The 72089-nt window shown below is 42.5% G+C and overlaps 2 protein-coding genes and 1 long non-coding RNA gene across 4 annotated transcripts in view; 2 read left to right on the plus strand and 1 right to left on the minus strand.

Moving 5' to 3' along the window:
• Positions 1-5993: 5993 nt before the first annotated feature.
• Positions 5994-36288, minus strand: MGC84679 (protein). The gene is given in 7 exon segments (NM_001092820.1): positions 5994-7394; positions 26420-26428; positions 27015-27072; positions 28263-28355; positions 30798-30891; positions 34070-34168; positions 36256-36288. Coding segments are annotated over 6 exon segments (423 nt in total). The 5' UTR covers positions 34165-34168; positions 36256-36288; the 3' UTR covers positions 5994-7320.
• A 3919-nt stretch (positions 36289-40207) lies between these two features.
• On the plus strand, positions 40208-44689 carry LOC121400083. Of its 2 annotated transcripts, XR_005965544.1 has the most exons (3): positions 40225-40938; positions 43066-43245; positions 43515-44689. It is a non-coding gene; the product is annotated as an uncharacterized LOC121400083 (long non-coding RNA). The 2 variants fall into 2 exon arrangements; XR_005965543.1 differs by lacking the exon at positions 43515-44689 and having other exon boundaries at positions 40208-40938; positions 43066-43355.
• Positions 44690-58145: 13456 nt separating this feature from the next.
• LOC108707628 (mitochondrial uncoupling protein 2) overlaps positions 58146-72089 on the plus strand; it is a 14040-nt gene continuing 96 nt past the window's right edge. The window contains exons 1-7 of the mRNA XM_041582790.1: positions 58146-58245; positions 64561-64743; positions 65890-66091; positions 66242-66439; positions 67282-67383; positions 69362-69542; positions 70995-72089. The exon at positions 70995-72089 is cut by the window's right edge and continues 96 nt beyond it. Coding sequence (XP_041438724.1) covers positions 64618-64743; positions 65890-66091; positions 66242-66439; positions 67282-67383; positions 69362-69542; positions 70995-71106 — 921 coding nt within the window. The 5' untranslated portion in view covers positions 58146-58245; positions 64561-64617 and the 3' untranslated portion in view covers positions 71107-72089. The remainder of the gene's footprint in view (positions 58246-64560; positions 64744-65889; positions 66092-66241; positions 66440-67281; positions 67384-69361; positions 69543-70994) is intronic.

Raw genomic sequence — 72089 nt, forward strand, 5'->3', positions numbered from 1 at the left:
AACTTAGATCAAACAGGTCAAACCTTACTCTGCCTGCAACTTAGATCAAACATGTTAAACTCTGCCTGCAACTTAGATCAAACAGGTCAAACCTTACTATGCCTGCAACCAGGCCCGGATTTGTGGAAAGGCCACCTAGGCCCGGGCCTAGGGCAGCAGGATTTTAGGGGGGGCAGCATACTGCCCAACCACACCCACATTGGTTAATTTTTTAAATTTCCCCTGCACCAATACCCATTGCTCCAGTCCAGATGATGAAAATTTGCACGAATAAAGGGGAGGGGACATGGGCGACGAACGGCAGTGGGCCTAGGGGCACCCACTATGTAAATCCGGCCCTGCCTGCAACCTCAATCAAACATGACAAACTTACTCTGTCTGCAGCTTAGATCAAACAGACCAATCCTTACTCTGCCTGCAACTTAGATCAAACATGTCAAACCTTACTCTGCCTGCAGCTTAGATCTGTAAACCTTCCCATGGAAACTCTCCTTATGTCATTTGGATTTTACTAAAGATTGATTGGCAGCTGAATAAGGGTTAAAGGGATAAAAATAATCATTTTCACTTTGCTGCTGCTGCTGCTGCAATGGAATGTGACTCCTGAGCATGAGTAAGTGGAGGAATTTCCTTTGCTAAGATTTGGGGTGACACAATAATTATATTAGACGTCTCCCCACCAAAGCGCTTGTGTGCAGCACAGCTAAGCCAGAGGTCACGGGCTCTTAGATTTACTTATATTACTTTGATTTACTTTGATTTACTTTGATTTACTTTGATTTACTTTGATTTTCTTATATTTTCTTTCTCACAAAGGCAAAAAAACCTGTTTTTTGTCTGAACTCCAGACTGACTGACTTACTGAGCAAATCCACATGTAGAGGAAATGTTTGCAGGTTGGACTCAGCAGCTCCCCCTGGGGGTCCCATTGATTCACGTCCCTATTCCCTTACTGTGTAGTAGATACAGGGCTGCTGTTTATATAACAGGCTGAGCAGAGATGAGAAACACTTATGTCTTGCACTTACCCACTGAGACGAGAGCAACCTTTATTTGTCTGGGGGGCTGTCATTAAAGGGTAACTATACTATATAGTTAATGTGCAAAAGAGAACCCCTTAATGCTCATTCAAAAAGCCCTAAGGGGGTGTGGGCCTGGATGCAATTGCACCCCCGTACCCTGGTTAGTTACACTATTGACCATAAGATAAGGTCTCTGATTGGATCATTAGAAGCATTAGACACGGGGTCAGTAGAAGCCTCCAAATAAAGACCAAGCGTTGGCCAGTGTGGGGGGAGGGGCAATGGCAGGTGAGCCATTGTGAGGTCTCCACTGATGTGATTGGCTGCACTGCTGGTTACCCACCTACAACTGCATTCACCCCTAAAGCTCATTCCAGCTTGCAATATAATCCCAGGGAATGTGAATGTTCAGGAGCCTGTGCCTGTCCCTTTATTTCTCTTTCCTATGGGAATCCTGAGCCAAGCAGGCAGTGAGTATATATATATTATATATATATATATATATATATATATATATATATATATATATATATATATATATATATATATATATATATATATATATACAGTACATGTGGCTCTATCTATACATTGTCTGTATGTATTCACCTTGGCACCCATCCCAAATATCCTCCTCCAGGAACAGCTTTGCCTCTCACCCCTCACACAGACGCCCCTCTGTCAGCCGGGGTCCCACCTGCAGACAGGAGAGCGCAGGCAGCACAGATCTCTGCATAGACTGTTTGCTGATCCAGGCTCCCCGGTACCACCTGGTGACCAGGTTAATATCTGTGCCATGTTATTATTATTATTATTGTAATATAACTGAACCCTTCATTGAATCAAAGCCAGAGAGTTATTATTGCACTTTTCCCTCCTGGAGCCAGTCTGTTGCCCAGAGGAAACAATAGAGAACAAAGGTAATTGCAACTCTAATGCCTTTACTGCACTGCAAGTGCCCATTCCTATACCCACATTAAGGGGTAATGCCCAGCACCTTATTTAGTTATTGCAGGGTTTAATAATTCAACTTTCTGGCTAAAAAGCCCCGGTGCTAGATTCTTTCTACATAAGGTTTATGTTGAGATTTATAGTTCAGCAGCAGCCAAGCTTTCCTCTTTTCCCCTTGTTTGGGCCCAGTGGAGAGAGTTGCGGTGTTACAGAGTTCTACTGGGCAGCGATCACACCAAACAGGAGTTATAGGGGGGGGGTGAAGTTGCACCCCATGGAGGCAGCAGGGCCAGATAACTGAGGGAGCAGATGGACAAGGAGGCAGCAGACATCCAGAGATTAGCAGACTTGGCAGTTGGTCATTGGAACAGAATTCAGAAGAAGAAGAAGAAGATGACAAGGGCCACTCAGGAGTAGCACACAACAAATACAGCACGGCCACTTTGGGAGGGTCAAGTTTGGGAGAAGTCTATTTGAAAGTGGAGGCACCAGGCACATACTCAGCTGAGCAAGGGTCACTTGGGTAGTAGCCACTCAAAAGAAGACAAAGGGGGTGAGGACAGAAATCAGCCAGCAATCACCCCAAGCTGGAGTCATTCTGAGAGCAGAACATTTGAAGACAAGAAGAGGAGAAGGCACATCTTCAGCTGAGCAGGGGCCAATTGGATAGTTGCCGCTCAGGAGTGGAACACAACAAAAACAAATACGTTACAGACAAACCTGGATACAGCAGGGCTACTTTGGGAGGGTCAAGTTTGGGAGAAGACTATTTGAAAGTGGAGGCACCAGGCACATACTCATACAAATAAGTTACAGACAAATCGGGATACAGCAGGGCTACTTTGGGAGGGTCAAGTTTCAGAGAAGACTATTTGAAAGTGGAGGCACCAGGCACATCTTCAGGTGAGCAAAGGCCACTTGGGTAGTAGCCACTCAAAAGAAGACAAAGGGGGTGAAGGCAGCAAACACTCAGGGCAGAAGGAGTAGGATGAGAAGTCGGCACAACCCTTGGGACAGCTCAGGTCACTCCAGGAGAATTCCAGTCATAGAAAGAAAGGGAGGAAGCACAACCCAGAGGAAGCCGGGAGGAACCATTTGGGGAGAAAGCAATTAGAAGAGTAGAGGTGGACCAGGCAGTTTGAAAAGAAGAAGAAGGGAGAGTCTGTATATCCCTGGGTGCAGCAAGTAAATGCAGGAGACACATCCCAGGGGAGCAGGAGACATTTTGGGAAAAGGCTTCAAAGAAAGGAAGAAAGGGGAAGGGAAGGAGGTAACATACCTCTAGGGGAGGAGTATAGAGGTTTCACTGACCTGGGGGGATCAGGCGCCACTTTGTGAGTAACCACAACAATGGTAGACGAATAGGCCCCTTGTAGAGGAGGAGGATGAGGATGAGGCATCACTGGGGAGCAGTTGTCACACCACAGGTGGAGTCAGGAGTGATTTTGGGGCTGCTGCTGCCTGAAACAGGAACAAAGATGCCTCCCCCATCTCTCCTGCTCTTCACTTAAAAAGCAGCGTCTGCGTGGGTCAAAGGGGGCAGCATCGCTAGTTAATTTGGAATTGCGCTCTCTCTCTGCACTAGTGGAGCTGAATTACCGGGTTAAAACCCAGAAGTTCGGCTCTTAAAGTTACAAGAGGCGGCTTTTTGCTGCCCCTCATAACTAGCCACTGGCTACCACCCGAGGCAACATTCTCACCTGATAGACAACACAGTTGTGGCAAAAAGCAGTCGTGTGATGGAGGAGCAGCAGTTAAACTATGATGCACCCCTTGCTTAGCATTGAGTCACTGGAGCTGTGTATATTTATATTAATTACTATTGTGACATTTCTATTCTATGTGTACTGTATATTGTGAGTGGGTCCCTAAGCTCAGTAAGTGACAGCAGCACAGAGCATGTGAATCAGTGAATCAGCAGAAAAGAAGATGGGGAGCTACTGGGGCATCTTTGGAGACACAGATCTTTACTGCTAAAGGGCTGTGGTTGCCTTGGGCTGGTAAAGAAGCACAAAACATCATGTACAACATTTCTACCTACTTCTTTAGTTAGGCTTTAATTTTCCTTTAATGTCCTATTAGAAGAGAACATGATGGGGCCTCAGTGTAAGGAGACTGGAGTCCTTCAGTGACTGGCACATGATTAACAGGGGCATCTGCAGCCTCTCCTGTATCCCGGGCAAGTGTCTCATACATGTCTGTGCCAGATCTCTCCTTGCCTCATTGCCTGGCTTTCCCTTCTCTCCCTCTTGGAGTGTAACCTTCCTATTTGTGCCTAATGCTGCCCCCTGCAGGCTGGATGTGGCCTCTGCTCATGTTACAGTATCAGCCGTTACTCACATGGACCCTCATAGGAACAGTCGCAGTCTCTCTCCGCTATATCGGCCTCCTGTCTCCAACCTCAGGCCAGTCCAGCGACAGCGCTTGTGACTCTCTTTCTCTGGAAATTACGCTTTACTTTCCCTTTAAAGGGCATACCTCCCAACTGTCCCTTTTTCAGAGGGACAGTCCCTCTGAGGTCCCTCATTTGTACTGGAAAGTCCCTCTTTTCTCTGCACTGAACAGCCAGAAAAAGAAACAAAGTTTCTAACTTACGTAATTGGCTTTTGGCAGAGAGGCCAGTACAGCAATTTGGCACATGATGTTGAAGAGTCACCCACTGATTCAGGGGTACAACATTAGGGTCCATATTCTATAGACAGCACCGAGGCTGTGGGTGTTGCTTTATGGCAGTTATTTGCACCCATTGCCCAAAGTCACACGTTGTTCTGTTTGTGACACAATCAAGTTACAATGTGACTGATCTAAATTCAGATTTCAATAGGATCTAAAGGTAAAATGAAAGAGAATGGAGACTTGCTGAGGCTGCTCTTTATCATTTACTTCATTCCTTTCCTTCATGGTGGTTTTGTGAGACAACAGCAGTTTTAGGCTGCTAATACCTTCACTCAGGATTCAGAGCTGCTGTTGCAGGGTTAACTGACCACGCTGTGCCCCCAATAGAAGCCCCTCTGTGCAATTCTCAGGGGCATTTCTGCTATGGGGCAATTACTCTCTACAGGAGTATTGCCCCTGCCCAGGGCAGGTAAGTACATCCCCAACTCTATGTCCCTGTACCCAGGGCTGCCATTAGAAATCACTGGGCCCGCCCACAAGCCCCACCCCCCACACCACAGTTAAAAGTCAGCACTAAAATTGTAAACCTCCCCCCTTACACACACACAAGTTTTAAAAAGCATTGATGATCAGGCCTTTATTAGTTAAAAAAACTCTGCGTCGGGCCTAAAAGTTTTTTTTTTTAGATATTGGTAGTCAGGGCCCCCTACAGGTTAAAAAAAAATAATAATTGGTGAGGGCCCCCTCTATACAGTAAGTAAAAATATATGATTTGTGACCAGGGCCCCTATAGGTTAAAAAAAAAAAAAAAACAGTGGTGCAAGGGCCCCCATAAAAGTTTTTTTGTTTTTATAAATTGGTGGTCAGGGCACCCCTATAAGTTTAAAAAAAAAACAAAAAAAAACAAACATTGGCACCAGGGCCCCCCATACATTAAAAAAAAAATGTTGATGCCAAGTTCCCCCTTAAAAGGTTAAAAAGAAACATTGAGGCCCCAGAGAATATCTATTTTTAAAAAAAACACTGCTGGCAGGGGCCTATAGAGTATTAAAACAATACATTGGTGGCAGATGGGGGGTAAATAAAATTAAAAAAAAAAAAAAAACACATTGGTGGAATTGAACTCGTGGCTTCAGGACTTCAACGCCTTTTTGCAGCTTTAGGGACTATCAAGGGGGACACGGCTATTTGGATAAGTGCAGCACAGCCGCCCCCCCATGTACAGCAGAACCCCTGTGCCCCCCTGGTTGCATTTTATAGGCGTGTCCCTCCCTGCTGCACTCACACCACACAGTCCATAGGCCCCGCCCTCTCATTGGCTACATCACAGTGCATACCACTTTAAGGAGAACGTTCCATTTAATAATAAGGGGTGGGGAATTAAAGGAACAGACACACGCGAAAAAACAGCAGTTTTACATTTTATTAATGAGATTCCCAAGCAGAAATCCACAGTAAGTACAGATGTACAGTAAGTGATGATCCCGCCCCCAGTATAAAGCCACGCCTCCTGCCATTTGTCTCCTTCACGATCATCGACCCAACGTCTACTGCAGAATTAATCAGATACGGATTTACCGACGACTTTAATATTGTGCCCCCAGCAGACTAATTAAGGGGATTACATTCATTAAATAACAAAAACCCATTTCATCCACCGCTCAACTGCAAGTAGTTATGTGATGTCACTGAACTACAACTCCCAGCGTCCCACCACCAGCCAACAACTGCAGGGTCCCAATACACAGTCTGTTAGTTTGCTGAATTGTAAATAGATTTGCTATTCGATTAGATATACAAATAATACTGTCACATATTTCCGTGGGCCAGTTTAATAGAGGGGAAGTGGGACTCGGCTTCGCAGCCAATCAGAAAACAGCATGGACCAGTAGAAACAAAGATCTGAAAATCAGTGCTGGATCCAAACTGGTTTGCCATTTCCACAGCTTTGTATTATTTCTGGCAGTAAATAACATTTATACATGGGGCAAAATAAAGCTAGAATGGGTTTAACAGAAGGCCCAAAAATACAAGTACCCCTAATATCCTCAATGTCGCCTCTCAATCCCAGCGACACTTACTAACAGACAAGTGACCGTTTATACACAGGTACGGGATCCATTATTACCAGGAAACCCGTTATCCAGAAAGCTCCAAATTACAGAAAGCCCATCTCCCATAGACTCCATTATAATTAAATACTCTGTTTAAAAACAATTTCCTTTTTCTGTGTAATAATAAAACAGTCACTTGTACTTGATCCCAACTAAGATATAATTAATCCTTATTGGAAGCAAACTCAGCCTATTGGGTTTATTTAATGTTTATTTTCTAGTAGACTTAAGGTATGAAGATCCAAATTACAGAAAGATCCATTATCCGGAAGACCCCAGGTCCCGAGCATCCTGGATAACAGGTCCCATAGCTGTAGCTTCTACTTGATTCCAACTAAGATATAATTAATCCTTATTGGAAGCAAAACCAGCCTATTGGGTTTATTTAATGTTTATATGATTTTCTAGTAGATTTAAATTCTGGATAACGGATCCCATACCTGTATTGCTTTATGGATCTAGTGGAAGTGCAACTGTCAGTAGAAAAGTGTGGGTGGCAGAAAGTGCTGCTGCTGTGGATAAAGATAATGTGGCCTTTCAGCATCAGGTTGGAAAGCTACAGGAAAGGGAAGCAAGATGAATCCCTAAATAAAACAGTAATATAGGTATGGGATCTGTTATACAGAATGCAAGGGACTTGGGGTTTTCCGGATAAAGGATCTTCCGTAAATTAGATCTTCATGCCTTACATCTACTAGAAAATCAAATAAACTCAATAGGCTGGTTTTGCCTCCAATAAGGATTAATTATATCTTAGTTGGGATCAAGTACAAGGTACAGGGTATGAGACCTCTTATCCAGAATACTCAGGACCTGGGGTTTTCCAGATAATGGATCTTTCTGTAATTTGGATCAATCAATCAAGGATTAAGTTACTGTTTTATTATTACACAGATAGTGAATCCAGTTCCAATCTGTAGTGAATAAGCAATGATGAGATTGTTTTGTACCCCACAATGATTGGCTTCAGACACTGCACCAGCCACACCCCCAAAACCCCTGAAACAGCAAAGCCTGCGCTAACGGAGCACTGTGATTGGGACAAACATGGCGGCACAGGGTCCTTAGATTTCCCCAAACTGTAAGATCTTGGGTAGAAGTATGGAGATGAGGAGGAGATTATTGAGGGGCCCAGTGAGGGAAGGAGCATGTGGTTATATGAGAGAAGAACTAAGTAGACTGCACAGAGAGAGGCTCTGGAACAGCAAACTGTCACACTGGGGGCTGCTGTCTCATAATAAGACAATGATGGAGCTGTCTCTGCAGACTGAAGAGAAGTTGCTATTTGTACCAGACTGATGGTGAGACGTGGGATCATCACTTCACTCTCACACTATTTACAGCTCCAATAGTCACAGGCAGCAGGACACTAACACGCAGGGAACACGCTGGGGAGAGAACAGACACATGTTACTGGCATGATCCAACATGGAACACACACACACAATAATACTCACATGTCTAAACTCTATTAGGAAGAGCTGAGAGAGTTGTACCTTTTGTCTGTGTGTGTGTGTGTGTGTGTATATGTATGTATGTATGTATGTATGTATGTATGTGTGTGTGTGTGTGTGTGTATGTATGTATGTTGTGTGTTCTGTATGTTGTGTGTCGTGGTATGTATGTGTGTTTCTGTATGTGTGTACTGACAGTATATAATATGTATGTATATATGTATGTATGTATGTATGTGTATGTTTGTATCTATGAATCTTTATGTATGTGTGTGAATATGTATGTACCGGTATCTATATGTATATGTATGTATGTATGTATGTATGTATGTATGTATGTATGTATGTATGTATGTATGTATGGATGGATGGATGTATGGATGGATGGAAGTATGTGCTAAAGAGGTAGGGGATATAACTAGAGAACAATTATTTACTTACAAAGTTAAAACTGAACAAAAATCCCTGCCATTTGTGAGCCAATATAATAACTATAGCAAAGATATTGAACGTATAGTATATAGATACAGGCCCATATTGCTACAAGATATGTGCTTAAAAATGCCCTTTTTAAACCACCTTTATTCAGCTATATTAAGTAAAAGCCTCTGAGACACCCTGTGTCCATCTGAAGTTGTCCGTATTAAAAAAGGTACCCAGAGATTCCTAGGGAAGCCAAAAATGGGAACCTATCCCTGCCTAAATTGCATTTGTTGTCCATCCATCATTAAAGGAGAAGTGCTACAGCATCCTACACAAGGCACCCCAATAAAATGCAGACATTTCGCCACATGTGATACATGCAATGTTATTTATCTACTGAAATGCCCCTGTGGCAGGGGATATGTAGGACAAACCTCGAGAGCCATTAAAACAGGTATTAAAGAACACAGAGGCAGTATACGGAATTTTAAAAACACTTCCATTGTTGCTGCATTTTAATTCATATTTGATATGTAATAGTAATCAGCTATAAGAGCAATATCGCAGAAAACTGCTTATCCAGAGAAGCGACTGAATTACGGAAAAGGCCGTACTCACCATAGACCATTTTATCCAAAATAAATTTTCTTTTTCTGTGTAAATTGAAAACGGTAGCATGTATTATCCCAATAAAATAATTCAATCCTTATTGGAAGCCATAAATTAACGGCCTATGGGTTATTATGAATACATTTACTAATGGTAGACTTAAATGGTTAGTAAACCTTTTTAAAATAAGTGAATGTAAATCAATTCTGGGGGCCAAGTTTAAGCACTTTCTGTCATTTACATTTTTATTTTTGTTTTTATGCCAAGATATTAAGGGATACATGTACTGTTAATATGAATGAATTTTATTACAACAGCGCCACCTGCTGGTCAGCCACAGACACATCAGTTGCACGACATTTCCATGAAGTAAATCATTATCTCAGTTAAAGTGGATCGTACTTGAGGTAATACAACCACTAACTAATTTTGCTTACAGAGAGAAGCATTTTGGATTAAAAAGCTAGATACACTACAACCAAAATGTTTAAATGACAGCTGGAGTATAAAATGCTTTCTTGAATGACTTTCATTTACATGTGAACATTGATCACATATTTTTTCCTTGCAGATAAAGCTACACTGCTTATGAGCCCATTAAAATTGAACATGGACTAGTGAGTATATTACTGACATAATATGTATTAATGGTGAAGACTATTGGGCATTTATTCCTTCCTATGTGTGTTCTCACTGCATGTAACATCAAGTTCTGTGGTAGGCCCTAGTGTAAGGGCAGTTCCAATATGTTGTATTGTTTATTTTTTCCTTATTTGAATTTTAGATGCACTTATTGGATTTGTGAAATTTACTTTCATACTATGGACTGATACTTGCAGCTACACTATTGGGAATACAATGGACTCGTATGCTGAAAGGTTCACAAAAGGAAAAACTTCGAACTATTTCGACAATGTTTTTTCGTACATCACTTGCATGAAGGGCTACTTCGAAAAACCTTTCGAAGTCTACAAGCTTTTCCGACTTGGGAATTGGCAACGATGTCGAACTGAATCGTGTTCTGGACTATTCGACCATTCGATAGTCGAAGTACTGTCTCTTTAAGAAAAACTTCGACCCCCTAGTTCGGCAGCTAAAAGCTACCGAACTCAATGTTAGCCTATGTGGGAAGGTCCCCATAGCTTGCCTGAGTTTTTTTGAATCGAAGATATTCCTTCGATCGTTGGATTAAAATCCTTCGAATCGTTCGATTCGAAGGATTTAATCGTTCGATCGAACGAATAATCCTTCGATCGTTCGATCGTAGGATTTGCGCTAAATCGTTCGACTTCGATATTCGAAGTCGACCGATTTTAGTTCCTAGTCGAATATCGAGGGTTAATTAACCCTCGATATTCGACTCTTGATGAATCGGCCCCTTTATGTGGAATACATGGAGTCGTATGCTAATTTGCACATTGTTCCACCCAAAGAGGAGGTGACATCACTTCCGTGTACACTATAAATGTTTGCACAATGTTTTTTCATACATAAGACTTTGATGAAGGCCTGAAACATGTCGTGGAAATAAAACACTGTTGCAGCAAGATCTACTTATGGCTTTTTCCTAGTAAACCTTGGATATTTTGCACTTGATGTCTGCACCTGAGGCGGGGGTGTGTACTGGGAATTAAAAGCCTGGTGTGAGCCGCACTAAGTCACCTGCACTGACTTGTATGTATGTATTTATTTGTGTATATGTATATATGTATCTATGTGTGTGTATAAAGGAATACTGACACTATTGGAACAATTTTTATTTCACAGGAGAAAAGCAAGTAGCAACCAGATGTTTAATTCATTGTAACATGGCCTTAGAAATTGGGGAGAGGGGCTGTAGCTTTATGGGTCATGGCCTGGGTGGAGGAAAGTGGCATATAATTCTATCAGACAGATTTGGTCCCCATTCAAAGGGCCAGTTCAAGCGTAGATACACGTGTTTGATGAGCTGATAAAATAAATGTGCCCATGTATTACTAAGTATCACTTTATACACCCTGAGAGTCACTGCTTTACACCAATTAGTGACACCCCAGCTCTTACCAGTGGAATCCGCCAACCGACTCTGTAAACCTGTGACGCACCAAGAATGTGGCGACTGCTTCTGCGACCTTGAAAGGAAAAAAACATACGGCCTGGAATTAGGAACAAACCTAAAAGGCTTCATTTTGCTCTGAGAGTTAAAGTGCTGTGTTGTACCCATAGCAAAAACAACGGGAGCCCAGAAGTTATTAATTAGTAAATCTCACCTTATCGGGGACGTCTTCATGCACAGCGTGTCCGCACTGGGGAAGTACCTGCATCTGAAACTTTCCTGCAGCAAAACAAGAAATTCATTGATGAGCCAACCTCTGTTTATCTCATCAGTTACACAAAATCCATGGACAAATCGTATGGCAGCAATGGGCAAATAATGGTGCTAGTCTTTGTGGGGCTCATTTATAAACACTGGGCAAATGTCTCTCTGCTCCATCTTCTGTCCATTCGTATCCTCTGAGTCTCTACTCCGACACGGAGCCTGAGCACGAGCCTTTCAGAGTTCAGACCTGAAGAGGATACGAATGGACAGAAGATGGAACAGAGACCCCAATGTGCTGCTTCTTGCACTGGGGATTCCCAATAGGAGAGATAATATAGGTAATACACTGTGTGTTGGGAGGGTAAAGGTGACAGATTGAGGGCAGTTGAGGGGCTGTTATATATCGGGAGGGTTAGTTCTCCTTTAAATGAGAATTCAACCCTAAACTTAAAAAAACCCTACCCTACATAGACCCTCCTTCCCCAGCCTAACGGGTAACACTTAGGCTGAGAGAGGAGGGGGGGTCTATGTAGGGTAGGAGGGTAGGGATTTTTAAATTTAGGGTAGAATTCTTCTTAAAGGGGAACTATCGTGAAAATGAAAATTTAATATAAGCTTCCTCATACTGAAGAAGGAAATTTTCTAAATACAATCAATTACTTCACTATCCCCCTCTCTGCATCTGTTTCTCTTCAAATCTTATAGGCGGGGATTCCTTTCCTAGCAGATGTATTAGCGCTCACTCAAATAACTGATTCCAGCACAAACAAAATCTAACAAAATAACTGCCTTTTGCACAAATCCTGCATGTAGAGAGACATGATGTCTGGTGAGTTTAATAGAGTGAGCTCTAATACATCAAAAACATCAGGCAAAAGGAGCCCCCCCTATAAAATATATTGGATCTAACTGTCAGTGAATATCTGACACCCAACTGCTGCATGAAGAGAGAATGAAGAGAAACAGATGCTGAGAGAGGAATAGTGAACATAAACTTGATTCCTTGGAATTGTCCCGCACTAGAGAGACATATTAGCATTTGTGCCAAATTCAACATGGCTGACTGCTTGATTTGACCAGTACAGAATATTTAATTGATTGTATTTCGAAAGTTTTTTATTTTAGTATGATGAAGCTTATATTAAATTTTCATGACAGACGGGCACTTCATTCCCTTCCAATGTGTTTGAGATCTAAATAAAGCACCTATGTTTTAGCACAATTGCTACAAGCGTGTGCCATTCTACTTTTTTCAACTTCATTCCCTTCTCCTGCACCCAAAAAGAGAGATTTTTGTACTTACCGTTAAATCTTTTTCTCTTGTCCTATATTGGGGGACACAGGCACCATGGGGATGAAGATCCTGCAGCAGGAGAATTGGACACTAAGTTGTTAAAGTTGACTTCCTCCTCCTCCTGCTCTGGGTTTCAATCCCCTGTTCCTCCTAACAACCTCAGTTTCGACCGAAGAAGGAGCATAATGACCCAAAACAGAAGAGGAAGTTGGAAACCCCCTTAAAACCGAAAACTTTAGTAAAAATATCGGAAAACATCCACTAAATATGAACTGTAATAAAAGTATTTTATAACTTTAATCAGTAAACAGTGTCAGAAACAGGGAGGAAGGCCTGTGTCCCCCAATATAGGACAAGAGAAAAAGATTTAACGGTAAGTACAAAAATCTCTCTTTTCTTGCCTAATGGGGGGGGGGGGGACACAGGCACCAATGGGGATGTCCCAAAGCAACCCAGAGGCGGGACACTGCGTACCCCAAAAGGCGTTTCAACCAATTACAGTCTGTAACACCTTCCTCCCGAAGCTGGCTTCGGCTGAAGCTAGTGTGTGTAGCCTGTAGAAGCGCGTGAAGGTATGAAGGGACGTCCAGGTGGCCGCTCTGGCAAACTTGTTCCGCCGAAGCTGTGTCGGGACTGCCCAAGACGTGCTGAGAGAGCGGGGTGGAGTTGAGCTCTACCTTGAGTGGAGGTGGCTTCCCCTTCAGGGCATAAGCCCGAGTGATCGTAGTACGGATCACTTAGCGATCGTTCGTCTTGGCGGCCTTGGAACCGCATTTAGGCCCGTAGGAATGATAAAGAGAGCATCAGTCTTCCTAACACTCTTGGTGCGCCTGCAAGTATGAAGTGATAGGCGCGAACAACGTCCAAATTGTGCAGTTTACACTCAATAGGATGCTTGGGATCCGGACATTAAGGAGGGTACAATGATAATCTTGGGTTCAGGTGCAATTCCGAAACTACTTTAGGTAGAAAGTCCGGAGTAGGCCTGAGCACTACCTTGTCCTTGTGTATGATGGTGAATGGTTGCTTGCAGGAAAGCGCCGCCAGTTCCGACACCCTTCTAGCCGATGTGACGGCCAAGAGGAAAACACCTTTTCAGTCAGAGTAGAGAGAGGTAAAGAGTCAATGGGTTCGTAAGGATCCTCCTGAAGAACAGAAGAGAACTAGGTTAAGATCCCAGGGAGGTACAGGATAACGATACGGAGGCACCAACCTCGTTAGCGCCTTGAAGAAAGTTTTGATATGACTCCTGAGTGCTAGTCGCTTCTGGAGCAGGACAGACAGTGCTGAAACTTGAACCTTCAGTGAACTAAACCGCCAGACCTTTCGTTAAGCCTTCCTGCAGGAAAGAGAGGACGTCCGCTTCCTTAGCCTTCTGAGGATCCAACTCTCTGACCTCACACCCACATGATGAATGTCTTCCACACTCTGTGTAGACTTTTGCTGAAACAGGCTTCCGTGCCCGAACCATGGTGGGTTAGGGCCTCGCAGGAGCTCCAGCTCTTTTTGAGAAAACTAGGGCCTCAAGAGCCACGCCGTTTAAAGCCCACTGATGAGAACTCGGTGTGAACGATGGGACCCTGAGTCAGGAGAATCATCCCTCTGAGGCAGATGAAATGGTTCGGCCCAACGCCAGCTGTACCAAGTCTGGCGAACCACGGCTCTCCTTGGCCAGAACGGGTGCCACCAAGAATCGTTTGAGTTCCTTCTCTTTTTTATCTTCTTGATGACCTTTGGTAGCAGCGCCAGGGGTGGAAATGTACGCCAGGAGAATCGCCAAGGGATACAAAGCGGGCTACTCGTAAAGCCAGAGGGATCTAGGCTTCTTGCCACGAACGTTGAACCTTCGATTGCTTCGGGGACGCCATCAGGTCGATGTCTGGCAGTTCCCCATCTTTCCACCAAGAGTTGGAAAAACTTCCTATGAGGCACCCTCCCGTGATCTATCGTTTCCTCCCAATAGTCGCTATCCAATTGTCGACCCCCGGTATGTGGACCGCCGATAGGGCAGGAACGTTTTGTTCCCCCATTCCAGGATGCTGCTTGCTTCCCGAAGGGCCGGCTTCTCGTGCCGCCCCTGATGGTTTAATGCAACGGCTGTTACAGCTTTTCCGCCTCTCGACCACGGAGTAGGGGTAGGTTTTCTAGGGAGTATCGAACGCTCAATTCCAGGAGATTGAGGAAAGTTTTCTCTCTTCTCGATCCCAAAGGCCCTGGACCGCTTTGGTTAACGCCTCCCCCCCCGAGGCTGGCGTCCGTCGTGAGAATTGTCCATGGGAGGGGGGAAACGGTTTTCCGCCTGCGTGCGATGTGGTTGTACCAACCGTCCCAGGGAGAGTTTTACCTTGTGCGGAAAGGACTATTCGGGCGATCGAGATCCCTCCTTTTTTGGAAGTAGAAGATGTTGAAGGGTCGGGTAAAATTGAGCGGTATGGATCGTTGGGAAGGACGCAATCGTCCCGAGGCCATCATGGCCACCCCGCAGGGAGACTGTGGGAGCCGTCGAATGGTCTGAATTCTGTCCTGCAGGGTGTTGGTCTTGTCCCGGGGGAGGGAAGGCTCTCCCCTGCCGGGAGTCCAAGATCAGACCCAAGTTTTTTGCTGTGTCGGATTTAGAATGGATTTGTTTGAAGTTGATCATCCACCCTAAGTTGGTCAGGGTGTGTAGGACCTGGGTAGTGTGGCGTGGCTGCGGATGCTGATGGGCCCTTTACGAGAAGATCGTCCAAATAGGGAACGACCGGTATTCCTTTTGAGTCTCAACCCCTCTAGTGCTCCCCGCCCATGACCTTGGTGAAGGTGCGAGGAGCGATTGAAAAGGACCGAAGGGAAGGGCTACAAATTGCCAGGTGTTGACCCGACCGAAGAATTTTGGAAAAAACTGGTGGTGAGCCGGGTGGATGGGTATGTGGAGGTAGGCTTTCCTTGATGTCTATACTGACATGAATTCGCCGTCTTCCATAGCTGCCAAAACTGACTGGATTACTCCATCTTGAAGTGACATTTTCGAACAAAGGGGTTTGAGGTCTTTGAGGTCTAACACTGGTCGTAGCAGACCCATCTTTTTGGGTACCATGAATAGGTTGGAGTAGTACCCTCTGCCCTTGTCTGAAGTTTGGAACTGGCTGTATGGTCCCGGCCTTGGCAAGGCGTGTAATGACCGAGAGAAACCTGGCTTTGTTTGAGGTCTGAGACTGGGCAGCCTTGAAATGAAGAATCTGTGGGGTGGTCTTTGCGTTAAAGTCTATCAATAGTCCTTGTGAAACCACCTGAAGGACCCAGAGGTCCCGTACATGATTTTGCCACCACCTCCCGAAAGAATTTTGAGTCTGCTCCTAGTGGGATCCTTTCGGGGGTGGGGCACCCCTTCATGCTGAGCTGGACTTGTCCTGGGAGGGCTTAATTGTAGTCTTGTTGGAAGACCAGCTGGGTCTTTGTTTGCCCCGATAGCGTGATCGGAAATTCGAGCTGGATTTATCCGTCTGTGTCTTTGAACGTTGGCCTTGCCTGAAGGGACGAAAAAAAGGGCCGTTCGTTTGAAAGGAGGTCTCTTGGTTCTAGTCTGAGGGAGTAGGGTGCTCTTGCCACCCGTTGCCTGGGATATAATTTTTGTCAAGCTCGGCTCCAAAGAGTAATTTTCCTTGAAAAAAGGCTGACTAGGAGCGTTTGGATGTTAAATCGGGCAGACCACGATTTTAAACCACAAAAACCTCGGGGGCCGCCACAGATTGGGCTGAGGCTTGGGGCCACCATCTTCGCTGGGTCAATTGAGAAAAGGCGCTCCCAAGGACCTTGTCTAGGGCCTCTGGAATGCGGGCCAGGGGTTTTTGGGAAAGCCTGCAAAGTGAGAGTGTAAAAGCCCTGACTAAACTAAAAATCAGAAGTGCTGGCCATTGGAAGGTGGCGACCGGTCGGCTGGTGGTTTGCCCTTAAACCACTAAAACAGCCGAAGCGGCGAAAATTTAGCTTTGCATTGTGAGGCCCAAAAAATGAAATTTTTTAGTATGGGAGCGATTTTAAAAGCTGAGGACTTGGAGGTCCTGGGCTCTTCTGTTTGTCTGCCATGATTTCTCCTTGTAAGGTAAATAAAAGATCTTTTTTTTTTTTTTTTTTTTTTGAGACCAGGGGTCCCCAGTCAAGTGAGGGGTGGGGTGGGAGAAAAAGAGAGGGACTTTCTGGCTTGAAGGGCCTGTGGAGACAGAAAGGTATATGGGTAAGGGACCCTGAACCAAAAGGCCAAGACGCAAAAGACGGGACTTGCCTGACAAGGAAAGGGGAGAGACACCAGGACCCCTGTAAGCTCCGTTCCTGTCCCCTTGTGCTGAAGGGAAGTCCGCCGAGAGTAAGCAGCTGCCTGCAGGGGGGAACAGGTGACCGCTCCCTGTGGGCCGCGTGAATGAAGAGGCGCAGAAAAATGGGCGCTCCCTACGGAAACGCTGGCGGAAGCGGAAGTGCGTTTTCCCAGCATGGAACGCAAGAAGCCGCCGCCAAAGAGAGAGGCGGGAAAACCGTTGGGAGACTGAAAGGGAAGGAACAGGCCAAAACGGAACACTACCCAGGGTAAGAGAAAACCCGGGAAGAGTGTGGCAACGCTAAGGGGGCAACAGTAGATTGAAACAATTAGTTCATACTCAAAGAACACAAAACTGGTCCATGCCCTTTTGTAAATCTCCCTAAGAATTTACAAAATAAAAAATTTATATTAACCCAAAAACATATATCTGTATTTGTAGTATACCTACCAGACACCAGACTAGTGTGGGTGGGGGCGCTGCTGCAGGCCCTCCGAAGACGGGAAGCAGCGCAGGGAGATAGGAGCAAGCCTGCAGGACCTCCGTGGGGCTGGGGAAGGGTGTAGGGGGCAATTTGGTAAAAAGCTGGAGAGGGGCCCCCTTGAAAGGTCAATGGCCCCTAAATGTGGCATGATCGTAACACGTAGTCTTGATCAATTTTCTCCAGCCACAGGTTATATGTGTCTTCTCCCTTTTTTAGGACACTAAACGAAAACTGAGGGTTGTTAGGAGGGAGACAGGGGATGAAACCCAGAGCAGGAGGGGAGGAGTCAACTTTTAACAACCTTAGTGTCCAATCTCCTGCCCGCAGGATCTTCATCCCCATGGTGCCTGTGTCCCCCAATTAGGCAAGAGAAATACCTGTCCCTTCACTTTCATTGGAATTGCCACTTGTAATACACATTACATGCGGTGGTCCCTGGTAATCACCCACATTTTGGAGTAAGTACTCAGAATCAGCACATGTAATGAGTCTCAAACTGGTGGCCTGATGGCATTAGTTGTCTGTAGCCTCCCCCTCTCACCTTGCATCTGTCCTATTGTCAGGTCTTTGTCCAGTCGATCAACCCCTGCAGGATTAAAAAGTGAAAATTCAGTAAGATTCAGACCTGGGCCAGAGCTTTGGCAGCCAAGGTAAGGGTGTAAATTTGTGCCCAACCCCCCCCCCCATGGAACTGCAATAGCATTACGTGCTCTCTGGCAAAGCGAGGGTCAGACAGAGACCGGCTTAAAGGAATTTTGGCATGATGTTCTTATTTCTAAATTACACTGCAAATAATTCACTCTACAATATAAAATGTCATTCCTGAAGTGAATTTAGCTGTAATATTGGTGTGTAGGTGCATCTCAGGTCATTTTGCCTGGTCATGTGCTTTCAGAAAGAGCCAGCACTTTAGGATGGAACTGCTTTCTGGCAGGCTGTTGTTTCTCCTACTCAATGTAACTGAATGTGTCTCAGTGGGACCTGGATTTTACTATTGAGTGTTGTTCTTAGATCTACCAGGCAGCTGTTATCTTGTGTTAAGGTGGCCATACACGGGCCGATAAAAGCTGCCGACAGACCGTGTCGGCAGCTTATTGGCCCGTGTATGGGGCCCCCTGACTGGCTTCACCGATCGAGATCTGGCCGAAAGTCGGCAGACTCGAACGGATGGACAAAATCCGTCGGATGCGCGCATCTATTCGTTGATGCGGTCCCGCGATCGACGCCGTTAGCTCGTTGATCCGCTGGCAGGACCCACGATCGGATCAGCCCGATATTGCCCACTTCAAGGTGGGCATATCGGAGGGAGACCCGCTCGTTTGGCGACATCGCTAAACGAGCGGATCTCTCCATGTATGGCCACCTTTAGGGAGCTGCTATCTGGTTACCTTCCCATTGTTCTGCTGATAAGGAACGGGTATGATATCACTGCAACTTGCAGTACAGCAGCAAAGAGTGACTGAAGTTTAAGCACAAGTCACATGACTGGGGGCACCTGGGAAACTGACAATATGTCTAGCCCCATGTCAGATTTCAAAATTAAATATAAAAAAATGGCCATCCATCGTGCAGCGCTCGATTCCTCCTCCCTGGTCATCTCCTATAGAAGCCAGGGAGGAGAAATTGAGCGCTGCGTGATGGATCGCCGTTTCTGAAGAAGAGCGCAAGAGGAGAATCAGTCAGCTCTTTCTTAATAAAGACTTAGCGAATATAAAGTTAAATGTGTCTTGGCGTTTTTTTTTTCTTCGTTATTTACAAACAAATGTTTTTTAAAAAAAAAAATTTATGTTACTGGTCCTTTAATGGGGTTATTGGGGATCACTATTGTGCACTGCTCACCTGCTAGCAACAGCTGCTTGGGAATCTGACAGCTGAGGAAAAGGTTGGAGAGGCCTTTAAACCATCCCTCCCAGTATTTCTCTGTTTTTGAGAGCTCAATCCTCCAGGTGTACGGCCGCTCTTTCTTGGTCTTTGGAATAAAAGAGGGAGATGTTAAAAAGAATGAAGAACCAACACAAAGTCACAAGTAGAAACCCTTAAGTCAATGACCAATGAAGAAATCTGTCTTAAAATCTCTTTCTTTGTGTGTTAACCAACTGAGAATTCCCAGCCAATCAAACAGCAGCTTACTTCTGTGTCATCCTCCTTCTTCCTCTTGTTGATGGACTGGCCACCGTTTTCCTCCTCCTCGTCCTCCTCTTCTTCTTCAATGATACCTTCTACTACAGCTTTGGGCCCCTCAGGAGTTGTTGCCTCTTCACACCTTAAGAGTGGATAGTTGGCGCTCAGAAATTACCTTTTATTTCAAATACAAGTGTATTACATTATCAGTAGTGATAATCCCACCCCTGCCCAGATAATTGGCCGCGCAAATCAACCCGCCAGCCCTATTCAATTCGGCGCAAATGCTAAAATATCTCTTTAGTGGGGGACAATGTCAGGGAATGCAGGTCTAACGGCAGTAGATTCTACAAAGAGAATTGTGCCCCATTGCTGTCTCCATAATAGTTTTTAAAGGGGAAATATAGCAAAAATGAAAATGTAATATAAGCTTCATTACACTGAAATAAGAAACTGGGGATGCACCGAATTAACTAATTTGGATTCGGCCATCCCCTGAATCCTTCGCAAAAGATTTGGCCGAATACCGAACCAAATCCTAATTTGTTTATGCAAATTAGGGGTGGACAGGGGAAGACATTTTTTACTACGTTGCTTTGTGACAAAAAGTCACGAGATCTCCCTCCCCCTAATTTGCATATGCAAATTAGGATTCGGATTCCGTTTGGCTAGGCAGAAGGATTCGGCCCAATCCTGTCGAAAAAGGCCGAATCCTGAACCGAATCCTGGATTCGGTGCATCCCTATAAGAACGTAATTAAATATTCTTCAACAAGTTTATGTTCACTATTCCTCTCTCAGCATCTGTTTTTCTTTCATTCTCTCTTCATGCAGCAGTTGGGTGTCAGATAATCATTGACAGTTAGATCCAATATATCTTATAGGGGGGGCTCCTTTCCTAGCAGATGAATTAGAGCTCACTCAAAAAATTGATTCCAGCACAAACAAAATCTAACAAAATAACTGCCTTTTGCACAAATTCTGCATGTAGAGAGACATGATGTCTGGTCAGTTTAATAGAGTGAGCTCTAATACATCTTCTAGGCAAAAGGAGCCCCCCCTATAAGATATATTGGATCTAACTGTCAATGAATATCTGACACCCAACTGCTGCATGAAGACAGAATGAAGAGAAACAGATGCTAAGAGAGGAATAGTGAAGATAAACTTGATTATTTCAGAAACAGTACAGAATATTTAATTGATTGTATTTAGAAAACTTATTATTTCAGTATGCTGAAGTTTATATTAAATTTTCATTTTCGTTATAGTTCCCCTTTAAACAAGGGGAGTGAATCTCAGTTCCCCAAGCTGTTGTGAACTATACTCCCAGCATCCTCAGCCATTCCTCCGCACATCTTCTTTACATTGATCAGTCCTGATATGCTACAGACACTTTCTTTTCATTATACATCCCTCACACGCAGAAAGATCAATCCATGGGGAGCATTGGAGTTTCCATCTTGTACCCCAGCATTTGGGGAAAAAAAACTTTACCCTCCAGAATTATATTTGGGGCCATCCTTGCACTGCTGGGGGCTCCATTTCTCTAACTCTGCCTGTTGGAAATACCCTCTTGAACTCAATACATAATATACATTTTTTGTAGAAATAGTATTTACTTACTGTTTGATCTGACCGCCCATTGAAACTCGGGCAGACTCCAGGTTTCTGATTTGGCCACTTTTTACACTAAAAGAAGAAAACGGGAGTTAAAAACCAGCAAGAATATGTTTCCCAGCCACAGTGTTTTGCTCTGACAAAATAAGTGCCTCTAGGGCTTCCTTACTTGTGTGTTATATGTTTAGTCCCAGGCATATTTGTTTTGGTTTTTGGTTCAATTAATACAGAGGAAATGATTTGCTGCAAGTAAAATAACAATTGCTGAGCACAAGGTGCGGTTGTGGATAGCGGGACCCCAGAAGTTTGGAACCCGGTGGGCCCCCAATGGTCCAGTCCGACCCTGGACCTTTCGACTGCTAGGGGGGGTATGGAATTCCTAGTGCAACACTAACTGATATGCAACTTCAATATATATTCATGAAAAATGTAATTTTCCTACGATGTAGGTGGCCCTGAAATCATTTTCAACAGTTAATTGTAGTTAAGCCACTGGCAAGAAATCTGTGCTTATCCGTTATACGGAAACCCATTATCCAGAAAGCTCCAAATTACAAAAAGGCCAACTCCCATAGACTCTATTTTATCCAAATTTTTAAAAATGATTTCCTTTTTCTGTGTAATAATAAAAAAGTAGCCTGTACTTGATCCCAACTAAGATATAATTAATCCTTATTGGAAGCAAAACCAGAATATTGGGTTTATTTCATGTTTATATGATTTTCTAGTAGACTTAGAGGGGTGGTTCACTACAACTAATTCTAAGAAACTTTTCACTTTTACTTTTCACTTTTAAATGATTTGCCTTTTTCTCCTGACTCTTTCCAGCTTTCAAATGGGGGTCACTGACCCTCATCTAAAAACAAATGCTCTGTAAGTCTACACATTTACCGTTATTGCTACTTTTAATTATTCGTCTTTCTATTCAGATCCTCGCCTACTCATATTTCAGTCTCTTATTCAAATTAATGCATGGTTGCTAGGGTAAATTGGACCCTAGCAACCAGATTGCTGAACTAGCAGACTGGCGAACTGCAAAATAAAAAGCTAAATATCTCAAAAAATTAAAAAAATTGCAAATTGTCTCATAAGATCACACTCTACATCATACTAAAGGTTAACTCAAAGGTGAATATAAGGTATCAAGATCCAAATTACGTAAAGATCTGTTATACGGAAGACCTCAGGTCCCGAGCATTCTGGATAACAGATCCCATACTTATAATAATAATAATAATGATAAAGAACTGACCTCCATTCTATAGCATTCTCCAAAGATTTGAATGTTTTTGGACGGCTTCTTAAAAAGTTCTGCATACTGTTGAGTGCGTCCATGGCGGTGCCTTCATATAGTGGAAAAACAATAGTATTAGACCTGTTTATCTTTTTTTTTTTGTAACTTAAAAGTTTTTTAAAAGTATTGATTTTTCCAGAAAAGAAAAATAAGACATGCCATGCTTGAATTACATTGAGACCTGTTTTATCTTTTTTTTTTTAAATTTATTGATTGTGTTTGCTGTTTATCTTAATCAGCCACTTTTCATTCTTTATAAAGACATTGCATTTAATTTACTTATTTGCTATTTGTATTTGAAAAGTTCAGTGGTTGTGTAGCTGAACCTTCCACTCTCACAGCTAAATCACAGTCACCTCCAGGCTGCAGCACTATCAATATAATGTACCTACAAGTGTATAATGTTGCATGTGGTTGCTGGGGTCTGCGACTCAGTTTCCAATATAAATACACAAGGCTGCCATTATTTATATGGCAAATGCACACATTTAGCATATAACTATGTAAACTGAATAGGTGTTTATATAAATTTATATGCCAGAATAATTTTGTGTAACAAAACATAAAAAAACTAAAAATAGCAGAGTATGTGACTTTGTAAATCACTTCCTTGTTTGTGATTTAATTCATATTTGATATGTAATAGGATCAGGTATAGGATCCATATCCAGAAAACTGTTATCCAGAAAGCGCCGAATTACGGAAAGGCCGTCTCCCATAGACTCCATTTTATCCAAAAATGATTTCCTTTTTCTGTGTAATAATAAAACAGTCGCTTGTACTTCATCCCAACTAAGATATAATTAATCCTTATTGGAAGCAAAACCAGCCTATTGGGTTTATTTAATACATTTCTAGTAGACTTAAAGGTTAAGTAAACCTTTTAAATAAGTGAATGTAAAACTGATGAGGGGGCTAGTTTAAGCACTTTTGTCATTTACATTAATTATTTTGTTTTTATTCCAAGATATTAAGGGATACATGTACTGTTAATATGAATGAATTTAGTTACAACAGCGCCACCTGCTGGTCATTTTCCCACCAGTCTGACCAACAAGTAGTCAAGGAATAAAGTAGATGTATCCTTTAATATCTTGGAATAAAAACAAAATAAATATACATTGCAAATGTGCTTAGAATAGAACTCTCATTAATTTTATGTTTACTTATCCTTTAAGGTATAAAGATCCAAATAATGTAAAGATCCCTGGAAAACCCCAGGTCCCAAGCATTCTGGATAATAGGTCCCATACTTGTACAAACAAATAAGAAAAAGTATTGTTGAGCCAATCATGTGAGGTTTTACTGTACCTTCAACAACATCAATCACACACAGGCCCAATAAGCTTGGCACCAGGTTTGCAGCCGCAGTATGAACTGCTATAGCTCCGCCCATACTGTGACCGATAAGCATGATGGGAGGAGGCAAGTCTCCATATAAGGCTTCCACAACATTCCCAATGTCCCTGTGAATGGAGAAGTAGATTACTCACCTAAAACACATCTGAAAGGCTGAGATATTGGATGGAGATGGAACACATTATCAATACATTTGGCTCAGCCTATTCCTCTATTTAAAGGGGAACTATCTTGAAAATGAAAATGTAATATTAGCTTCAGCATACTGAAATAAGAAACTTTCTAAATACAATCAAAAAAATACAATATAAATAATCTAAATACAATCTAAAAAATCTGTACCATTTCCTAAATAATAGTTTATCTTCTTTCAGCATCTGTTTCTCTTCATTCTCTCTTCATGCAGCAGTTGGGTGTCAGATAATCACTGACAGTTAGATCCAATATATCTTATAGGGGGGCTCCTTTTGCCTGGAAGATGTATTAGAGCTCACTCTATTAAACTCACCAGACATCATGTCTCTCTACATGCAGGATTTGTTTTTAATTGATTATATTTAAAACGTTTCTTATTTCAGTATGATGAAGCTTATATTAAATTTTAATTTTCACAATAGTTCCCCTTGAACAATTGTACCAATCCCTAGGGACACAGTGTATGACTTTATTCAGTGTATATTGTATGCGTGAGCTCTATTTATGGCTCAGCAGCAGTTGCAGATTATTTTTGGTATTTTTGGCCTACTAGGGTATATTTATACAGATAAAAACTGTTCCACATTTATCTACAGAGAATGGGCTCGATGGAACGCTTTTATTTAGCCCTGAGAACTATAGGCCTCTAATGTGCAAAAACAACCCAGGGGAGCCACAGCCATGCACAGTAGAGCCCTGGGAGTTCCATAGGAGACGGGGAGTTGGGAAAGTAACAGCTGAGTGTGAGGAGTCGGAATTAAAGAGATGTTCTCAGTTCGATACAAATGGTTCAGCAGCTGTACCAAATAGGGAAGCACTGAATCCAGGATTTGGTTCGGTCTTTTTCAGCAGGTTTCAGATTCAGCCGAATCCTTGCCGAATTCTTGTGCCTGGCCGAACTGAATCCTAATTTGCATATTTAAATTAGTGGCGGGAAGGGAAATTACATGACTTTTGGTCACAAAACAAGGAAGTATAATATTTTTTTCCCACTTTTTCCTTTCCCATCTCTAATTTTCATAGGCTGAAGTTCATACCCAGATTGCAGAATGCTTAGTAGCTATCTCTTCCTGGATGAACCAATGTCACCTCAAGCCCAAGAATGAGCTCATGGTCTTTCCACCCAAACCGAGCCCTTCTCTTCCTTTCACCATTACTATTGATGGGGGTCATCTTTGACCAGTCCCCCTCCTTCTCTAATCATATTAATAATAAACCTGTCGTTTCTTCCTCCGCAATATAGCCAAGATATGCCCATTTCTTTCACAAAATACAGCCAAAACACAAATCCATGCCCTTATCTTATCCCGTTTAGACTATTGCAATCTCCTCCTAACTGGTCTTCCTGACTCCCATCTCTCTCCCCCTCCAATCAATCGTAAACTCTGCTACCAGGATCCTTCTGCTCTCTCCTAAAGGGAACCTGCTCAACCCCAACTAAAATCCTTAGCGTGGCTGCGTGTTAAGCAAAGGATAACATATAAACTCCTTCTACTAACATTCAAAGCCCTTCACTCCTCTGCTCCTCACTACATTTCTTCTCTTGTCTCACTATACGTTCCTGTTGTCTTCACCTCTCGTCTCGAACCCTTCTATCTTGCTGCTCCTTACCTCTGGAATTCCATCCCTGAATTCCTCCGTAAGGAATCCTCTTTCAATCGCTTCAAGAAAATACTAAGAGCCTACCTTTTGGAGCACTAAAACATTAGCCTAATCCTTTGCCTACTGCTTATGATTGACCTTGTGCACTTTTTTATCTCCAATTTGTACCTGTATGTTAGCCTCCCATCCCCTTAGACTGTAAGCTCTACGGGGCAGGGACCTCCTTCCCACCATGTCTCTTACCACATAACTCTTTGTCCTGATATGATTCTGTATATATTTATTATGTGATTTGTCTTCCCTGTATATGCTTTTATTTATATATTGTACTTGTATGCACATTACAGCACTGCGGCTCCTTAACAGCACTTTACAAATAAAGTTATACATACATAGGTACATACATACATATGCAAATTAGGATTCAGTTGGGTATTCGGCTGAATCTTTTTACAAAGGATTCGGGGATTCAGCCGAATCTCAAATAGTGGATTCGGTGCATCCCTTGTACCAATAGGCAGTGGGAAGGGAAGGGGAAAAGGTCAGTGTTGAAAGGGACAGGACCCAGGGGTTCCCCAACTGAGTGCAGACGGGTATAGTTTTCTATTTCTTCTCTCTCATCACAGACCTGGCCATTGTCTCTGCAGAGAGATCCTCTGGATTCCTCACTTTTGTTTCACCTTGGAAAAGAGATAACAAAAAATCGGTATTTGTTGCACTGCACCTGTCTGCACACCAGCAGTTGGGCTAAATCTCCACTCAATGGACTTGAGGCTTTATTTGTGGACTTCTATGAACAGAGCAGATCATACAATGATTGTTATATCATCTTCTACCAGCAATGGTCACTGTTATATGTAAAACATAAACTATGCCCATGAATTAAATCTGCCCCAATGGGGTAACTAGAGGAGGGAGGCACAAGCTGCATTGGTTGAGATATTGCTGTACAACTCTCTGCAACTCCCAGCAGCCCTGTAGGCCACACACTTCTCATACACTGGCTATATTGATGCATGAGCTGCACATATATGACACATATATGGGCCATGGGATTTTCTTAAAGTTCCTTTACTCCCCAGTTTCTATTCTAGCACAAGGCTGTCCAATGGGCTTGGCCTCCATTTTATATGACAGATATAATCCAGCCCTGAGATGTGCAGCATTGCCATATAACAATGTCAGTACATGTAAAGCATCGCAACGCTCTGATCTAGCAGATACCAGAATGTTTAATAACTCAGGTGTATAAAGAACAATACATACCATGTCCCCTCTGATCTAATGCCACCACTCTGCAGCGTATTCTGCTGGTTATTGCAGTCTGCGGGGAACACAGAAACTCATATTAAACATCTCAGATGTCCAACCCAGGTACAATTTCAGCCATTAAGTTCAGCCCTCCTAACCAATAAGAATGCCTTTCTCTGAGTATAAACTCCCAGCAGGCTCACAGCAAAGCAACCTCACAGGGAAAGTATCTTCCTCACCCCAAAATGGCATTTGGAATCAATACATTGCTTACACTGGTCAAGTAATTATATATAAGTAATTATATACAAGTAATTATATATAATAAGAAAGGAACATACCCCACCACTGACCCTCTGATAAACATTTTCTCCCCCACCAATGAATCACTCATTCCCCCTCTCTTGGTAGGGAATCCCATAACCTGACTGTCCTTACAGTTAATAACCCCTTCCTATGCTGATGGTGAGATCTCCTTTCCTCCCCACCAATGAATCACTCATTCCCCCTCTCTTCGTAGGAATCCCATAACCTGACTGTCCTTACAGTAAAGAACCCCTTCCTATGCTGATGGTGAGATCTCCTTTCCTCCCCACCAATGAATCACTCATTCCCCCTCTCTTGGTAGGGAATCCCATAACCTGACTGCCCTTACAGTAAATAACCCCTTCCTATGCTGATGGTGAGATCTCCTTTCCTCCCCACCAATGAATCACTCATTCCCCTCTCTTGGTAGGGAATCCCATAACCTGACTGACACAGTAAATAACCCCTTCCTATGCTGATGGTGAGATCTCCTTTCCTCCCCACCAATGAATCACTCATTCCCCCTCTCTTGGTAGGGAATCCCATAAACTGACTGCCCTTACAGTAAAGAACCCCTTCCTATGCTGATGGTGATATCTCCTTTCCTCCCCACCAATGAATCACCCATTCCCCCTCTCTTGGTAGGGAATCCCATAACCTGACTGTCCTTACAATAAAGAACCCCTTCCTAAACTGATGCTGATTTCTCCTTTCCTACCCAACAATGAATCACTCATTCCCCTCTCTTGGTAGGGAATCCCATAACCTGACTGTCCTTACAGTAAAGCACCCCTTCCTATGTTGATAGTGAAGTCTAATTAAATTTGCCGACTCGGCTGACTGCAATGGCATATTGATGTAGTCAATCAGATCACAGTGATTTGGCCCACTGTGTAGGTGTCCAGATATAGCCAGCTTTAGTATCTATATGCAGGTTCCCTCCCAAAATGTACTTACAGTAAACACAGCCCAGGAGAGTGCAGAGTGACCACCTCCATGAAGTAAAAGCAACACTGGCCCCTCAGAGCCACTTCTGTAAACGCGAAAGCTGTGTGTAAAGATAAGGATAATGTGGGCCTTTAAACCTGTTGGTTGGAGGCTTGGACTTTGCTGTGTTAATTGCTGCTGACCTTTATTCTCTAATATTCCTCAGTCACACAGAGGCCCATATCCAGAAGGCATTCGAAGAAGTTGTCAGGAGAAAGAAAGAGGCTGCTCTGATGTTCTTCTGCTTAGGAATAAAATAAGAAACCTTTCTCACATCTTTCCTAAGCAGAAGAACATCAGAGCAGCCTCTTTCTCCTGACAACTTCCTTGACTACTTGATGGTCAGACTGGTGGGAAACTGACCAGCAGGTGGTGCTGTTGTAACACAATTCGTTCATATTAACAGCACATGTATCCCTACACAGACACAGGTAGACTATACAAACTTATTGCAGATATGAACCAGGAAGCTTGCTTCATGTTTAGCTTTGACATTGTCATAAGTCTTTTAGGTTCCTGTATCTTAAAGGGGAACTATCACGAAAACTTAATATAAGCTTCATCATACTGAAATAAGAAACTTTCTAAATACAATCAATTAAACTTTCTGTACTGTTTCTGAAATATTAAAGTTCATCTTCATTATTCCTCTCTCAGCATCAGTTTCTCTTGATTCTGTCTTCATTCAGCCGTTGGGTATTAGATATTCATTGATAGTTAGATCCAATATATCTTATAGGGGGGTTCCTTATGCCTACAAGATATTAAAATCACCAGAAATCCTGGATTTGGTGTGCAAAAGGCAGTTATTTTGTTAGATTTTGTTTGTACTGGAATCAGTTTGTACTGGAATCAGAGTGAGCTCTAATTCATCTGCGATGAAAGGAGCCCCCCTATAAGATATATTGGATCTAACTGTCAATGAATATCTGACACCCAACTGCTGCATGAAGACAGAATGAAGAGAAACAGATGCTGAGAGAGGAATAGTGAAGATAAACTTGATTATTTCAGAAACAATACAGGATATTTAATGGATTGTATTTAGAAAGTTTCTTATTTCAGTGTGATGAAGCTTATATTACATTTTCACGATAGTTCCCCTTTAAAGAGGACCGGTCACCCAAAAAAAAATATTAAAAATCCTATTTTCTCATATTAGTCAAAGCAAAATTACCTTTAATTACACTATATAAATTATTTGAATCTTGTTTCCTTCAGTCTGGGAATTCATAATTATAACAAGCAGACAGGAGCCATTTTGTGGACACTGTTATTAAGACAAGCCTTGTATCATCTCAGAATCTTGTTTGTGCACCAGAATGGGGGACCTGATGTCCATCCCCATGTCCTGGCTACACAATTAAATGGTTAAGAGAACTGGGGGAATATGGGGAGAACAGTGAAGTGCTGAATGGAAAGTGAAAGTAATTGCCTAAAGCATAGAGGAGGGGCAGACAATAGTTGATTGACAGCTGAGATTTTTAAATGAGCTTACAACAGCTATGAATGCTTTAATAAAAAAATAGAAATTGGATTTCATGTTTAATTTGAAAAGGACGTTTATTATACATATTTGTGTGTCTGGGTGACAGGTCCCCTTTAACCTTGGGTCCCCATATGTTAAAGGGGATCTATGGTCGAAATCTATAATCTTTCCTAGGCTTTGGGGAATGCTTATAATGCTATTTGTAATTGCAATGCATTTTTTTTTACCGGTTTTGATGCTGCAATAGCGGTTACCTTGCCTATCAATGTATTCCCCCACAACCTGCTTAGTTCACTTGTACAGAAAACCTTCACGCCCAGCGGCGTCTGCCTGACCCACCCACCAATAAAAAAACAGTAGGCGGTTATTTTTAAAGATGCCAGGTCAATTTGTGCGCGCCTCACTACCAGCCCTATGTCATCTTCCTAGCATTCCAGCAAGCGAGCGCAAGGAGATTGCGCTGGAGAACGCCTAATGTTTTTTTATTGGTGGGTGGGCGGGTCAGGCAGAAGGGATGGCCGCTGCCCGTTAAGGTTTTCTGTAGTAATGCACCGAATCCAGGATTCGGTTCGGGATTTGGCCTTTTTCAGCAGGATTCGGATTCGGCCAAATCCTTCTGCCAGGCTGAACAAGGAAGTAAAAATGTTTCCCCCTAATTTGCATATGCAAATTAGCATTTGGATTCGATTCGGTATTTGGCCAAATCTTTTGAGATGGATTCTGAACTGAGTGGATTGTGGGGGAATACATTGACAGGCAAGGTAACAGCTATTAGAGATCAAAACCGGTAAAAAGAATACATTGCAATCACATATAACATTATAATTATTCCCCAAAGCCTAGGAAATATTATAGATTTCGACCATAGATCCCCTTTGATGGACTTTAAAATAGAATCAAGGTTTAAACTGATGCTGGAATTTGTAGTCCAACATCATTTTGGGATCCAAGATTAAGAAACTGGGCTTTAGGGTATTTTACTGACAAAGTCAGTGGTTCCAACACTTAAAGGATATGTCTTTGCCTGTCTCGCTTTCAACCACAACATCTTCCATGGATTCAAAGTACTGACTCCAAAGTACAGGGGAGAAGTCCCGCTTTCTGCCGGGTCTGAAACACAGAACTATTAGTTATTAGGCACGTCATTCATAAATGTCTGGAAAGTAGAAATGAGAAGGCAAATAAACATACAGTATATAATATGCCACAGTACACTGACTGCACTAGTAGTTGTCAATAACAGAGAGAGAGAGAGAGAGAGAGAGAGAGAGAGAGAGAGAGAGAGAGAGAGAGAGAGAGAGAGAGAGAGAGAGAGAGAGAGAGAGAGAGAGAGAGAGAGAGAGAGAGAGAGAGAGAGAGAGAGAGAGAGAGAGAGAGAGAGAGAGAGAGAGAGAGAGAGAGAGATACACACACTTCTCCTAGGGGCACATTTACTTAGCTCGAGTGAAGGAATAGAATAAAAAAAAACATCGAATTTCGAATGTTTTTTTTGGCTACTTCGAACGATTCGAACTAAAAATCGTTTGACTATTCGACCATTCGATAGTCAAAGTACTGTCTCTTTAAAAAAAAAACTTCGACCTCCTACTTCGTCACCTAAAACCTACCGAACCTCAATGTTAGCCTATGCGGAAGGTCCCCATAGCCTTTCGAAGCTTTTTTTGGTCGAACAAAAATCGTTTGATCGATGGATTAAAATCCTTCGAATCGTTAGATTCGAAGGATTTAATCGTTCGATATTTCCTTCGATCATTGGATTGAACGAATTGCGGTAAATCCTTCGACTTCGATATTTGAAGTCGCAGGATTTAACTTTGACAGTCGAATAATGAGGGTTAATTAACCCTCGATATTCGACCCTAAGTAAATCTGCCCCCTTGTGTCAGTACTATAGACAACACAGTCACACCACACAAGTTGACATTTAAATATAAAGGACTGTTTACACTAATATATTTCTATCCTTTCCTGGAATTAAGTTCCCAGAGACTTGTTTATTGGGTATTATAGATGAGGTAGTGCCCCCACAAAAATCCAGAACACTATTACTTTCTATTCTGTTATATGCAAAGAAGCTAGTTATAATGAAATGGATGAACCCCCAACCCCCTACACTTCAGCGATGGATTGACCTAATAAATGGTACGTTGCCTCTAATCAAATTAACGTACAATGCTAGGGAAATATCCCGGACATTTGAGAAAATATGGGAACCTGGGTTAGATGTCCACCCTCATGCATCCCTATCATATGACTGAGCTCTAGATTGGCCTGAAGTATATGCTGATAACTGGTGAATACGTTACATGCTCCTTTAAGTATTGAAATGTCACTAAAATTAAGAAATAATTGTAAGCAGTAGTCGTGTAAGTGTCAAGCCTGTTGGTTTGCTTTGTGTTTTTGTCATTTGTTTTAAAAATGCAAAAAAAATGCACTGCTACATAATCCCGCACTCCTCTCTCCCGTTCCTAAAAACTGCTACTCTCCCACTCTTCCCTTCCCAAATACTGCTACATAATCCCGCTCTACTCTCTCCCCTTCCTAAAAACTGTTACTCTCCCGCTCTACCCTTCCCCAGCACTGCTACATAATACCGCTCTCCTCTCTCCCCTTCCTAAAAATTGCTACTCTCCCACTCTTCCCTTCCCAAATACTGCTACATTATCCCACTCTACACTCTCCCCTTCCTAAAAACTGTTACTCTCCCGCTCTACCCTTCCCCCAGCACTGCTACATAATCCCCCTCTACTCTGTCCCCTTCCAAACACAACAGGGGCATTTCTCAGTCCCTCGTGCCTGAGCTGTCCAATCAATGGTATTGCTGTGTATATAGACCATCTGCACTCTCTGCCCTAGAAAAAATTTCTGGTTTAAAATAAATACAAATTGAATTTAAGCAATTCAATTTACAGGGGGTGCTGCCTAGTAATGTCTCACACAATCCTACTCCATTACACCCAACTAAACACTTAGGGGCGGATTTATTAAGGGCCAAATTGAAAATTAGAATTCTCTATTTTTTTTATGGTCAAAACTGTCAAATTCCACTAGGGAGTTATTCAAATTTGATTTGAGGTTTTTTTTTTTTAAAAAAATTAAAATTTAATTTTAGAGATTTATCATACTCGGGCCCTTTAAGAATTCGAATTTGACTATTCGCCACCTAAAACTTGCCGAATTGCTGTTAAAGTCAAGGTAAAGTAGAGGTACAGGGATCAATTTGGAGCTGATTGCAGCCTTTCTGACATTTCAGGTTTTTTTCGGAGAAAAAACTCAAATCGAGCTTGATCGAATACGATTCGAATTTTCTTGTCATTTCAATTCGTCAGAGTTTTACAAATTTGATTTTAATAATAAATTTCGATTGGTTGAATTTCTAATTAATGGGATTTTAGTGGAGTTTTTAAAAAGTCACATGAATTTGAAATTCGACCTCTTATTTTGTCAAACTACTTGGCTCCATCCCAAACACAGCTACTCTTCCTACTGTTTCCCAACTATCTACATTACATATGTGTGCCCTGCCCTATTATATAAGCTACAGATCTATACACATAATAAAGACACATACAGAGAGCCCAGGCCTTGACTACATTTAAATGTATCAGCCTATCTGTTGAAAAAAACCTTATTTGTGGCCATGTATAGAAATCAGCCACATTTCTATTCCCTTGTATGCAAGATTTCATTGGGAAGTTATGAGGGTTACTGTCTTTATTTTGGCTTTTAAGAAAACACATTGGTCAAGTTTAAGCAACTTTTCAATTGGTATTTATTAATTTATATCTTTTTTTTTTAATTTATTTATTTGCCTTCTTCTTCCAGCTCTTTCCAGCTTTCAGATGGGGGTCACTGACCCCATCTAAAAACAAATGCTCTGTAAGGTTACAAATTTATAGTTATTGCTACTTTTTATTACTCATCTTTCTATTCAGGCCTCTCATTCATATGCCAGTCTCTTATTCAAATCAATGCATGGTTGCTAGGGTTATTTGGACCCCAGCAACCAGATTGCTGGAACTGCAAACTGGAAAGCTGCTGAATAAAAAGCTAAATAAGTCAAAAGCCACAAATAATAAAAAATGAAAACCAATTGCAAATCGTCTCAGAATATCACTCTCTATATCATACTAACAGCTAATTTAAAGGTGAACAACCCCTTTAATGTTATTTAAAATAAAGCGTGTGTATAGACATGAAATAGCATTATAAAAAAAGGGCATGGTGTCATGACAGTGTTCCTGATCTTAATATATTTCAAAAAAATCTGGGCCCCAAAGCCACTTACCCCATTCTCATTTTAGATCCAGATTGAAGCCCCCCGGGCATTGTGGGTCGTGGTGGTAACCGCCCCATATGGAGATTCTTTTCCAAAGCAGACATGGTTCTGTGCAGAAAAGAAAGAATGGAAATAATGTCCATTGAGCAAGCACAGGGCTGAGAGAAATAGTAAATAATAAGATATTCATAATTCAGCAGCACTCCATCCAGCTCAATGAAACTCGGCAGCCTGAAGCACTTAAAGGGGAACACTGCTCAGGACAAAAGAAAAAGCAATTCTAAGCAATTTAGACAAGTTATATGTAAATATAATAACATCTGAAAGCATTACTTGCTCACCCCTTTCTGCTCTCTGGTTTTGATGCTGTTAATCTGCCGGATTCTGCTACTTTGTCTCAGGAGTCAGAACCCGCAGCAAAACCATTATATATTTTTTCTATATATTATTGGAAAGCTGCTTAGAATGTGCCTGAATCGTGCCTGTTATTATGCAGAAAGCAGTTTTTTCAGGGGAAGAGCCTCAATAGTAAAGTTTTAACCCATTTGCTGCTGAATCATGACTATATTTGTACCAAGGACTGTACCACTTGGCAAAGAGACTTCCAGAGTGTAGAAAAGGTGGGTGTATCTGCATACACTTTATCTGTTTCTTTTCCCTAAGAGCACAAGAACCTGCAGTGATCAGCTTGTTGTACTGTACAGTAAGTGTATTAGATCACAGGACATACAATGGGCTCTGCAGTAGTTGAAAGCAGTTTGTGTCTGCCTGGTTTAAACCTTCACTGTCAGGCACCCATCTGTATGTCAATGCTTGCCTTTCTTTAAAAATAATCCGAGTCTCCGTTGTTAAAGGGACCAGATAAAATTTGTACTCCTTTTTATGTGCCATGGACCCCACTCACTGTATCTTCTGCTTATAGGAATCACCCAATAAAATGTAGTGCAGCATCTCATTGCAATGAACTCACTGTATGATCCCTTCCTCTCTCCATTACACTATCATATTCCACTCACCTTCTCTCTCATAGAGCAATAAATATCTTCACCATTCCCCCATTTCACTCTCTCATAGTCTGTCCTTCCCAATCACATCCCACATTATCATTCCCCTGTTTCGTTTCATCTCTCTCTCTCCCCCCCCCGAACGATTAAATCCTTAATCCAACGATCGAAGGATTATCCTTCGACCAAAAAAAGTTAAGCAAGCCTATCGGTAGCTTTTAGGTGGCGAACTAGGGGGGGTCGAAGTTTTTTCTTAAAGAGACAGTACTTTGACTATCGAATGGTCGAACGATTTTTAGTTCGAATCATTCGATTTGAAGTCATAGTCGAAATTCGAACTAGCCCATTCGATGGTCGAAGTAGCCAAAAAAAATACTTCGAAATTCGAAGTTTTTTTTCTTCTATTCCTTCACTCGAAGTTAATCCATGGGCCCCTTATTCTATACACCCTCCTGCTATTAGACTCTACAACACATTCACATCCCTCCCACTACAATACATTCCTCTGCACTACAATACACCCCACTAAACAGTTTCAGGTTAAAATACAGCACATACCTCACCCCCAATACTGCGTATAACCCAAATAAATACATCACAATACACTACAATACATCCCAATCCCAATACACTACAATACATCAATCACAATACACTACAATACATCCCAATCACAATACACTACAATACATCACAATCACAATACACTACAACACATCAATCACAATACACTACAATACATCCCAATCACAATACACTACAATACATGACAAAACACTACAATAAAGCACAACACCCCCTTTACAAAATAATACCCAAACCACCTCGCACAACAAAATAACATTAGGCCAAAGCCACAATAATACGACACCCCTTCCCTATACAATAAATGCCAGTGTGTAACACACAACAACACACTCACCTCCCCTCACACAATTACCCCATGTAAACTAAGCCCTTCCCACTACACTAACGCCACTCACAGCTCCTCCTCTCTCCCGGTCACTGTAATAAAGACACAATAATCCCCAGATGTAACACAATTGCCCTGTCCGTGGCAGTCCCAGTACAACATTATCAGTTCCCTCTCTCTGCTCCTCCCGGGCACCTCTCTGACAGTAATTACACACAGTGTGGCCCCTACACCCCATACCCACCCTAGCGGTGCCTCCCCTCAGGGCCACAGCTCACCAGCCAAAGGGGTTTCCGTGGTGACAGTCGGACCCACCCACTCAGCGCCGCTCCCCCCCCCCCGGATATGAAGTCAGAGCGCAGGGCATTGTAGGGATTGTAGTCCGGAAGCCGAAGGGTCGCTCTCACTGAGCTTTATCAGTAACTGACATGGAACATCATGCGTTCATATAATAACATTGTCTCATTTGAGCGTCAGTGGAATAATCTCATACACAGGGACATGTCGGGGAGGGAACAGCCACCAATTATATCTTTTTTTCATTCCCCATGAACTGTTACCGAATCAGCTGACGGGCAGAGTGAGAAAAAGCAGGAAGTATTGCAGCGAGCGCAACGAGATCGGCGGATTCGGTAACAGTGTAGGGGGAATTAAGAGGAATGTGCTGTAATGTGCCGGTTATTTCAGTGTTTGTGCTACACTTCCCCCCCTCTCTCTCCCGAGTCTCCCCTCCGTCTGGAAACTCCTCCTACTGTTTCTTCATTGGGCAGAGGAGAGGCCTCGGGCTGAGAGGAGATTTCTTTACTACAAGTTGTAGGTAAAGTTGCTGTACTGTGTTAGCCAGTAAAAATGTTACAAAGGTGATCCCTTTATTGGCTAACTAATATAATCATAACAATCTTGCAGAATATTTTAGTTTCTTTTGCAAGCGGATTACACTGAAGCTTTTCTCTGGTACAGACTAATACAGTGTCGGACTGGGACACCAGGGGCCACTCTCTGTATTATTATTATTATTATTATTATTATTATTATTATTATTATTATTATTCCTCTCCTCACTCAACCTCTATTCTCCAAGTCTCTTTCTTTACAGACTAGAATCTATTATTCCATTTTAGCCTTTTTGTTCTCATACAAATGGGGAATGACCATGGCTTTCCTATATATTTATCTTTATTCCCTATTAATAACATTGGGATCACTGGCTTTCCTATATATTTATCTTTATTCCCTATTAATAACATTGGGATCACTGACCTTCCTATATATTTATCTTTATTCCCTATTAATAACATTGGGATCACTGGCCTTCCTATATATTTATCTTTATTCCCTATTAATAACATTGGGATCACTGGCCTTCCTATATATTTATCTTTATTCCCTATTAATAACATTGGGATCACTGGCCTTAATATATATTTATCTTTATTCCCTATTAATAACATTGGGATCACTGACCTTCCTATATATTTATTTTTATTCCCTATTAATAACATTGGAATCACTGACCTTCCTATATATTTATCTTTATTCCCTATTAATAACATTGGGATCACTGACCTTCCTATATATTTATCTTTATTCCCTATTAATAACATTGGGATCACTGACCTTCCTATATATTTATCTTTATTCCCTATTAATAACATTGGGATCATATCACTGGCCTTCCTATATATTTATCTTTATTCCCTATTAATAACATTGGGAACACTGGCCTTCCTATATATTTATCTTTATTCCCTATTAATAACATTAGGATCACTGGCCAGTATGTTCCTGCACACTTGAAGGGCCTAGCCCAAAACATGTAGTGATTTTCACTTCCCCAATAAAATATTTGCAGTCTAAGACTACTGCCATGAATTCGTCTTGCACTTCAACTCTTCTTCTGACTGATTCCAGTGAGCCAGGAATCACCTGTGAAAAGGCCTCATTCTCCACCTCGCCCACTTCACAAGACTGATGGTAGAAGTTAGAAGACCCAGAAACTCAGGGAGTTCCCTGGCTTGCAAAAAATTGAGATTCTGGAGACGCTTCACTTGGGAGGTAACTTGAGAATTCTCTGCTGGGGTAAAGAACCAATCCCAGCCTGGTGTTGAAGAGAGCCCCCAGGAATATAATCATCTGTGTGGATACTGGTTGACTCTTCTCATTCAGAACCCAACCAAAATGTATAAGAGTTGACCTCATCAACAGTACCTAGTTCTTGAGCGTCTCTGGATGTCTTGCTACAATTAGAAGATAGACTTCCAATTCCTCTTTCCTCAGTTTGAACCTAGAGCACCACTAACACCTTGGTGCAGGTTTTTGGCAAGGTAGAAAGGCAGGCAATGAAATTGAAAATGAGACCTTCCCAGGCAAATACTAAAAAACGCTGATATTCCTCTGCCACAAGAAGGTGAGAATATGCATCCTTTAAGTTGAGAGAAGCTAACTAATCACCTGTGTGGAATACCAACTTTATTGTGGCAAGTGACTCCATCTTGAATTTCTTATGTTTTAAAAACTTGTTCATACGTCTTAATCTAGAATAGGCCATAAATCTGATGCCTTTGTAACTAGGAACAAGGGGAAATAACGCCTAGACCCCTTTTCTGAGGGGAAACTGGCAAAATTGCCTCCTTTGCAAGTAGCTGAGATATGTAGTCCTGAAAGACTGAATAATCGGCTCCACTGTTGGTTCTCCCTGAAGAAATGAAAAATTGTCTTGAGACTTTTGTAAAAAGTAGGGCCAGCCTCATCTCATTGTAGCTTTGGTTGAATTTTAGGGGATCTGGAATTCTTAGCCTTAGAGGCATGAAAAAAATCACAACTGACCAGAATGCCAGGTAGACTTGTATTCCTTCCCAGGCCAGATCTAGCCTCCTCTTTGTGCCTGAAAGAACCCATCTTGTGTTCTCTCTAGAAAACACTTAGGGGCAGATTTACTTAGGGTCGAATATCGAGGGCTAATTAACCCTCGATATTCGACTGCCGAATGTAAATACTTCGACTTCGAATATCGAAGTCAAAGGATTTACCGCAATTCGTTCGATTTTTCTTCAACCTAAAAAACCTAGCAAAGCCTATGGGGACCTTCCCCATAGGCTAACATTGACTTCGGTAGTTTTAGGTGGCGAACTAGGGGGTTGAAGTTTTTTTTTAAAGAGACAGTACTTCAACTATCGATTGGTCGAATAGTCGAAAGATTTTTAGTTCAAAACGTTCGATTCGAAGTCGTAGTCGAAGGTCGAAGAAGCCCATTCGATGGTTGAAGTAGCCAAAAAAATAATTCGAAATTCAAAGTTTTTTTTATTCTATTCCTTCACTCAAGCTTAGTAAATGGGCCCCTTAGTTTAGGGCAAAGTTTTGGAAATAATATCATCCAAAAATACTCTTACTCTCGAAGGGAAGTTTACATTAAGTATTTTTTGAAGCTGTATCCGCATTCCAGGAGCGAAGTTCAATGCCCTTGTAGCCGCAGTGGTAAATGAGATATTACAGGCTGCCAATCTTGATAAATCTACTGTTGCCTTAGAACAATTCCGCTGCTTAATTCAAATCAGAAATGGCTTCACAGGCGGCCTCCTTAGGAGAATTCTCCATAACAGCCTAATTAATGTTCTCTGCCCAAACAGACATTGTTTAAAAACAGAAATAGCTGCAACAACTGCAACTTACAAGCAGCTCCTGCTGTTAACAGTGCTTTCTTAAATTCTGTCTGTCCATTGGATACTTTAAAGTCAGTCGGAAGTGCAGTCTTTTTAGACGGGCCACTGGAGCATCCACAGTTAGTGGATTTTCCCAGATCTCCAGGTACTCCTAAGAAAAAGATAAAGGTTAGAAATGTTTATTCTCAACAGGAAACTCTTTAGGGCCTTTCACCCAATCTTGGTCAATTATGTACTTGATTCCTAACAGCTGAATTAGGGAAGGAATCAATTAGTCTCAAACATTCTGAAATTTCAGTTCCCTCCTCAGAGGAATGGGATTCATAATTCTCTGAAATAAGAAATCTTAAACAACAGAGGTAGAACAAACAGGTTCTTTAGAAACCATAGGTTGCCTAAAGGTGGCCATAGACGCAAAGATCCGCTCGTTTGGCAACATCGCCAAACGAGCGGATCTTTCCCCGATATGCCATTAAACAAGCATGGCTATATCGGGGGTAATCTGATTGATCGAACAATCCGATTACGATGCACAATGGGCTCCGGCGGGATCGGTCGGGTCAAAATTAAACCTGACAGATTGACCAAACGACCGAAAGATGTCGGCACACATGATCCGAAAATCGTATGAATCCTCGATTTGTACGATAGGATCTGTGTGTCTATGGCCACCTTTAGTGTATCAGCGACAGCGTTCTTGATCCCCTGCATAATAGACTCCTGATTGAAGTATATAGTAGAAGTGGAAGCAGACTCTCTTTCTTTATCATGCACAGCAAATTCCTGAAAGCATGTCTGGCAAAGTCTCATGCATTATAGCAGGATTGACACATGCCCTACTACAGGGTCTGAAATCTGCACTCTCCTGTGCCGTTTTTTAGAAGCAGCAGGGACATGCCGTAATGAGAGTAATAATAAATGAACAGCTCTTTTCGCAGAACCCTAAAATAAAATATAAGTATGCTGGTAGGGCACTCGCCCAGTAGATTGTAAGGCAGCCTGATCCACTGTAAGGACTCCAGGCACAGAATGCTGAAGCCACTCTGAAATCAAAAAACCCGCCAGTGACTTCACTTCCGGTATGCAACTGCAGGTGGCACCAGAGCACCAAAAAGGTATGTATACATACAAGCCTGCCCCGGCTGCAGGGGCCTCTGCACAGTAATATATCGGCAGAGCTTCGGGTGGAGGGAGCTGTTGAACTGCACCCAGTGATCGGATTACAAGAATCCATGAGTGCCCTACCTGCAACTTCTACTTACCCACAGAAGAAAACAAAGACGAGGGGAGTTAGAGGAGGAGGTACTTATGGGTATTTCTTCTGCTTATCCAACAGGGAGAGAGCATACCCAAAGGTTATTATTATGCTGCCAGGGATGACCAGGAAAACATTTTTACCCAACAAGTACCCTTTAAATTTAAAAAACTGATTGCTTACCTCCTGCAACTAAAATATTGCACATACTCTGGGCCTACTTTTTTTTTTTTTTTATTATCTTGTTCAGACTCTCTCCTATTTTTCCAGGCTCTCATCCAGATACTGGACAAAACCAAATAGCTCAATGGCAATATTAGTCCAACCGCAATCTCACGGCTTCCTGTGATCTTTTGTTTGAAGCGGAATATGTGGCTCTTCAGTCAGGCTGGACTGGGTCATAATATGCCCTAGAATTCCATTTACACAGAGGCCCAAACAGCCCCACCAGCCCATTAAATAGTGAGTCTATGGCAGCTTACAGCAGCCCCTCTGGCATTTGCCAGAACTCAGATTGCCTGTCCGGGCCTAGGTTGTTCTATGCCATACTGGGTGATGTTGTGATGGCTGATTCTGGATAATTTCTTTAGCAAGCAGAATATCATAGGCTGTGGTGAAACTCTACAATTAGTATAGATATTGGTGTGTATATATATATGTTTTATATATGCAAAAATATAGATAGGATATGAGTATGTATCTGTGGGTTCTGGCAAATGCCAGAGGGGCTGCTATAAGGTCCCATAGAAAGTCAGTATTTAGTGGGCTGGTGGGGACTGTTTGGGCCTCTATGTCGGCTGATTGGGCCACTGTGTACCTGAAATGCCAGGGCCTATTTTAATTCTCAGTCCAAACCTGGTATGTATATGTGTATGTATGTATGTGTGTGTGTATATATATATATATAATATATATATATATAATATATATATATAGAAGATATGATATATAGATAGATTATATATACTGGGATTTATTGGGGCTGTTACTGGTATTATACTGGATTTACTGGGCTTTACTGGGATTTTACTGGGCTGTACTGGGATATACTGCATTGTACTGGGATTTACTGGGCTGTTCTGGGATAAACTGGGGTACACAGGGCTGTACTGGGATTTACTGGGCTGTACTGGAATGTGCTGGGTGGGATATACTCCGATAAACTGGGCTGTACTGGGATAAACATGGGATATGCTGCAACATTCATATAAAACTATAACAAACAAGGGAAAGTTGTGCTCACCGCTAATTTTTAAAACCATTAGGCGGGGGTGCAATGAGGCTGTGACCACAAAATACATATAGACAAATACAAGAGATTCCTCTGCACTCAACCCATTATCAATATATTTAAGACAGAGACATTTTGTGCTACTGCTACTGAAAAATGCCTTACCCTTTAAACAACACAGGGATTGTTTGTCCATATATTACAATATATTTAAGCTGAACAACTACGTCACAGTCATCCCATATCTGGCCAGTCCTATGCTTAATTTTCATCTGATTCATTAAGAATTCAATTGCTTAATTATACATTTTACAAAGGGACTAAGTTTTACCTGCAACTTTCTTGCTGCTTTCAAAGTACAACTCCCAAACTTGGCTGCCCTTTTATTAGACACCAGTGGTTTTACTGGGATATACTGGGGTGTATTAGGATTTGCTGCTATATACTGGAATATGCTGGTATGTACCAGATTGTACTGGGATTTTCTGACAAATACTGGGCTTTTCTGGGATATACTGGAGATGTACTGGGATATACTTGAATGTAATGGGAATTATGGGGTATACTGGGATATACTGGGATATTCTGGATATATTGGAATAAAATGGGATTTTGTGGACTGGGATATTAGTGAATACACTGGGATATAGGGAGATTATGGGTATAATGTAACAGAGTTGGATGTACCAGTATAAAGGTTGTTATAGTGGGAAATATACATGAGAATATACCGGTATACACTGTGCTGGTATTTAGTGGAATAAACTGGGATACAGCAGGGTATAGGGGGGCATATTGTGGACTGGAACCTGGGGGGGTTATACTGGGACAGGATTATATTTTAAACATTTTTCTTACATTTTAATATTGAAACTCGTGTTTGGACTTGTTTGTGTATTTGGTGCGGCCCCAGTTCTAATCATCCAATGACATTGTGTTGCAGGAGTACGAGGGGGAGCGCAATGAGGCGGGCGAGAGGCACGGGTACAGGAGGGCGAGACTGCGCAATGGAGACTCCTACGAGGGACAATATAAGAGGGGGAAGAGACACTTTATAATGTTTCTATCTGATTTGATTGGTTGCTGCAGATTTGCCGCCCCCCCTGGATCTAGTTTAGAGAAAGTTAGTATGTTTTAGAACTATAATAATTAGTTGTCAGATGTGTTATCCAGTAATGTATTAGTTTGTATTTGTTATATTTTGCCTTTTTAATAAAGTCGTGTTTGTAGAAAGCAAGAAGTGTGAACTCAGTCTTTACACTCATTTATGAGTTGATTAATAGTGAAATATAAATGTTAATATTTAACATAATTGGCCGGCCAGCCAGCGAACTTTTCCGTAAAATTTATCTGCCTTTTAAAGGGGGGAATTCAAACCAGTTTTTTTTCCAGGTAAAAGTCAGCTAATTGAAAGGAAAAGGAACCTTTTATTTGTCGAGCATTTTCAACAACGCGTCGAGGGCCAAGACGCAGAGATCCACAAGGCAACCAGGGTGAGACGCAGCGGTGTAAGACGTGCCTCACTTTTTGGGGATCAGGTTATCCAGACGGAGACAGTCAGTACGGAGTGCGCACAGTTTGATTTGAGACCACTCAAGATTTAAAGCCTTAAAGTGGGCGTGGTATAATGAAAGTGGGCGTGGTAGCTCCACCCCTTTATTGGGCCCCCCAACTAAAACCATCTTCTGCCTATGTGCCACACTCCTTCAGTGTATGTGAGGACTGAGCAACCCAGAAAGGGCTCTGCCCTAATAAACACTGTTAAGGGCCACGAAATTCTGTATTTGCATAAAAACAAAGGATGTTTATTCAGTCCATAACTTGCCCTTTAATAAGATCCGTTTATATGTCGGCGCATGAAATGCATAGGGCAGTGCCCCCCGTGTTTGTGTCCTGGGCAGTGCTTGTGTATTGCATTATTGCCATTCTCTCCATAGGACGATGTTGTGGGTATCACAGTGGGCAGATAAGGAAGAGAGAGGTCGGGCACATAGCTGAAATGCTTGGGAAAGTTTCCTATAGCCCCAGGCGTTTTCTGTGTTTAGGAATTCAGTCAATAACAGGTGTGAATTTCACCCAACTGCCATCAGGCCCTACCACTTATGGGGCCAGTCTGGGGGTGTAGGTGGCAAAGTACAGTCTGAGCTGCAGGATCACAACATGTTTTTCTGAGAATCAGCGACGCACGACTGTAACAATAAACATTGCTCCGCCTAAATAACTGCACCCTCCTCTCCTTTGTGATCCACTCCTCTGAATTGGGTGCCTTGAACTCTGCTGATCTCAGGTGCCTTGATCTGTTCCCAAGCAGAGTTTTCTCATCAATACCAAGTGAGCAGAAGGCAAAAGGTGTGGCAAGGAAACGGCCATACTGTGTATTTTGCCATAAAGATGGACAGAGAGTCTGTATAGAGGCCCAGATGTGGGTGACTGATAGGTGGGGACCCTCTGGGGGGTATATTTATCAATGAGTGAAGTTAGAGATCACCACAGTCCTTTAGGGCTGGGACACACTGGGCGATTTAGGGAGATTTAATTGCCGCAACTTTCCACAACCAATCTTCCCCGAATGCCTCCCCTCGCTCTGCGCCTGGCTAAAATGAAAAATCGCCTGCGCTAATCACATGCGACGATTCGTTTTCCGAAGTCGCCCGAAGTTTCCTCGTGAGGCAACTTTGGGTGACTTCGGAAAACGAATCGCCGTGTGTGATTAGCGCCGGCGACTTTTCATTTTATCCAGGCGCAGAGCGAGGGGAGGCATTCCGGGAGAAAAGTCGCAACGATTAGTCGCCAGGCGGCTAAATATCCCCAAATCGCCCAGTGTGTCCCAGCCCTTAGAGTGAAATTCCGTCTCTCTCCATTCATTTCTATGGGATTTTGAAAGGCGTATTTATCAAAGGATGAACTTTCACTTTCACCCATTGATAAATACTGGTTTCGAAATCCGCTATAAATGAATGGAGAGTGGCAGAATTTCACTCTAAAGGACTGAGGCGATCTTTAGCTTCATTCTTTGATAAATACACCCCTAGGTGTAGGTGGAAGAATGGGAAAGATCAATAAGGCAACACGCTGACCAGAACAAAAAGACCAATAGAAAGGCTGCAATGTATAGCCCTAGTACTGACTCCAGCCTGCAGTTCATGACTCGAGATAGAGGCCCCCGCACCACTAAATGGGGCCCAGAGGAGATCAATGCACCACAGCTGAATTGCTTTGAATGTCCTGTGGTTCTGTACTGGTCCAAAAGGACACGATGAAGTCATGCCAGTCATAGGGCCACTGTTATATATGGACTTGTGGTCACATTTCTGCTCTATTCTGCATTTCTGCTGCACTTCTGCAAGTTCACAGCAGGTGCTGGAGGAGAAAGTAAAGAAGTTGCTGATCCTACAAGTTAATGTTCCTGCTTGTTCAGCTGCCAGTTTAACCCCATCTTCTCTGCATGCATGTGTGCGTCTCACTATAGAACCTGCTGATGTACCTGCTGTTGCCCAGTCTCTACACACTCTGCCCCCGGATTGCCTAGCCCCCCAATGTCACCATGTTATTTTCTTTGCTACAATGCCCTGCTTGGTAGGTGATATAGAGCAATCTGCAATATTGTGTTTGATGAACTCGAGACAAGAGGCAAGAGCAGATGCAGCAGGGTTGGGGTGCAAAGGAGACACCATAGGGTTGGGGTACAGAGGAGACACAGTAGGGTTGGGGTACATAGGAGGTACAGAGGAGACACAATAGAGTTGGGGTACATAGGAGGTACAGAGGAGACACAGTAGAGTTGGGGTACAGAGGAGACACCATAGGGTTGGGGTACAGAGGAGACACAGTAGAGTTGGGGTACAGAGGAGACAAAGTAGGGTTGGGGTACAGAGGAGACAGTAGAGTTGGGGGACAGAGGAGACACAGTAGAGTTGGGGTACAGAGAAGACAAAGTAGGGTTGGGGTACAGAGGAGACAGTAGAGTTGGGGTACAGAGGAGACACAGTAGGGTTTGGGTACAGAAGAGACACAGTAGAGTTGGGGTACAGAGGAGGCACAGTAGAGTTGGGGTACAGAGGAGACACAGTAGAGTTGGGGTACAGAGGAGACACTGTAGAGTTGGGGTACAGAGGAGGCACAGTAGAGTTGGGGTACAGAGGATACAGTAGAGTTGGGGTACAGAGGAGACAAAGTAGGGTTGGGGTACAGAGGAGACAGTAGAGTTGGGGTACAGAGGAGACACAGTAGAGTTGGGGTACAGAGGAGACAAAGTAGGGTTGGGGTACAGAGGAGACAGTAGAGTTGGGGTACAGAGGAGACACAGTAGGGTTTGGGTACAGAAGAGACACAGTAGAGTTGGGGTACAGAGGAGACAGTAGAGTTTGGGTACAGAGAAGACAGTAGAGTTGGGGTACAGAGGAGACACAGTAGAGTTGGGGTACAGAGGAGACACCGTAGAGTTGGGGTACAGAGGAGACAGTAGAGTTGGGGTACAGAGGAGACAGTAGGGTTGGGGTACAGAGGAGACAGTAGAGTTGGGGTACAGAGGAGACAGTAGGTTGGGTACAGAGGAGACAGTAGAGTTGGGGTACAGAGGAGACAGTAGGGTTGGGGTACAGAGGAGACACAGTAGAGTTGGGGTACAGAGGAGGCACAGTAGAGTTGGGGTACAGAGGAGGCACAGTAGGGTTGGGGTACAGAGGAGACAGTAGAGTTGGGGTACAGAGGAGACAGTAGGGTTTGGGTACAGAGGAGACACAGTAGAGTTGGGGTACAGAGGAGACACAGTAGAGTTGGGGTACAGAGGAGGCACAGTAGGGTTGGGGTACAGAGGAGACAGTAGAGTTGGGGTACAGAGGAGACACCGTATGGTTGCAGAGGAGACAGTGAGACAAGAGCAGATGGCAGTTACATAATAATGTGACAGTTCTTGTGACTGGGGAGTGTCCCCCGCATGAAGTACAAAGTTCAGAAGAGAGAGAACTTGGAACCGGTTCAGTCCAGCTGACGTTGCTGTGTCTTGGGCTGAATTTAGCTGCTTGTTTGCTGTGTAACCGCAGCCTTGGGAACAGACAGAAATATTGGTCAATGGCAGCTCCATATTCCAGCCCTGCTGATCCCTGACTGGTCTGAACTTCAACTCCCAGCAGCCTTCGTCCAGTCCTGGCTGTTTCTCCGACTACAGGAGACACAGACATAAATGGCCACTTGGAACTAGAATTTCATTTAGATGCATCTTGTTTTCTTGTCTGTACAAAAACCAGTGCAGTCAGCAGCATAACTGGCAGTTTGATTTGTTTGTATATCTGAGGTTTAAGTAGTTGGTGATCTCAATCCAATCAACTGATCCCTAGACAGACCTATTGGTAGAGAACGGCACCCGCGGCCCAATGCAACCCTCACCCTATGTAATAGTTCATGTCTGACCAGGTGTGACTGGGGGGATTGCTTTTATTTGCCCCATACTGATGCAGTTGGAGGGACTGCACCCCATTTATCATCCACGAACATCATGCTAACTCCCCAGGGATAGTCAGCCTAAAGGCTGTCAGTCTGATGCAGCAGTGAGTTGCAGTTGAACAAATCAGGGGAACAAAGAATTCCCATATAAGATCATTCAGTACAGGTAGGGCTTTATCTTCTATGAGCAGGTATAGGCTAAGCCTTAATCACAGGTTTTTGGTTTGGGATTATTTGTTTGAAGGCTTGATATTTGACCAGTCTCTATACACAGATATATGCGCCAGTCTCTATACACAGATATATGCGCCAGTCTCTATATCCAGATATATGCGCCAGTCTCTATATCCAGATATATGCTCAATCTCTATATCCAGATATATGCGCCAGTCTCTATATCCAGATATATGCTCCAGTCTCTATATCCAGATATATGCCCAATCTCTATATCCAGATATATGCGCCAGTCTCTATATCCAGATATATGTGCCAGTCTCTATATCCAGATATATGCGCCAGTCTCTATATGCAGATATATGCCCAATCTCTATATCCAGATATATGCGCCAGTCTCTATATCCAGATATATGTGCCAGTCTCTATATCCAGATATATGCGCCAGTCTCTATATCCAGATATATGCGCCAGTCTCTATATCTAGATATATGCTCCAGTCTCTATATCCAGATATATGCGCCAGTCTCTATATGCAGATATATGCCCAATCTCTATATCCAGATATATGCGCCAGTCTCTATATCCAGATATATGCTCCAGTCTCTATATCCAGATATATGCGCCAGTCTCTATATCCAGATATATGCTCAATCTCTATATCCAGATATATGCGCCAGTCTCTATATCCAGATATATGCCCAATCTCTATATCCAGATATATGCGCCAGTCTCTATATCCAGATATATGTGCCAGTCTCTATATCCAGATATATGCGCCAGTCTCTATATCCAGATATATGCTCAATCTCTATATCCAGATATATGCTCCAGTCTCTATATCCAGATATATGCGCCAGTCTCTATATCCAGATATATGCTCAATCTCTATATCCAGATATATGCGCCAGTCTCTATATCCAGATATATGCCCAATCTCTATATCCAGATATATGCGCCAGTCTCTATATCCAGATATATGCTCCAGTCTCTATATCCAGATATATGCGCCAGTCTCTATATCCAGATATATGCGCCAGTCTCTATATCCAGATATATGCTCAATCTCTATATCCAGATATATGCTCAATCTCTATATCCAGATATATGCCCAATCTCTATATCCAGATATATGCGCCAGTCTCTATATCCAGATATATGCTCCAGTCTCTATATCCAGATATATGCGCCAGTCTCTATATCCAGATATATGCTCAATCTCTATATCCAGATATATGCGCCAGTCTCTATATCCAGATATATGCCCATTCTATATCAGATATATGCGCCAGTCTCTATATCCAGATATATGTGCCAGTCTCTATATCCAGATATATGCGCCAGTCTCTATATCCAATATATGCTCAATCTCTAATCCAGATATATGCTCCAGTCTCTATATCCAGATATATGCGCCAGTCTCTATATCCAGATATATGCAATCTCATTCCAGATATATGCGCCAGCTCTATTCCAGATATATGCCAATCTCTATATCCAGATATATGCGCCAGTCTCTATATCCAGTATATGCTCCAGTCTCTATATCCCGAATATCCAGTCTCTATTCCGATATATGCGCCAGTCTCTATCAGATATAGCTCATCTCTATATCAGATATATGCTCAATCTAATCCAGATTATGCGCCAGTCTCTTATCAGATATCGCCGTCTCAACACAGGTAATTGCAGACTTGAGTATCTGGGTCAGAAGAAGATGTTAGCCAATTCGTAAATAACAAGTCCTGTCTCTTGTACATAATAGACTGTGTGTGCGGGGAGTTGCTTCCATAGAATAGACTGTATGTGCGGGGAGTTGCTTCCATAGAATAGACTGTGTGTGCGGGGAGTTGCTTCCATACAATAGACTGTGTGTGCGGGGAGTTGCTTCCATAGTGCAGAACAGATGACAGTTACTAGGGCAAAGGTGAGCCTGATGGGGCAGTTGAAGTGAGTGCAGTCACTTAGCTGAGACCTAACACCCTGCTGTTTGCTCAGTGGGACTGGCTGCTTCCCATCCGCTTATCTGTATCTAATAATCTATTAACCCCGGGGTTATCTGTGTTATTGGCCCCTCCTCCCTGGGACACAGGACTGGCTAATTGGGTAATTGCTGCCTCTTATCCCTGGGCCAGAGGCCTGTTGTCCTATAGTGCGGCTCCGAATATTTGCAGTCCAGTCATGTTGTGTTTGTTGTGCCTTTAGTATAAATGGGCCAGTTCCTATACAGCAGTGATCCCCAACCAGTAGCTCATGAGTAACATGTTTCTCTCCAATCCCTTGGATGTTGCTCTCAGTGGCCTCAAAGAAGGTGATTATTTTTGAATTCCAGGTTTGGAGGAAAGTTTTGGTTGCATAAAAACCAGGTGCCCTGCCAAACAGAGTCTCAATGTAGGCTGACAATCCACATAGGGGCTACTAAATGGCCAATCACAGCCCTTATTTGACACCCCAAGAACATTTTTCATGTTAGCGTTGCTCTCCAACACCTTTTACTTCTGAATGTTGCTCACGGGTTCAAAAGGTTGGGGATCCCTGCTATACAGGAAGGGAGAGTTTATAGGGAGGCAGCAATGGGCAAACTCTCCTGTAACCTCGGCCTTCAGGCTCAGCCATATCTGCTTGTAGCCCCCACATTTAGCCTGTGTAACCCCCGTCTCACCCTCCGTTTCACTGTAGCACCCACCCCAGTGTAGAGCTTGGGGTTCTGATGCTCTCCCCCAATTAAACCCAATGTACCTGTGTATTACCGAGCACACAACAACACACAACAACACACAAGCACACAACAGGCAGACTCACTCACACCTACTTTGCCATTGTCCCTGTTTGTCCTTCTCTTTCCATTGGGCGTTGATGTGGGTGTGACACTTCTCTGCTTTCCTATAGGCCTCGCGTCACACCCAGGTCTGGACTGAGAAAATAGGCCCTGGAATTTCAGCTACAAAGAGGCCCAAACAGCACCTCACCAGCCCAATAAAAAGTGCCTGTCTATGGCAACTTACAGCAGCCCCTCTGGCATTTGCCAGAACCCACAGATTGCCAGTCCGGGCCTGGTCACACCCCAGGGAGGAGCAAGCGCTAGAAGCCCAGGTTGACCCCTGCTGAGCTGTCCAAGTAGGGTTGCCACCTGGCCAGTAAAAATGATGCCAATGTTATTAATAGGAAAAAATGTCAAGAATATAGGATGGCCGCTATATAGGAAGGCAACTCTATGCCCAAGGATGACCAATCGCATTGGCAGAATCTTTGCTGCGCAGTTTCCCAGCACAGAGCAGAAAAGTAATGACCCCCCATCATGGGCCCTAGTATAACCCCCCTCCCCCCCAAGAACATTCCTTGTGCTACTCCAATCCAATTGGTTGAATGTGAAGAACTCCAGCCTATTGGTCAGACGTCGCACTGATCCATAGCCCCGCCCCCAGCTTGTGTTGGGCACCAGTGAAACCCTCGCACCTTTGTACTATAGAATATTTTATAACTACATTATTTCACTTATTTTTGTAATTTGTTTAAAAAAACACATTTTCTCTGAATTTATTAAAATACAGTTGTGCCAAGGGAATGTTGTGTTTCTGGTGTTATTTTTACTCTAATATTTGCTCATTTACTTTCAGGATCCATTTTTATTTCCCACAATGCACTGTTCATTCCCAGCATTCCACTGTCACTGCACCCAACACATATCTTTGTGCCCCGTGCAGACATTTAGGGGCTCAGTGCTGTTAAAGGAACAGTAACACTTAAAAATATGTAAGTGACAAGTCCACTCTAAAGTGCTTCAATAACAGCTCTAGTGTGCATAAAGTTTATTATATTCAATGCTTTGTCCAAAAAACATATTAAATCTCTGCTTCCGGATGTACACTGTAGAATGGCGAAAGGGCGATTCAGCAAAATCCGAGGTGCGGCGCTCCACATCTCTAGACTGCTGAACTGGAAGCTACTTCTTCCTGCTGTACTGAGGGTTTTACAGACCTCTGCAAGGACTTACTTCGGTGCAAAAAGCATGGAAGGAATGTCCGCAGCGTAATTTACTTCTGTGCTGCGAGTGGAGAAGGAATGTCCGCAGCGGTTATTCCTAAACTTGGTTTAGCTCGTTCGGTGCTGCGAACGGTAAAGGTGGCGCGCAGATCAGCCATGTTTTTTGGACAAAGCATTGAATATAATAAACTTTATGCACAATAGAGCTGTTATTGAAGCAGTTTAGAGTGGATTTGTCACATAAATTTTTTTAGTGTTACTGTTCCTTTAAATGGGTTGTTCCCCTTTAGATTAACTGTTTTAAAAGTATGATGGATAGAGTGATAATCTGAGACAATTTGCAATTGGTTTTATTTTGTATTATTTGTGGTTTTTGACTTATTTAGCTTTTTATTCAGCAGCTCTCCAGTTTGTAATTTCAGCCATCTGGTTGCTAGGGTTCAAATTCCAATAGCAACCATGCACTGATTTGAATAAGAGACTGGAATATGAATAGGAGAGGCCTGAATAGAAAGAGCAATAAAAAGTAGCAATAACAACACAATAGATGGGGTCAGTGACCCCCATTTGAAAACTGGTAAGAATCAGAAGAAGAAGGCAAATAATGCAAAAACTATAAATTTGCTTAGAATTGCCCATTGTATAACTTATTAAAAGTAAACCGACCATTTAACCCATGAGCTGCTGTGAGTGAGGTGTTGCCACTGCTGCTGGCTGAACACTAAGGAGACTGATTGATCCAGGTTCTGCACAGCATGCTGGGAGTTGTACAAACCCAAATCACACCCTGGATCTGGCTCCCCCCTGGTCCATATTGGGGGTTGTTCTGTTCTGCAGAAGCAGTGAGAGGGATTCTGGGCCGGTGAGAGATTCAGAGAAGAAGGAAGGAGGAAAAATCATCAGATTATTTGTTACTTCCCCTTTATACCTTGATTTATAGGCTAGCAATCTATCAGGCACCACCCCCTGTGTGTCCTGGGTCATCCTACCTCAGTCACTGACTTCTGGGGGATTTGGGGCTATTTTGCTCAAATACAACTGATAACTCAGTGGGGGGCTAACCTTTTATTAACAGGCCCCCCTCTTCTACACCCCCAATCTTGCAGAGCTCCATATGCTGATTGACCTCCAATATTGTCCAATCACTCGCCCCACCCTCCTGTGCTCTTCTGCTATTGGCTCTGGGGCATCAGCTGCTTTATCTTCCTCTTTTCTCACCCCCAGACTGTTTCCACTTACCCCTTATTAACTACACGTGTGCTGGGCCCCTTATATTATACTCACTCCCACTGTGTTCTGGCAGCAGGGGGTTCTGTCTTCTGCTTGCTCATCTTAAAGGGGAATATACCCTATTTATTTTCCTGTCTCTATATCTGTAACCTTGTTATGAGCTAAGGGTTAGGGGGAGATTGTTTATTTGTGCCCTGAGAACCCCTGGAACTATAGCAGGGTGACTGTTACCCCAATGTTTCTATATATCTGTAACCTTGTTATGAGCTAAGGGGGCCCAGCCTGAAGGCCTGTTATGGGGAGATTTGGGGTGAGTGTTTATTTGTACCCTGGGTACCCCTGGAACTATAGCAGGGTGACTGTTACCCCAATGTTTCTATATATCTGTAACCTTGTTATGAGCTAAGGGGGCCCAGTCTGAAGGTCAGTTAGGGGGAGATTTGGGGTGAGTGCTTATTTGTACCCTGGGTACCCCTGGAACTATAGCAGGGTGACTGTTACCCCAATGTTTCTATATATCTGTAACCTTGTTATGAGCTAAGGGGCCCAGTCTGAAGGTCAGTTAGGGGGAGATTTGGGGTGAGTGCTTATTTGTACCCTGAGAACCCCTGGAACTATAGCAGGATGACTGTTACCCCAATGTTTCTATATATCTGTAACCTTGTTATGAGCTAAGGGGGCCCAGTCTGAAGGCCAGTTAGAGGGATATTTGGGGTGAGTGCTTATTTGTGCCCTGGGTACCCCTGGAACTATAGCAGGGTGACACCCCAATGTTTCTATATGTCTGTAACCTTGTTATGAGCTAAGGGGACCCAGTCTGAAGGTCAGTTAGGGGGAGATTTGGGGTGAGTGCTTATTTGTACCCTGGGTACCCCTGGAACTATAGCAGGGTGACACTTAGCAAATTTTGGATCACTTATGAGACCTTGACCCCAAAAAGACCAAAATCACTAGCATTAGCAGAACAGCATTGTGATTCCAATTGTCCCAGTTACTCTGGCCGTACCCCTGAAGATTTGGTTATTTGGTGAGGGCACCAGACGTGGGGATGTGGTTGAGCTCACATTGAGGTGGCTGCTATTGGGCCAGTGATCAGATCAGAATGAAGAAGACAGAGGACACTGCGACAGAATCTCATGGAGGAGTTAAGACAGTTCTACACCTGAGGGACAAGTGAAACACTGACTGATATGTGGGAGACTTTGGTCAGTTATCTGTCACATGTGCCCCATACACAGACCAATCAGCTGCTGACATTGCCGTGCCTTCTTGTCTTACTGTAATAACTGTCAGTTACTCTTACTGCCACCTTGTCCAACTGCCACTCGACTTTGTGCTGCTCATGTAGAGTATATTTATTTATATTTATACAGTATATTTATTTATATTTATACAGTACATTTATTTATATTTATACAGTATATTTATTTATATTTATACAGTACATTTATTTATATTTATACAGTATTATATTATAATTATACAGTATATTTATTTATATTTATACAGTACATTTATTTATATTTATACAGTATTATATTATATTTATACAGTATATTTATTTATACAGTGTATTCATTTATATTTATACAGTATTCATTTATATTTATACAGTATTATATTATATTTATACAGTATATTTATTTATATTTATACAGTATATTTATTTATATTTATACAGTATATTTATTTATATTTATACAATATATTTATTTATATTTATACAGTGTATTTATTTATATTTATACAGTGTATTTATTTATATTTATACAGTATATTTATTTATACAGTATTATATTATAATTATACAGTATATTTATTTATATTTATACAGTATTAAATTATATTTATACAGTGTATTTATTTATATTTATACAGTATGTTTATTTATATTTATACAGTATTATATTATATTTATACAGTATATTTATTTATATTTATACAGTGTATTTATTTATATTTATACAGTATATTTATTTATACAGTATTATATTATAATTATACAGTATATTTATTTATATTTATACAGTATTAAATTATATTTATACAGTGTATTTATTTATATTTATACAGTACATTTATTTATATTTATACAGTATTATATTATATTTATACAGTATATTTATTTATATTTATACAGTGTATTTATTTATACAGTATTATATTATAATTATACAGTATATTTATTTATATTTATACAGTATTATATTATATTTATACAGTATATTTATTTATATTTATACAGTGTATTTATTTATATTTATACAGTATATTTATTTATATTTATACAGTATATTTATTTAAATTTATACAGTATTATATTATATTTATACAGTATATTTATTTATATTTATACAGTATATTTATTTAAATGTATACAGTATTACATTATATTTATACAGTATATTTATTTATATGTATACAGTATTATATTATATTTATTTATATTTATACAGTGTATATTTATATATATGAGGGGCAGTTGGCACCATGATGAGCGCTGGACACATTTGCTGAGCCCTGGGCATGTGGCACAAGAATTGGGGGCACCAAGATCCTCACTCGGCAGGAGATTGACCTTTTTGGGCAAAGTCAGAGGAGCAGATTTCACTCACCCCCCCCCCCCCCCCCACACACACACACTGGGAATTGGTACAAACATGTTTTTCCTTTAGAGCCACATCACTTCAAATGACAGATAGAGCCACACCTCCCGAGCTTGGATACTGATTGGCCGTAGGTACCCGGCTGAGAGGCTGTATTTAATGTAAGGAATGCTGAGTCACTCCCCCCTTCCCTAATTTACTGGGCGTCCCCTCCCCCCATGTGTGTCATTTGGTCATTACTGTCTCTATATTGTTTCTAGATGGGCTCTAGTGGGGCCCCTTCCATATCAACTGCTTCTCACTCACGAGTCTTAGCCTTTCCTATTAGCATTATTATTATTATTTTTATTCCTATTACTATTATTATTATTATGCTGGACAATATGGATACACTTGTGTTGTTATTTACTCATTCCCCCACCTCTGTAGCTTTTGCACCAATATTCTAATTCTGACTGCCCTTACAGTAAAGAACCCCTTCCTATGCTAATTGTGATATCTCCTTTCCTCCCCACCAATGAATCACTCATTCCCCCTCTCTTGGTAGGGAATCCCATAACCTGACTGTCCTTACAGTAAAGAACCCCTTCCTATGCTGATGGTGATATCTCCTTTCCTCCCCACCAATAAATCACTAATTCCCCCTCACTTGGTAGGGAATCCCATAACCTGACTGCCCTTACAGTACAGAACCCCTTCCTATGCTGATGGTGAGATCTCCTTTCCTCCCCACCAATGAATCACTCATTCCCCCTCTCTTGGTAGGGAATCCCATAACCTGACTGTCCTTACAGTAAAGAACCCCTTGCTATGCTGATGGTGAAATCTCCTTTCCTCCCCACCAATGAATCGCTCATTCCCCCTCTCTTGGTAGGGAATCCCATAACCTGACTGTCCTTACAGTACAGAACCCCTTCCTATGCTGATGGTGAGATCTCCTTTCCTCCCCACCAATAAATCACTAATTCCCCCTCACTTGGTAGGGAATCCCATAACCTGACTGCCCTTATAGTAAAGAACCCCTTCCTATGCTGATGGTGAGATCTCCTTTCCTCCCCACAAATGAATCACTCATTCACCTCTCTTGGTAGGGAATCCCATAACCTGACTGCCCTTATAGTAAAGAACCCCTTCCTATGCTGATGGTGATATCTCCTTTCCTCCCCACCAATGAATCACTCATTCCCCCTCTCTTGGTAGGGAATCCCATAACCTGACTGTCCTTACAGTAAAGAACCCCTTCCTATGCTGATGGTGAGATCTCCTTTCCTTCCCACCAATGAATCACAGGTTATTGCTATGAAATTCTAGCAACACAGTAATTACACATATATTATGATTATTTTTATGGTTCTGGTGATTCTGCATTTGGGTCGGTGAAGGTTTTGGGGCAGTTCCTAGATACAGCGTCACATACGGGTCAGTTTCAGGGCAGAACCCAGCGTTTCTGTGAATTTGCTCTGGGACAGAACGTTGATGTTTTTTCAAGTGACTGGAGCTGCTGATTCAGTGGAAGTGGGATAGAGTGGGATAGATTGTTCCGGAATAAGCACAGATCTCATTCATTGGCAGAACCGGATTGGGTTTCTGTCTCTCCAGTAAACACATCCCGTGTCCAGCCTCCCCTCTCATTGGCCAAGCCTTGCTGCTCCCCACCAATCAGAGGGCAGAGATACTGGAGTCATATGTTCGGGTTGACAGAGATGTGACGTCTTGTATTGAGCTCAGAGTTTCAATTAACCCCTTCCCTATCCCACTACCATTAACCTCTATTATCCCCTCCTATCACTGGATGGAGTTGCAGCCAGACACACATCCCTATGGCTAATGTCATGCCTGCTGCAGACTGTACTGGAATATAATGTGGCCATGCTACATATCTACAGCCCTGCTTAGCAACGTCTGTGGCACCATCTTCTGTAATGGCTCGGGCAAGTGAGCTAAGCAATGCTAGACCAAGGCAATACTGCTGCCTCAGGCACCCCCTTGTTTACAAGTGTCTCCCGCAGTTGTGCCCAAGGCTCATCCCTCTACTGCCAACCTCAGTCCAAGCCCTGGATCATAATAATAGCATTGTGGGCACATGGGCAACAGGTTAATTAGGCCACACCCCATCCACCTGACCACACCTCCACAGCCCCATCCATTGCCCAATTTCTGGTTAGCCACTCCATTTTGGAATTTGCTATTCTGAGGCATCCATAAAGCTAAACAGTTAATACAAAAATAATGTTGGAATTAAAACCTTGCCATTGATGTGTGACCCCCATATCTAGACTTTATGTTAAATATTATAATAAAGATCAATGAAAAAGTTGCTTAGAACAGCTCTATCAATATAATTTTAAAAGCTACGGTGAACTTCCCCTTTAATAGGATTAATATCTGATTTTATACTCGGCAGTATTGTTATGGAGACATCAGTTAGGTATCTAGGAGCCACTGGGGGCTGTCACCCTGCTGTGATTTATGCCCGAGAACCGAGATCTATGGGTGACATCAAGACTTGTTGCTCCCAGTCAAGTGATCCCTGTTTCCATCCTCCCCTGTGAGTTGTAAGAAGATAAGGTTCCCCCCGTGGCCGGAGTATAAATAACAAAGGTCCAGTTCAGTCAACATCGGGCTCAGCGTTAGCAACACATCCAGTACCCAGAGAGGGACCCCAAGAACTTCTATCTACTGGGCAGGTAAGTGCACCCATAGGAGCTGCTCACTACCTGTACCCCAGATTTATAGGATTTGGGGGATCCCTGGCAATGGAGGGAGGGTACCCCTAGGTGGAGGATGGATAGGAGGGACCAGAATATAAAGTTAGTAGTAATAATAGTAATAAACAGTAACAATCAAATTTTAGCCTCCCAGAGCAATTGTGTTGTGCTTGCCGGGGTCAGTGACCCCCATTTGAAAGCTGAAAAGAAGCAGAAGGAAGGTGAATAATCCAAAAAGTAGAACAAAAAGTTGCAAATAATAAGTTGAACGGCTTTAATAAAGTGAAAACAGCCCCTTTTAACTTTATTTTTCAGAATTTTTTAAATTCTTTGAATGTCAATAAGGACCTGTTTTGGTTTGGGGGGGGTTCTAGAGGTTTCCGGCAGTTCTGAGTCCATAGAACAGTCATCTTTATTCAGGTGGAATTGGGAGATTTTGTTGCAGTCTGGTGGCAGCCATTAACCTAACCGTCACTGCTGATGTCATTGGAAAGCGCCAAGTGTTATGGGGGATGTGTGGTGCATGAGACAGGTATATGTGTAGGACAGGTATATGTGTAGGACAGGTATATGTGTAGGACAGTAATGTGGTGGGACAGGTGTATAGTGGGACAGGTATATGTGTAGGACGGTATATGTGTTGGACAAGTATATGGTGGGACAGTTATATGGTGGGAGAGGTATATGGTGGGACAGGTGTATGTGTAGGACAGGTATATGACAGGACAGGTATATGTGTAGGACAGGTATATGTGTAGGACAGGTATATGTGTAGGACAGGTATATGTGTAGGACAGGTATATGTGTAGGACAGGGTATATGTGTAGGACAGGTATATGTGTTGGACAAGTATATGGTGGGACAGTTATATGGTGGGAGAGGTATATGGTGGGACAGGTATATGTGTAGGACAGGTATATGTGTAGGACAGGTATATGGTGGGAGAGCTATATGGTGGGACAGGTATATGTGTAGGACAGGAATATGACGGGACAGGTATATGGTGGGAGAGGTATATGGTGGGACAGGTATATGTGTAGGACAGGTATATGACGGGACAGGTATATGGTGGGAGAGGTATATGGTGGGACAGGTATATGTGTAGGACAGGTATATGTGTAGGACAGGTATATGTGTAGGACAGGTATTATGTGTAGGACAGTAATGTGGTGGGACAGGTGTATAGTGGGACAGGTATATGTGTAGGACGGTATATGTGTAAGACAGGTATATGTGTTGGACAAGTATATGGTGGGACAGTTATATGGTGGGAGAGGTATATGGTGGGACAGGTGTATGTGTAGGACAGGTATATGACGATACAGGTATATGTGTAGGACAGGTATATGTGTAGGACAGGGTATATGTGTAGGACAGGTATATGTGTTGGACAAGTATATGGTGGGACAGTTATATGGTGGGAGAGGTATATGGTGGGACAGGTATATGTGTAGGACAGGTATATGTGTAGGACAGGTATATGACGGGACAGGTATATGGTGGGAGAGGTATATGGTGGGACAGGTATATGTGTAGGACAGGTATATGATGGGACAGGTATATGGTGGGAGAGGTATATGGTGGGACAGGTATATGTGTAGGACAGGTATATGTGTAGGACAGGTATATGTGTAGGACAGGTATATGTGTAGGACAGGTGTATGTGTAGGACAGGTATATGTGTAGGACAGGTATATGTGTAGGACAGGTATATGTGTAGGACAGGTATATGGTGGGACAGGTATATGTGTAGGACAGGTATATGATGGGACAGGTATATGGTGGGAGAGGTATATGGTGGGACAGGTATATGTGTAGCACAGGTATATGTGTAGGACAGGTATATGTGTAGGACAGGTATATGTGTAGGACAGGTGTATGTGTAGGACAGGTGTATGTGTAGGACAGGTATATGTGTAGGACAGGTATATGTGTAGGACAGGTATATGGTGGGACAGGTATATGTGTAGGACAAGTATATGTGTGGGACAGGTATATGTGTAGGACAAGTATATGTGTGGGACAGGTATATGTGTGGGACAGGTATATGTGTGGGACAGGTATATGTGTAGGACAGGTATATGTGTAGGACAGGTATATGTGTAGGACAGGTATATGGTGGGACAGGTATATGTGTAGGACAGGTATATGTGTAGGACAGGTATATGTGTTGGACAGGTATATGTGTAGGACAGGTATATGTGTAGGACAGGTATATGTGTAGGACAGGTATATGTGTAGGACAGGTATATGGTGGGACAGGTATATGTGTAGGACAGGTATTTGTGTAGGACAAGTATATCTGTTGGACAGGTATATGTGTAGGACAGGTATATGTGTAGGACAAGTATATGTGTAGGACAGGTATATGTGTAGGACAGGTATATGTGTAGGACAGGTATATGTGTAGGACAGGTATATGTGTAGGACAGGTATATGGTGGGACAGGTATATGGTGGGACAGGTATATGGTCGGGACATTGCTGGGTCGTATCTGTCCCCCAGAGATTTGGATAAGGTAACAGGACCCAGCATTACCAGGCAATCAGAACTCCAAGGTTCTGTCCATTTCTCCCACCAGTAAGCAGTAAATAAATAAATACACAGTATAGTCTCTTGGCCTTCCACTCCCTTTACAGCCTGACAGGTTCTGCATTTGCTTCTTGTGACTGTTCTACATGATCCAAAATCCAGAATAAGAAATTAAAGGGCAAGTAAACCTTAAGCCTAACTGCCAAGCTGTAAAGGATCAAGAGGTTGGAAACAATACCTATAGGTTGGATTGTTCTGATTTATGTCCATTTTTCCTTACATTGAGGGCCCCAGGGACTTTTCCTACTACCTCAACCTCAACCACATTGACGTAACTTCACTTTCCTGCCCCCCACCACAAATACATTTTTGGGGCCACCATTAATGCCACAATACTTCAGCCACTTTCTTCCCATGGCCACAGGGTCTGTTGATAACTAGTGACACCACTGCTGCTGCTTTCAGGGCATGCTGGGAACTGTAGTCTAACAGCATATGCCGTGTGAAGCTGAGAGTAGTTCAATAACAGAACAAATACAAGCCAATAGCTGTAATATCCAAGGACTCTGCCCCACACCCAACCTGGCAAAGAAGAGGTGACCTATATCCTATTACTCTCTCCTGCCCCTGCCCAAACTCATGCCCCTTTACCCAGTTATCCGTGTACCTGTCATACATCAGATTTATTTATAGCAGAATATTTATCTGTCTCACCCCTGCCCCATGATGTGCCACCCTGCCACCAGGTTCCAAAAATTCACACCAAAATGTATTAAATATATATTTAAATATATAAATAGAAAGTGTAAAAACAAACGCCTCTTCCTGGAGCAGCTCAGGGTTTCTGTTTACGTCTTCACTGCCCCAGGGCAGATAGAACTGAATATAAATATATAATATATAAAAAGGAAGATCAGCTGAAGCAGAACAAACAAAAGTACTTGTTAGATAATGAAACCCAAGTCTCTTGTGTAACACAAACATGACGCAGCAATGTTTAAACTCACAATATCAAATAGGAGTATTAAAAAGCAGAATTGTTGCATGCTGCAGACTGTCGTGATTTCTAAGTAGCCATGTGCAATCTTTGAATTCAGTACTAATCCCCCCGTTTCAACCTACACGAGGCTGTTGCCCCTCCAACCACTGGATTTGGGCAGGTACAAGTTAGCTGAGGATTCTGGGAGCAGCTGTGAGTTAGCTGGGACAGCCAAATCATTTATAAGGTTTAAGGAGGCCAATAAATCATGGAAAAAAGCTAAAGTTGATATGCAAAAGTATATTGCAGCAAGCAGTAAAAAGAATCAAAAATTAATTTTTAAATATGTTAAAAGTAAAAAAATTAAGCAGGAAGTGGTGGGATCTTCAATATCAGAGGGGGGTCAGCTGGTTGAGAACAAAATAAAAGCGCAGATTCTGAACTCATATTTGTCATCTGTCTACACAAATGAGGAACCAGTTAATAAAGGCTTCCTTCTTAATAGTCCCAATTCTAATAATACAACTAATGATACATGGTTCACACATGAGGAAATTCAAAAGAGACTAGAACATGTTAAGATAAACAAAGGTCTGGGGCCAGATGGTATTCATCCCAGGGTATTTAGTGAGCTTAGCTCTGTGATTGCCAAACCTCTTTACTTAATTTTTCAGGATTCATTGAGGTCTGGCATAGTTCCGACTCCGAGAGACTGGTGAATTGCTAATGTGGTGCCTCTATTCAAAAAGGGATCCCGTTCTCAGCCTCAAAACTATAGGCCAGTTAGTCTGACATCAGTGGTAGGAAGGTTAATAAAGGATAAGATACTGGACTTCATAGCAAAGTGTGTGCCAGCATGGTTTTATGCGTAATAGATCTTGCCAGACTAGATCTTTTTTTTTATGAGAAGGTGAGCAGGGAGCTCAATTCTGGGATGGCAGTGGATGTGATTTACTTTGCTAGAGCATTTGAAACAGTGATACACAAAAGGTTACTGGTTAAATTAAGGAATGTTGGCCAGGAACATAGTATTTGTACCTGGATAGAGAACTGGCTAAAAGATAGACTACAAAGAGTGGTGGTAAATGGAACATTTTCTAATTGTACCAGTGTTGTTAGTGGAGTACCGCAGGGCTCTGTACTAGGTCCCTTGCTTTTCAACTTGTTTATTAATGACCTGGAGGTGGCCATTGAAAGTACTGTTTCTATTTTTGCAGATGAGACTAAATTGTGCAGAACTATAGGTTCCATGCAGGATGCTGCCACTTTGCACAGTGATTTGTCTAAACTGGAAAACTGGGCAGCAAACTGGAAAATGAGGTTCAATGTTGATAAATGCAGGTTATGCACTTTGGCAAAAATAATATAAATGCAAGTTATACACTAAATGGCAATGTGTTGGGAGTTTCCTTAAATGAAAAGGATCTTGGGGTCTTTGTAGATAACAAGTTGTCTAATTCTGGGCAGTGTCATTCTGTGGCTACTAAAGCAAATAAAGTTCTGTCTTGTATAAAAAAGGGCATTAACTCAAGGGATGAAAACATAATTCTGCCTCTTTATAGGTCCCTGGTGAGGCCTCATCTGGAGTATGGGGGCAGTTTTGGACTCCAGTCCTTAAGAGGGATATAAATGAGCTGGAGAGAGTGCAGAGACTAAGTGCAACTAAACTGGTTAGAGGGAGGGAAGAGTTAAATTATGAGGGGAGACTGACAAGGTTGGGGTTGTTTTCTCTGGAAAAAAGGCGCTTGCGAGGGGATATGATTACACTTTACAAGTACATTAGAGGACATTATAGACAAATAGCAGGGGACCTTTTTACCCATAAAGAGAATCACGTACCAGAGGCCTCCCCTTCAGACTAGGAGAAAAGAAGTTTCATTTAAAGGAACAGAGTACGGGGTTCATCACAGTCAGGACAGTGAGGTTGGGGAATGCACTGCCGGGTGATGTTGTGATGCTGATTCAGTTAATGACTATAAGAGGGACTTGGATGATTTCTTGGACAGACATAATACAAAGGCTATTGTGATACTAAACTCTATAGTTAGTATAGGTATGGGTATATAGAATTTATGTGACAGTAGGGAGGGGTGTGTGTATGGGGCTGGGTTTTCATTTGGAGGGGTTGAACTTGATGGACTTTGTCTTTTTTCAACCCAATTTAATTATGTAACTATGTGACCTACCAACCAGGCAGTGGAATATAAACAGACGAGACCTGAACAGGAAGAAAAGCAATACAAAAAAGAACAACGAAACAAAGAATTTAGTGGGTCGGTGACCCCAGCAACCAGCAGCAGTTTTAACTTGTAGGCTGGCAGAAGAAGAACGGAAAGGCAAATAAAGACTAACTGAATGGTTGCTTATCATAACACCAACTATAAAATACTAATAGGTAATTTTTAAAGATGAACTTCCCCCTTAAATCTCGGAAAGCAAATAAAGTGCAGCTTCTTGTCTGCCAAAGGGGAAGGAGTTTGGGGATTCAGTTTCTTCATTTGAGTAACTTGGGCCCCAGGGCCCCCCTCCTCCCAGGACTGAGCTGATAAGATTGTGCAAATCATTTGCCTCGTTTAAGAACACGTGTTGAGCTGGGAGGTTGCGCAATGTAGCTCTGTATGTGCTCTGCAAATAAACAGCTTATTTTCCCTGTCCCCTATTCTCCTGGAGTATGGCAGCTCCCACCCATATGTCTAAATGAAAATCCCCCCATACTGTGCAATTTATCACCCCAGGTGACCAAGTTGATCACTGACACATGGATATGTTTGTTTCCTCTCTAGGGGAGTCCCTGAAACCTTCTTTTTGGAATTGAAATTCATTTAGCTTAGTAAAGAGAAATGGTTGGACTGAAGCCCACGGAGGTGCTGCCTACCCCTGTCGTCAAATTTGTAGGCGCGGGCACAGCGGCCTGTATAGCGGATTTATTTACCTTCCCCCTTGACACTGCCAAAGTCCGACTGCAGGTACATATTTTATTCCATCATGCATTGAGCTGAAATTGTAAGGCAGCAGTGAGACTGTAGGTTGGAGACTATGAGACAACATGGTGATAGTAGTGGGGGATGGAGACAGTAGGGCAAGATGGAGACAGTAGGACAAGATGGAGACAATAGGACAAGATGGAGAAAGTAGGGCAAGATGGAGACATAGGACAAGATGGAGACGGTAGGACAAGATGGAGACCGTAGGGCAAGATGGAGAAAGTAGAGCAAGATGGAGACAGTAGGGAAAGATGGAGATAGTAGGATGAGATTGAGACAGTAAGATGAGATGGAGATATCAGGAAATATGGAGACAGTAGGGCAATATGGAGACAGTAAGGTCAAATGGAGATAGTAGGGCAGGATAGAGACAGTAGGAAAGATAGAGACAGTAGGCCAAGATGGAGAAAGTAGGGCAAGATGGAGACAGTAGGACGACATGGAGACAGTGGGACAAGATGGAGACAGTAGGAAAGATGGAGACAGTAGGGCAAGATGGAGATAGTAGGGCAAGATGGAGACAGTTGGACAAGATGGAGACAGTAGGGCAAGATGGAGGCAGTAGGACAAGATGGAGACAATAGTGCAAGATGGAGACAGTAGGGCAAGATGGAGACAGCAGGGCAAGATGGAGACAGTAGGGAAAGATGGAAATAGTAGGATGAGATGGAGACAGTAAGACGAGATGGAGATATCAGGAAATTTGGAGACAGTAGGGCAAGATGGAGAAAGTAAGACAAGATGGAGATAGTAGGATGAGATGGAGACAATAAGAAGAGATGAAAATATCAGGAAAGATGGAGACAGTAGGGCAGGATAGAGACAGTAGGAAAGATGGAGACAGTAGGCCAAGATGGAGACAGTAAGGCAAGATGGAGACAGTAGGACGACATGGAGACAGTGGGACAAGATGGAGACAGTAGGAAAGATGGAGACAGTAGGGCAAGATGGAGACAGTAGGGAAAGATGGAGATAGTAGGATAAGATAGAGACAGTAAGACGAGATGAAGATATCAGGAAAGATGGAGACAGTAGGGCAAGATGGAAACAGTAGAAAAGAAGGAGACAGTAGAGAAAGTTAAAGTTCAACAGTTTCTGATGAGTTGTTGGTCATCATTCCCACCCCAGATACAAGGAGAGGGGGCATCTGACACCAAGGTTATGCGATACAAGGGAGTTTTCGGCACAATCAGAACCATGGTTAAGATGGAGGGGGCAGCCAGTCTATACAACGGGCTAGTGGCCGGCCTTCAGAGACAGATGAGCTTCGCCTCTATTCGGATTGGCCTCTATGACTCTGTGAAACAGTTCTACTGCCGCCATTCAGAAAGTGAGTGGGTCAGGTTGGTTGCAATGGGTTACTAAAGCATGGTACAATCTTGTTTATCTGATATATATATATATATAATACACTAGGGATGTGAGTACAGTATATTCTCACTTCTTCATTCCTTTTCCTGACCTTCTTATTGACCTTCAGGTTCTGGAGTCGCTTGCCGGCTGCTGGCCGGTTGCACCACGGGGGCCTTGGCCGTCACCTTGGCTCAGCCGACCGATGTAGTGAAAGTGAGATTCCAGGCTCATATCAAAGTGATAGATGGCGACAGGAGGTATAATGGAACTGTAGATGCCTATAAGACTATCGCCAAGGAGGAAGGTCTCAGAGGACTTTGGAAAGGTAGAGCTGTTACATTACGTACAATGTAAACATGTCTTAAGTAATGGTAGCCATCAGCAGTTATCTCTCACAGGCCCATTGTGGTTAGAATTTTGCAAGCAAACACCTGATTGGTTGGTATGGTTTAGCGGACCATAACATCGCAGAAACCCTATAACATGCCCTTAATAGTGCCATTATTGAAGTATAGATATCTGACCATGCCCACAAATCAGTGAAGTCTTCTAATGGAAACTTTTAACCTGCCCAATAAAATATCTATTCTCATAGGGGCAGAGTTGGCAGAATATATGAGTTTATTAGCTGCATAAGTCAGAACCACCGGCAGACAGTTCCAAGCAGGATTTGGGTTCAGCTTAGGTAAATCTCTCAGTGTGTGGCTCCACTCAATCATTTCAGGGTAATGAGTGCACCAGTGCTGTTCCCTTCTATGTGTTCTCCATACTCACAACTATTCTCAGGGGTCAGGAGGGTGCAAGTGATGCATCTGGGATGAACCTTCCCAGAAATGGACAGAACAAAACAACCTGTAGAACAATGTGTTCAGGTGATCGGCGTTGGATAAATAAACATTGACAACCTGGAAAATCATGGCAATTAAATACTCAGGTGTCAAATGGAGCAGGGCAGGACCCACCTAGGCACTCGAGGGGGGGGGCGTATAATGATTTTAGGGGCGTTGCTGCTGCACACAGCAGCCTCTTTTGATATTCACAAACCAAATCAGCACAACTGAATGCTGTAGTCTACACTGATTTATAAGCAGCCATGGGGTTGGAGAAAAAACCCCAAGAATTTTGTACATGAAAAACCAATTGCCTTATCTTATTCCTACAACTCAGGGACCATCACCAACATCACCCGTAACGCCATTGTGAACTGTGCTGAACTGGTGACCTATGACCTCATCAAGGAGGAGATTCTAAATCACCGGCTAATGACAGGTAAGCGAGGATCTGGTTTCTGATTGGAAAATTCTATTTGTGGCATAGTTGCTAAGGTTAAAAAAACACATGTGATGTACCTCAAGCTCTACCCTTTGTATGTTTCCAGTTTGTATAGACAAATGTCTTTGAAGGTTTGTAGGGATTCTGTATACTGTCCATCGCATGCCCATCAAGTTGAACCCTCCCTCGAGTAATGCAGGGAGTTGTGCACCCTTATAACCAATATTTACAACTCTATTCCTGTTGCCTGGTTGCTATTGGGTTAATCGCCAGACAGATTTATGAGAGTTACACAGAACTATAAACCCAGTGAGAATGAGGAATGAATGGATATTGGGAAGTTGTATCAGGAGTCAGAGGCAGCAGTGCAGAGAAGAGAAAGGGACAGACACAATGACAGTTACACAGAACTATAAACCCAGTGAGAATGAGGAATGAATGGATATTGGGAAGTTGTATCAGGAGTCAGAGGCAGCAGTGCAGAGAAGAGAAAGGGACAGACACAATGACAGTTACACAGAACTATAAACCCAGTGAGAATGAGGAATGAATGGATATTGGGAAGTTGTATCAGGAGTCAGAAGCAGCAGTGCAGAGAAAGGGACAGACACAATGACAGTTACACAGAACTATAAACCCAGTGAGAATGAGGAATGAATGGATATTGGGAAGTTGTATCAGGAGTCAGAAGCAGCAGTGCAGAGAAAGGGACAGACACAATGACAGTTACACAGAACTATAAACCCAGTGAGAATGAGGAATGAATGGATATTGGGAAGTTGTATCAGGAGTCAGAGGCAGCAGTGCAGAGAAGAGAAAGGGACAGACACAATGACAGTTAAACAGAACTATAAACCCATTGAGAATGAGGAATGAATGGATATTGGGAAGTTGTATCAGGAGTCAGAGGCAGCAGTGCAGAGAAGAGAAAGGGACAGACACAATGACAGTTACACAGAACTATAAACCCAGTGAGAATGAGGAATGAATGGATATTGGGAAGTTGTATCAGGAGTCAGAACCAGCAGTGCAGAGAAAGGGACAGACACAATGACAGTTACACAGAACTATAAACCCAATGAGAATGAGGAATGAATGGATATTGGGAAGTTGTATCAGGAGTCAGAGGCAGCAGTGCAGAGAAGGGGACAGACACAATGACAGTTACACAGAACTATAAACCCAGTGAGAATGAGGAATGAATGGATATTGGGAAGTTGTATCAGGAGTCAGAGGCAGCAGTGCAGAGAAGAGAAAGGGACAGACACAATGACAGTTACACAGAACTATAAACCCAATGAGAATGAGGAATGAATGGATATTGGGAAGTTGTATCAGGAGTCAGAGGCAGCAGTGCAGAGAAGAGAAAGGGACAGACACAATGACAGTTACACAGAACTATAAACCCAGTGAGAATGAGGAATGAATGGATATTGGGAAGTTGTATCAGGAGTCAGAGGCAGCAGTGCAGAGATAGGGACAGACACAATGACAGTTACACAGAACTATAAACCCAGTGAGAATGAGGAATGAATGGATATTGGGAAGTTGTATCAGGAGTCAGAGGCAGCAGTGCAGAGAAAGGGACAGACACAATGACAGTTACACAGAACTATAAAGCCAGTGAGAATGAGGAATGAATGGATATTGGGAAGTTGTATCAGGAGTCAGAGGCAGCAGTGCAGAGAAAGGGACAGATACAATGACAGTTACACAGAACTATAAAGCCAGTGAGAATGAGGAATGAATGGATATTGGGAAGTTGTATCAGGAGTCAGAAGCAGCGGTGCAGAGAAAGGGACAGACACAATGACAGTTACACAGAACTATAAACCCAGTGAGAATGAGGAATGAATGGATATTGGGAAGTTGCTTAGAATTAGGGTTTCTTTAAATTTGGGTTGAGTTCCCCTTTAAAGTGGAATATTTAGAAAGAGGCCCGGCATGTCTAAGGCTTTGTTTTCCCTACTTCCAGATAACATGCCGTGCCATTTTGTGGCTGCCTTTGGTGCTGGTTTCTGTGCCACGGTGGTGGCGTCGCCAGTCGATGTGGTGAAGACGCGTTACATGAATTCTCCCTCGGGCCAATACAAGAACGCACTCAACTGCGCATTCACTATGGTGGTCAAAGAGGGGAGCGTAGCTTTCTATAAAGGGTGAGTACTGTGTGCGGATGGGCTACATCAGTGATCCCCAACCAATGACTCCTAAGGAACATGTTGCTCTCCGACCCCTTGGATGTTGCTCCCAGTGGCCTCAAAGCAGGTGATTTTTAAATTCTAGGTTTGGAGACAAGTTTTGGTTGTATAAAAACCAGATGTACTGCCAAACAGAGTCTCATGTAGCTTCCAGTCCACATAGGGGCTACCAATAGCCAATCACAGCCCATATTTGGCACGCCTTCCTCATTGAGCATTCCTCATTCACTAATATCAGGACAGGGGAAGCCTAACAGGGGTGTTCATCTTACATTAACTTTTAGTATGTTATAGAATAGCTAATCCTAAGTAACTTTTCAATTGGTCGTCATTCATTTTTATAGATTTTGAATGATTTGCTGTTTTCTTCTGACTCTTTCCAGCTTTCAAATGGGGGTCACCGACCCCATCAAAAAAACAAATGCTCCATAAGGCTACAAATGTATTGTTAGTATTAATTTTTATTACTACTCTTTCTATTCACTCCTCTCCTATTCATTTTCCAGTCTATTATTCAAATCAGTGCATGGTTGCTAGGGTAATTTGTACCCTAGCAACTAGACTGCCGAAATTGCATAATGCAGAGCTGCTGAATAAAAAGCTAAATACCACAAATAATAAAAAATGAAAAACAATTGCAAATTGTCTCAGAATACCACTCTCTACATCATACTAACAGTTCATTTAAAAGTGAACAACCCCTTTAAAGGGGATGTAAACCCAAAAATACATGTTGCCTAATCTTTTAAAATGCCTTTCTAAGGAACTTTTCACCATTTCTGCCATTCCCTATGTGTGAAGTATTGCACAAATACAAACCTATCATTATATTCTCCCTTTTCCTTTATTAGCGGGGAGAATACAGGAACAGGCATGTTACATTCACTGCTCCCAAAACCTCCAGAATATCCATTACTTGTCAGCTCTCCGCACGTAACCTCATCTCTTCCGGGAACTTCCTGATTTATCTGGTTCCTCGTTGCCTCATCACGTTCAGTGAGATACATAATAACTGCTGAGTCTGTCCGATATACTGTAAATCAGAAATCTGAAGCCAGGAGAAATTCTAGGGGCAGTTATTTCAGGCACACCCATAGTGTTATTTAAATAACAATTAACTATCCAAATTACAACAGTATCTGTTGAAATATAACTCCCAGCATGTCTTGATGGCCAGGAGAAGGAATGTTCTTCCAGACTGGTAGAATGTAGTAGGCCTCACTATATGTGGTTCTCACCTTAATTTAGACCAACCCCAAAAAACATCTGTCCAGTTGTTCCAGAATAAATGTCCCCAGTATACCTCAACAACCAAAGACTTCACCTTGTACTGGTAGGGGAAGGGAAGGTTGAACTTACTCACCTTTTATGAGAAGACCTGGTAGAGTCACTGATATCTTCTCTTCGTAGGTTCATCCCAGCTTTCCTGAGACTCGGATCTTGGAACATTTTCATGTTTGTCAGCTATGAACAGCTAAAGAGAGCCATGATGATGGCCCATAGTTCTTGGGAAGCCCATTAAATAGAGCATGTATGTTCAGAAGCTTTGTGAGAAGAACACTGGGACCTTGGAATAGTCAGAAGTGACGACATTGGTTCCTCAGGAGGACAACTGGTCAAGATGGTTTTCAAATTCATCCTTAAAATTCTATGGAGAGACCTCCTACCTCCGATTATAGTCACACATAAAGTAAGGTTTACACAATGACACAGAGTCAAAAAGTCATCAAGTTCAACCCTGATAAAAGCCTCTACAAGTAGCCCCAAGACTGTTGGAAGGCATAAATCCTCTAATCATAGCTAACTTACTGGACGTAGTAGGGGATCAGCAGATGCCTTCAGCCTGAGGCCTACGCAAGTCAATAGATCAGGTTGCAAAATGTTTGAAATGTGTAAAGCTTTATAAAAAAAACATGTTTTCATGCTGTGCTACTGGGCATATTATGGTCCACTGAAGGCTGATAGAGCTTATTTGATATAAAAACTATATGATATACAATATATTTGGAGGAGCATTGACCAAGAAGCAAAGTCAATGGCATAAAGCGGCTTTAGATGAAAATAAACTGTCTCAATACCCTGTACAAACCTGGTAGGCACCAAAGGCATCTGGAAGGAGGAGAAGACACTAAGCTCTATCTGAAGAGTCAATAAAATAAAGCTCCACCAGGTATTTATCACCAACATCCAATGGGGTTTGGCAGCTGATAAAGGACATTTAGAATATTAATATGGCGTTGTGGGTCCCATTTGTAATCTGCTCTGCTTGATCCAATGGCCAGGAACATAAACCTGTATTTGCCCAAGAATGACTGAAGAACTGACCTGTACCCTGCACCCACCCTGCGGACCAAGTGAATCGCTGAGAGTGAAAGGATTTATACTTTGAGTACTGTATTTGCCCCGGGTGTGTTTCTGCTTGCCCACTGGGCCGCGCCATGTCTGTGGCTCTAAAAATCATTCCATTTATTGTGATCTGTTATCGAGATGTTTATACCTGAGCTT

Source organism: Xenopus laevis, chromosome 2L (assembly GCF_017654675.1).
Source record: "Xenopus laevis strain J_2021 chromosome 2L, Xenopus_laevis_v10.1, whole genome shotgun sequence".
NCBI classification, from domain to species: Eukaryota; Metazoa; Chordata; class Amphibia; order Anura; family Pipidae; genus Xenopus; species Xenopus laevis.